Source organism: Amaranthus tricolor, chromosome 5, assembly GCF_026212465.1.
Source record: "Amaranthus tricolor cultivar Red isolate AtriRed21 chromosome 5, ASM2621246v1, whole genome shotgun sequence".
Lineage (NCBI taxonomy): Eukaryota > Viridiplantae > Streptophyta > Magnoliopsida > Caryophyllales > Amaranthaceae > Amaranthus > Amaranthus tricolor.
The window spans coordinates 27724582-27784634 of record NC_080051.1 but is presented as its reverse complement, the minus strand read 5'-3'; the positions used below and the strand labels follow the sequence as shown (position 1 = coordinate 27784634).

Sequence of the window (60053 nt, the reverse complement as noted above, 5' to 3'; positions counted from 1 at the left end):
ATATGCACATCAAATTCGATTTCAAATCGAACCGAAATATCTGATTGAAAATCAAATTGATGATCTAAATGAAAATCTCAACTCCAAACATAGATAAAGGTTGGAATAAGTTTTGTATTTAAATATCTAAAATATACAATTAATTAATTTTTAGACATAAAAATTTAGGAACAAATTGAATGATGTGATAGATCTTTATACGAGTGTTGTTGATTGTTGCCCTTTATATAGACCACTAAAAATGGTGCAATCGAGAATCAAATAGTATTACAAGTATATCATTCAATCATTTGTAAAATAGTCAAATACGATTCAGACCAGTATTACAAGTATATCATTCAATCATTTCTTAAAAATCTTTTTACTATTTTGTCTTTTTCATATATACTGCTATATATTTTAACTCGTATTTAATATTACTAACACATTTTAAATAGTCTTATTATTTTTTAATTTTTACACAATATAATTAACTGTTAATTTTAATGCAAGAAATACTTTTATAAAAGGAAAAAAATTACAGAGAAATTATTTGAACAACGTCCCAGGTTATTACGATAGGCAAAAGATTTATAATTTTTCATTTTGCAGTATGTAATGAACTAAAATAAAATAATTTATTAAATCATGTATATTTCTTATTTGTGTAAATTATATATAACGTTTTATTTCTTAGTTTTATCTTTAATAAAAATTAAATTGTGTATATCTGACCTTCTCAAATCCTACGACCATAGATAAAATTAATGCGGCTTAAAAGGCATTTGTTATTGTGGTTCGTTAAATTAAACATTGATGAATTGGGAAATTCAAATGAGTATGAGTCCTTTACTTGATTGGTAGGTGTGATGGTCCAAGCTCTATTCACAAACTGTGGAATAAATTCTTATCGAGAAAGAAAGTGGAGGTAAACCCCAATATAAATATAATTAAAAATATAAATGAAGGGCCTAAAATTAAAGCTATGCTAGCTATCACCAAAAATTAAAGAAGCATGAGACTTGGAGTATAACTTTGGTATAAATAACCTTCAAATTAACTTTCCAAGCCTAGCATTAAATTCATTTTTGCTCAAAAAATATTTATATTAATTATACTAATTAGCATACAATAGTAAATTGATTTAATATTACAGTCAGTCTTCTAAGAGACCGTCTCTTAGACTCATCTAATTAAAGCTTAATTAAATTAATAAATCATAATACTCTGACCAAATTAAAAATGATTTCTCAAAAAGACCGTTTCTCACAAGAATTTGTGTTAATATTAAATTTCAATTAATTTAAATTTCACAATTCTTAATTAAAAGAATCTAATATTATTTGGGAATGAACCTAAAAAATTATTTTAACCACCAACTTTTTTCGTATAAATATATATATTTTTTGAATATATTAAACATATATTAGACTTTGACACATAATTTAGTACAGTTTATCAACTTTGTTTCATTTTAAATACTTCATATCAGTTAATGTTTATACATATCTTTCTTGGCGCTATATATGTAGGAATATAATAATATAAACAAGGTTATTAGGATCATGATTCTACCCAGGATCGTTGAGGGGTACGATTGAAATCGATAAAATCGGATTGTAGGATCGTGTGATCTTACAAATATGCCTTAATGTGCTTTGGATTACTAATTATCAATTATATTTGTTTCTTTTATAAATTTTAAGGGGTAAGTAAAAACTTATTTGACTTCATTTATTAAGTTTTGAAAAATAAATACTTTTAAATCTTTTTTAAACTGTAAATTAAGAAAACTAAAATTTTATAGTGGTATTGATATAATTCATTTATATTTATATTTATACATAAGTGAATGAATTATATGAAAATAATACAATTGAAACTACCTTTGTAGGAATGGATCATAGGATCGTGTTATGATCCTACCACATAAATTATTGAGCTAAGTAGAATCGCATGATTATACCACATTAAGATCCTACTTATGATCCAAATTGGTCTCTTATTTTTGAACTGTAGGATGGTAGAATCGTGGATCAAAATCGGAATTCTAATAACTATGAATATAAACGTTAATATTAAAATATAGTTAATTTTAGTATGCTTGAATACATAATCTTCATGAATCAAATTTCACACGAAAGACTTTTTTATAAAATGTCCAAATATTCAGGAAAATAATTTTTTTATTTGTAGTTGTAAAATACTAAACTAAATAGTACGTATACAAATATGTTCCAAAATACATTTTTAACCGTGAGCTTCCGATATTCTATATTAAAGTGTAAGACGACCATCTCTTGTATTCTACTCAAATTTTATTCTTTAAAAATCTACAAAATTTAAATCTCGTCAACAGCCATTATATTTTATACTATCTCCTATTCAGTCTAATTGTCCCATTTTTTTAAGGCACTATAAACTTATCACTCTTAATTTATATTTTATTCTTAATCTATAAGTTAAAACATAGTCATGTGGGATTTTGTTTGATTCGTCTCAATAAAATGATTATTAGTATCAACTTTTTATAATTTTTAATTAAGAATAATTTGAGATATTAAGGGTTAAAATGTTATCTCAGCAAGTGTGAAAATTCAAATGAAACAGTTAGGCTGAAATCTCTTTAAAAGAGACAAATGAAAGATACATGTTTTAAAAGAAGTTAATCTAAGACTAGGTAGTAGAGCAAGGCAAGTTAATAAAGCAAAGTTAAGAGACAATAATTACCAATTAGTAAATGCAAGCACTACTACTTCTAATTTACAGCTTACAAGAAGCCTACACAGGTAATGCAAAACAGCTCAACACTTTGCTAATCTCATATACTTTTTAATTAAGCAATTAATTTTTAAAACTAACTTAAAAATTTTATTTTATTTTATTTTTTTTTTTGAAAAAAAGAGCCCTTATAGACTCCCATTACATGCTTTTATGCTTTTTCATTATTCCCTATAAATACCATCCTCACTCACCTCATTTCATCCCACAGTTGCCAATATAACATCTCTTAATTATTCTCACTTATTCTCTTAATTAATTGAAGCTTGTTAAGCTTCCTCTCCTTAATCCTTATTAGATTAATTTCTTTGAAATTAATTAAGGATTAAGGTTGAGATAATTTAATTATATAGCTAATTAAAATTAAAAAAATAATAAAAATGGCACTGTCTCCTCAACATCTTCATCAATTAACCTTCATTTTTGGCATTCTTGGAAATTTTGTGTCTTGTGGTGTTTTCTTAGCTCCATTGTAAGAACTATTTTTTTTTTCTTTTAATTAAGTTTAATCAAATCATATTTATTGATTTATTTATATTAAAAAAATGATATGTTTTGTGGGTTTTTTTTATTAATATTAATATAGGCCAACATTTTGGAGTATATACAAGAAGAAATCAACTCAAGGGTTTCAAAGTATACCTTATTCAGTTGCACTCTTTAGTGCTATGCTGTTATTGTATTATGCTCTAATCAAAGAAAGCAATGGAATGATGATCATCACCATAAACACCTTTGGTTTTGTCATTGAAAGCTTCTATCTTATTGTTTTTCTCATTTATGCTACCAAAAATGTCAGGGTAATTAATTACATTTTCTTTCATTTGTTTACATCAAGCATAATGCAAGTAAACCTATGATAATCAGTTAACCAACCAAAAACTTAAGCCGATATAGTTGAAATGATATATAATATGTTATATTCTTTATCCCGCCTCCTAAAAGTGTCGATATAAAAACTAGGAATCATGAGATTCAAACTTGTAACATTTGGTTCTATTGACTTACACACAATAGTATCTTGAGTTGTATCAATGATATAAATTTTTTTCCATGTTTATATATATACATTTTTTTTTATTTTGAATTTGCACCTTAAAACTTAAATATGTTAGAACTTTTTAGTTTTATGGTGCAAATTCAAAGAGACATAGAGTAATGACATATATATACTTGCACCTAAGTACTTATGATTTAGCAATGTTTATCATTTTATGGTATTTTACATGTTGTAGCTATTATATGAGAAAAAAAAGTCATGTGAGATCTTATTTTATTTTTATCGTTGCATATTTTCATGATATTAAATTTTTTAATAATTTTTAGATGTATATAATTCTAGATAAAAATAATTCGACAAACATTAATTTTTCGTAAAAGTTGTCTGGGCGCAACTAAAAAAATCAATGGAAGTAATATTATAGTAAAAAAATTAAATGGGTTGATTAATATCTAACAAAATAATTGCATGCAGGTATATACAGCGAGGTTGATTGGACTGTTTAATGTAGTGTTCTTTGGAGTGATAGTTGCAATAACAATGTTGTTTGTTCGAGGAAATGATGAACATACAATCTTATCACGCGGTGGATTACGTGAAAATGTTGTTGGATGGATTTGTGGTATCTTTTCCGTATGTGTCTTTGCTGCTCCTCTTAGCGTCATGGTATGAATTTTTATTTTCTTTCTAACTATTTCAAATATATTTACATACAACAAATTATACTCGTATTAGTATTTTTATTTTTTAAAATTTAAATGAATGATTTAATTTACTTTATTTTAACTATTTTATTCTTTTATAATTATAACGTACAGAGGATGGTAATAAGGACCAAGAGTGTAGAGTTCATGCCATTTGGGTTATCATTCGCCCTTACATTCTGCGCAGTTTTTTGGTTTTTCTTTGGCTTTCTCATCAAAGACTACTACATTGCCGTAAGTAAACCTTAATGATATATATTCTCTCTCCTTCTGCATACTCTCATTTAAATTTTGTTAACTATTTATTTATTAATCTGAATTTATATTTTATTCTTAACTTAATCAATAAAATAAAACATAGTTAATTGAAATTTTATTAGATTCATTTAAATAAAAAAATTATTAATATTAATTTTTTATTTTGAATAATTATATATATATATTAAGAGTTAAAATTTTATTTTGTTAAATATAAAAAGGTTTAATGAGACTAGTTCATAAGATGAATAGGATGGAGTAATATAATAAAGTCTTACTCATTAATTTGAGCTCTGATACCATATATATGATGAATTTAAATTTATATAGTTATAAACTTGCAAGTATAGTAGAATATTTGGTGATGGATTATTTATATTGTTGCAGTTACCAAATGTGCTTGGATTTTTATTTGGAATAGCTCAAATGATACTTTACACAATATATAAGGCTTCATCAAAGAAGCAAAAGAAAATTTTGGATTTAATGATAACAGAAGGAGATATAATGCAACTTCATCAAGAATTATCAGTTGATATAAAGCTTGGAAAGGTAGAGAAAAAGGAGCAAGAATCTATGGATAAAGAGCCACAAAATAAGGTAACTGCTGCGGAAAGCATTCAAGTAATTGTCCAAGAAATGATAAAAATGGACGAAGTACACAACAACAAAGAAATTGATGGAAATCTAACGCTTGGTAATCCTCCACGTGGAGATTGCAATGTTTGAAGGAAATAAGTAAGGAAGTTGCATGAAGTTTCTTCTTGTTCATTCTCACCATTGTGCTTTGGTGGTGAATTATCAAAAAAAAAAAGTTATGTGGGTCCATTATTCTTAAAAATCAAGGGGGTTAAGAAAAAAAATTCTTTTTAAAAAAAATTCTTTTTGTTTTAAGTCGGATTATTAGTTGAGTTATTAATTGTAATAAATTGTAACGAGTAATCTGATTAGAACAAAAGAGTATATTATTTGTTTTAGGAGGTGATTGAGGTGAAGAGGAAGCTAGGAAGTTTTATGTATATTTTTTTCTATGTTCTTAGATTAATTAATTATTGTACTTTTCTTATTTAATTCCATGTGTTTCTCTATTTAGAGTAATATTTTTAGTATGGCTAGAGAAGGAAAGATATTCAAGATTTAGTAATAAATATTTTATCTTCATCTCATTTCATGTACCACTTTTCTAACAAATTAAGTTAGTTGTATCCAATGATAATTGCCCCAAAAATATCCTCATATATATATATATATATATATATATATATATATATATATATATATATATATAATATAAATTTATAAATTTAAAAAAACACAAGAAAATGTAAGTTATCTTTAATATATTCTTTTAAAATCTAATTTAAATTTTTATCTTTTAAATTGAAAAAAAAATCTAAAGTGATTAACAAATACAAAAAAAATAGAGAATTCATTAATTTATTACTCTGTATCTTTGAATTTGTATCCTTTTAGCTTTTTTTTCACAATTTTTTGTTTAATTGTTCTGAAAAGTGTTCATTTTCCATCATAATATAATTGTGTTGTATGATTGTTCTGAAAAGTTTCCTTTATGTGATGTAATAAGCAAAGTGCAACCCATACTTGATGACGTAAATAATAAAAAATTATGATTTGGGTTATTTGGAAGGTTGTTAGCAAGAACATAGTTTTTAGAGTAATTAAAAGCCTATTTTTGGTGCTTTTGTCATAATATCTTCCCTATAATAAGCATTTTTGTAATGGATTTATCAATTGTATACATGGAACGTTATTTCTTTTTATGTAAATGTAAGCAAATTTCTTTATATCAATAATTCTTTTTGCTTATTTTTTGGACTTTAAATCTCCAAAAATTAACTTAAAACAAATATAATTTTAATACTTGTTACTCCCTCCGTTCCTTTTTGATCTTCCACATTACTATAACGGGTAGTTTCAAAAGTTCTTTCACTTTAGAATACTTTCTATTTTTAGAAAGTTTTTATCTCACTTTTACCCCTTAAAATCCCCCTTTTCTTTTAATGTACCCATTTTTTTTTATTTATAATTATTTTCTCTCTCATACTTCCAATACAATCATTACTTCACACTACTATTTAATTAAAATAATACCCACTACAACCTCATACTTCCAATACAATCATTACTTCCCACTATTATATAATTAAAATAATACCCACTACCACCAAAGATTCTCTTTTTCTTAATCTTTGTGAAATACCCAAATAGGAAGAACAAATAGGAACAGAGGGAGTATATATTTTTACTGCTCACCTTTTCTAATTATATAGTCCTTCAAAATAATGATATAATAGGAGTAATATTTTTTTGAGGGCAACGAAAATTAAACTAAGAATTTATCTAAAAAAAAGAAATACTTCCTTCAATTAAGTGATACAAATTAGATTTTCACTAATAAACTACGCACTTTTTTTTTTTAAACCTTATAATAATTTTTTGGCATGTTTATTGATTTCACTAATCACTAGCTTAGTCAATGATGCGAAGGGGCTAGAGTAGCTAGGTCCAAATTTAAACTAGCACCACTAAAAAAATCAAATTTGGAGACAAAAAAGTCTATATCGCCAACTTTGGCGAAAAAAATGGTGACAAAAATAATGGCAATAGAGTTTTTTATTGCCATTTTTATCACTACACGTTTGACGATAACAACTTATTGTCGTTATTTTCTTTTTATTTTGTAGAGCACACAACATCTTTACGAAATGGCTCTATTGAAAAATATATTATATATAATTAAATAGTTCGATTAATACATATTATAAAAATATGCTTTTATTTTAAAATCGTATTACTAAGAGGCGGTTTCTCGTAAGAGAAAAGGTAAGATGAAGAGGAAGGCCCTTGAATTTGCACTGCGCGCTATGCTGGCGATAATTCACGGTTCAGGTTGTGGCCTTTAACATGATTAATTAAGTTCTTTACGTCCAAAAAAGGTTCTTTAATGGTATACACTTTGATCTTAAAGTACAACAAAACATAGATAATTTGGCTTTCTTGGGTAATCACAAACACATACATACTTTCAAGTCAAAATGGTAGACCATATACCTTGCGTCAACCATACATTTTTAAATCAACTACTTTTAAATTTATGATAAATACAATACTTTTTCTATTTCTTTTATTTGTCCATTTTAAAATTTTTTCATTTTATAAGAAAGAAATTTAAATTAGGTTTTTGATGTTTATATTGAATATAAAATATATTCATATGATGAGATCTTGTTATATTTGTCTGAATGCAAAGTTTTTTAATATATTATAATTTTTTATGATACAATATTAGAGTATAGAGATATTAATACTTAAAATTTACTTTGAAATACATGCAAAAAGTAAAGTGAGCAAACAAAAAGAAATAAAGGAAATATCTTTTATATAGAGGGCAAACAAAAAAGAATAAAGGGAATATATTTTATATACTTGATGCAACTCACGGTCTTAATTAAATTTAATAATCAAAATAGTATGTAAGTAATTTATTCAAACTTGAAAGATCTTTTATTGTCTGTTTTTTTAGTTTACACCTCTAAAACATAAAAATTAGAGATGTTTAACGGGCTGAGTCGGGTCAAAAATTAAATGGGTCGGGTCAGGGCGAGTCATGTCAAATGTTAAACGGGATGGGTTAAAGCTCGTTTAAATCCGACTCACTTTAACCCGATTTTTAAAAGTTCATAAAATAGTTTTTTATTATACTTTATGACCCATTGGATCGACCCACTTATGTATATAATATCTTTTAAAAATATTAAAAAAAGGTGGTAAATCATTTTCGCAATTAATTCTTATAATTATCCTGCCCGACCCTTTACACCAAGGCCCGTTATTGACCCGACCTGCTAATGACCCGCTAAATGATTTAATTACAATTTCGTTCAACTTAGTGCAATTGTGCCTTTTTTCATTTAATTTGTAAATTTTATGATTCTGAGTTATTTAATTAATTAGGAGCTAAATTCCTAAGTAATTTGTCTTAATTCTAACCACATTATACAATCCAATATATCTTTGCTTGTCACTACAAAGTATAACCCTACCTCCAAATTAAAAAAAAAAAAAAAGTGTATCCAACTTATAATAACATAATTTTTACAGAAACGAAATTGAATTCGAAATTGGGTCATTGGGTGTAGGTAGTCATGAAAGCCACGCCATAAAATGTGTTTGATGAATTGATTCAGTTATTATTTGTTAAAAAATGAGGTAATTATACACAAAGCAGGAACCGAAAGAAAAAATGAAGAGATGGGTTGGAAGTTATGCTAAATACACCTTGCAATTTGCAAATTACAATGAATAACAAGTTCTCTCTATTTATGGAAAGTGGAAACAACAGCCATTACTTGATTTGGCGTCACCTTCTTCTTGCGTAGAAACCATACCTTAGTTTGGACTTTCACATGTCTACAAGTCTTTTTTTTTTATTTTTCCGAATTTTTTTATATTATAATATAAAATTTACAAATTTTCATTTAAGATGATTTTATCGTGAGAGAGAACTAAATTGGTTAAGGACTTGAACTAAATTAATCAAAGCATGTACTTTTGTAACTTGAATATATTCATTTGTAGTCATTTAATGTTTAACACGTCATGTTGTTAAATTTAATATTTTAAATATTAAAATACTCACCTTTAATTATTTGAAAGAGTCAATTTAAAATTATCTCATTATGAGACGATTTCATATCAATGTGAAAATGGATTTCTTTAATTTTATTCAATTTGAAAACAATGCTAGTGCTAGCCTTTTTGTTTCATACAAAAAATTTTCCTTTGTGCTTTATGAGTGAAAATTAGTAGAAAAAAATAACTAGTAGAATAAAACAAAAATAATAAACGATAGATTTGAGTGGTTAAAATAGAGAAAATATAATTTGTGCATCAAATTAAAATAAAAAAAAAACCATTGCCAAAAAAAAATAGTGACCAAACATAACCGAGAGAGAGGGAAAAAGCAAGTGAGCAAGTAGAAGCATGGCGATTGGTGAGTAAAAGACTAAAAGCCTACCATTCATATTTCAAACAATCAAAGTTTACTTTTTGTTTACAAACTTTGTGGAATCTAGTCAATATTCAAGTTTTTATTTTTTTCTTCAGTCACTTTCATTACCAAACTACATACTTGATAAATATTTTAAGCATCTATATCAAATTTATTTGCATTTTATTTAAATATTAAACAACTAAAAGTTATTATTTTAAAGTTAAAATAATTTACGTACTTTTCAAATTTAAAAATAATTTTTTTTCCTTATAATATGTTACTATCAGTAGCAATTATAAAAAGATTTAGTTAGACTAATACAATTATCATAGTCATTATATTGGTGTGATTATGCATAATGATTGGAGCATATATTTTGATTGAATTAGTAATGAAGTTGAGTTAAAAATACAATTAATTGCGAGTTTGTATGTACTTGACAAACATTCCAAGCATCACCAAACCTAGCCACAGCTAGCTAATAGCACTAGAAGGTGTGCATTGTGCTGCAAAAGCAATTTGGAGAGTAATTAATTAGCAAATAGGATAAGTAATTAAACATCATTTTATAACAAAGCATAAAACAGGGTGGGAGCACATTACTCCTCTGTTCCAACCACATAGCTGCATTTGCTTTTATCACGAAAATTAATGAATAAGATATATTATGTTAAAATAGTGCGATATTTAAAAATAAGAGAGATTATAAAAAATAAAAGCGGTGAGGTGATATTTAAATTTATAAATAAGGTAAATTTATAAATATAAACTAAAATAGAAAATGCAGCAAATTAAATGGAATAAAAGAGTATTTGTGTAACAACTTTTGATATAGATCGATCTTTGAGGATCTCAAAACCACGTGAGACCAAAGGAAGCAAAGGAAAGTGCATTCTCAGATACTCCCATGCTTTGGGTGTTTGGTTTCAATGGTTCAAATTAAGCCCTTGAAAAAGTCTTTTACTTTCAATGGATGGTTCTTATCTTAACCCTTTCTAACTCCAAAACCCTATTTTAAGTCGTGTCTCCAACTTTCATATGAAGCCAAGTGTCCTCATATCTACTATTAGACTTTCATATTTAATTTGCCTTTTTTCTTTATTTTAATCCGTTTTAATAAATTTGTCTTTTTTTTTATTGTATATAACTTTACAACTTTCTCATATATAAATTCCCCGCTATTTTAATCTAATAATTTATTAATTTCTTAGTCTCCATATCAAATGTATCAATTATATTGATATGTACTAGATACTCGTATTATAATCATTATTATAATCATTACTAAAATACCAAGACCAAGAGTCTCGGGAGTGGAGACTACACGTACGTCCCTCTATATCATTGTTTATTAGAGGCCAAATTATTTTCGCAAATCTACGTCACTCTAATTGAGCCGGCCCATTATATATTTTGTTACATATTATAATTAGGTATTAAAAATGATGTAAGTAGACATTTAAGATATTGAAAATAGGCATTAAGGATACGGAAAGTAAGCATTAAGGATAATATAAATAGGCATTAAGAATACGATAAGTAGACATTAGTCTTTAATGAGCTGAACTTAAAATACGTCTCTCAAAGAAACGGTATCTCAAGAGACGAACTGAATCATTTTAGTGCTGCCAACCAATGCTAAGATTCTATCTTCTACAACCCACGCCACTTAATTGCCTTTGTTTACATACCAAATATTTTTATATTTCATTGAATTTATTACATAAAGTAAATCAAAGTAAAAAATTTTTAAAAATTTATATAGCAAATTAAAGAGAATAACTAAAAGTTATTCAAATAATTCAAGCCGCCTGCCTCTTCTCTCTCTAAAAAAACCCTAATCTATATAATTGGTTTGAGGCTATCATTAACTTTTTGGTTGATGGTAAGCCCTTAATATCTACGTTCTAAGCTTTTTGAATATGATTAGAATAAATATTTGTCCTCTCCCTACAGGAGAATTGTTATACCTATTTATTGGGATGATTCTATCCATATATTGGGTTTTAATCTCTCATGAATTTTGGTCTCTAGTTGATTTGTTAGTAGAGATTGATGCGATAATGCAGCAGACACTAAAATTGCAATTATCTATCATCAACTACATCAAATTCAATTCTATCTCAAGGTTACAACATATTGAAAGAGCCCTCGTAGAAGACTGTATTAATCAGCGATGTGAAAGAAGATATTCAGAATTGTAAGATCTCATACACAACGATCGTAGTTTTGTTAATTTTTATCTCTAATGTAGATGTCGTATGACTCTTTATTAATGAATCAAGTATTTTCAAAAAAGAAAAAAATACTCAAATAACTCTTAATTTTTATCTAAAAAAATTTCTTATATTATATTATGTAATCACCAACTCGACCAAAAAAATATAACATATATTTATGAATATCGAAGTCAAAAGTATATTATATTATTATATACCATTCGAAAGATTTTTATTCAAAGACCTTAAAGTGCCCCCAATTTCCCAATCACTTCATTAATTCCATCATCATAGAGTGTAATCAACGAAGCCCTTTTGGGATTCTTTAAATCAATGAGAGGACTAAGGTAAAGAGATTCTATATCTCCCTTACAGGTATTAGGTAAAATAAACTTATTCAGTAATTTTAATTTATTTTGATTCAATTAGAAGATTGGATAGTCAAATTATTTTAATGTATATTTTAGCTACGTCCATCTTCATCTTCCTATGATGATATGAAGAAATGACAAAGAAAAAATTTAAACTATTTTTACAATGATATATCGCAATTACATTTATTTTACCATCTAAACTCCTAAGGATAATAAGACAAATATTCAACATATCAGCAAATATTTACTTTCAATATCAAGACGTCCTTCATAATAAATAGATATAAAAATTAATAAAATAAGAGTATATAATATCCAAAACTTCATCATCATCATCATCCTATCCAGTGTATTCCGCTCATAAAAAAACTATAGACAGGATCTAGGAAGGAAAGGATGGTGGCAATTCATACCCATAAAGGAGAGCGCGACCAAAGGAGTTTCCCAACTCGAAAAAGATAAATTAAATAAAATGATACATTCAAACTAAATTAAAAATCAAAGCATACGGCACTCTTTTACAAAACTAATTTTCTTTCTCTTAGCCTTTTACTATAATAAAAAAACATATGATAGGATGAAAAAGGATCTTGAAGACTGATTATTCTTTACTGGAGTGGAATCAACGGCTAGATATTCTTCTAAAACGTGTTAAATAATTAGGGAAAGACATGTACCTAATTAACCTAAAAACCTATTAAAAAAAAATTCCAATTGTAATGACTAATAAGTAGATTAGTTATTAACAAATTCAAAATCACTGGTGATTCTTGAGTGTATACACCAAGTCTCATCTCGAAAAATAAAAAAGTATTAATAAATATATGTGTGATCTCAAGTTAGTATGAAAACATTTAGAAAGGTGCCCAATTGTGATTAACAATATCGTACTCATAATGCGGATTATTCATGGCTGGCGGGTAGAACAAAGATGTTCCACAATGAGCACATAAAATTTATAAACACTGATGATCATTTAGTGTACAATTCAAGTCCCAAATCGGAAAAAAAAAAGTATAAACAAATATATATGTGATTCAACTCCAAATTAATATGAGAATTTGTCAAAAAAAAAATCAATGAGATTAAATACAATATCATATTCATACATATCGTTCATGGCTGACGGGTAGAGCAATGATGTTCTACAATGAGCACATAAAAGTGACATAAAGTAAAGTAATTAATTAGGCAAAATGTAGTGTGATTAACAGTAAACCATTTTCTCTGATGAAGTTCAGTACAAGATTTAATGCTAATACTGTCCAAGTAACATGCCTTGCAGTTTGGAGAATACCCTATTGTGCCAAGTGATCAACCAAAAGCATTCAAGATTCTTCATCAGAATCCAACCAATAAGGAAGATTCTATTTTTGGTGACCTTATTTATTTGTTTTTTATGCCCTAATACCATGGTCACCTGAGCATGGTTTTCATTTTATTTCAGGTGGTGTCATGTGATGCACAAATGTAATGTTTTTTTTAGCAACATCTTCGTTACAAAGTTTATGCTGATGGTTAAAATCTTATAAGAGTCCTTTAGACTAAAATTATAATGCAACACATATTATTAGGCCGACAATTCATCACATGATCTCCCCATGGGTCCACTCGTGTGGACGCACCCACATGTAAAGTATTCTCAACACTTGATAAGTTTCACTCTTTTCTCACATGTGAAATATTTCCAACACACACCTCTTATTATTTAGCGTGAAATTAAATATTTCAATTTAAATGAGGGGTGAGTGATATTCGAATCAGTAACATTTTGTCTCGTTGACTTTGATACCATGTCAAGAAGTCAACTCAATCAAACGTGTAAAACCTCTATCCCTCGGACCGCCGGTGACTACTCATGGAGACTGTACACTGACCCCATAAACCAACACAAGTCTTTCCAGCGCACTTTGGCCTTACTCGTGCGCCGGGAAAACTTCACAGGAAGTCACCCATCTTAAAATTGCTCCCCACCAAGCACGCTCAACTGTAGAGTTCTTAGCAAATGGGCTCCTATGAAAAGAAGATGCACCTTGTTGACATGAGTAGTCTATTAATCATTTTTCAAGCTAAATTTACAATATCACAAGACGTTAGTTTAAGCTAATGGTTAAAAAACTGCCCCTAAAGATGGACCCTAAATTCCTAATAAACGGGGCGTTACCCCACAACTACCTTGAGTTGAACAAACTCGATCATGTTTCTATGTTTACCTTCGGATGCTTATGCCCGATTTCGTTTTTTTCGTTTATTATGACATTTTTTATATCAATTTGGGTTATGTCACTATATAACTAATAATAAGTTTATCGAAGCAACGATATACTCTAATGCCGTTTCACCAATTTTTTTAAAATTAAGATAAAGTAATAATAAGATAAGTGCCATGAGATGACAAGGATTAAGACACAAATGATTTAAGATTTTAAGTTCTGAATTCGTTGTGATTAGACCAGTTAATCAGGTAAGATCAGATCAGGTTAAAAAACTTAACAGGTCAGGATGGTCGGAATAAATTTTGAAATGGATCAAAGACATGTCAATGCATATACGTTTAGGCTTGACCCGTCTCGATTCAATGACCTTTTAGTCCAATTTTGTAACCTGTTAGGTCGACCCGCCCATATATATAGTAATGACATAGAACAAAACCTGTGCATATTTTTATGGAAATTAAGTCTAATAATGACCTGACCCGACCCGACCTTTTTACATCATAGCCCAACAATTACGACTCTTAATGACCCATTAAAAGTGACCAAACTAATGATCCATTGGATCAATCTGGCCATTGAGCACCTATAGTCGGATCTAGTTTGATGGTAATAACTAGTAACGATGTCCTATCTTACGTTTTTATGGTAGCAAGTAGGATGTAGTAATTGGCTTTAAAATAGTGCATTAGCAATTGTGTCTAATACCATTTTTGATACATCATTTTTCATTAACTTTTTCATCTAACCCCTTACATATTAGTATTAGTGTGTTACGGGCATACCACCAATGTGCTTACCCATATATGCCAAATTATTTTGCACTAATTTTTAAATTTCATAATCTAATATATATATATATATATATATATATATATATATATATATATATATATATATATATATATATATATATATATATATATATATTCTATGTGTTAAATACTTATATTATATTTAACGAATTAAATTTTAAAAATTGATTAAACAATTAAGTGTTCGTTTAAATCAACAAATATTTAATTAGAGAAATATACTAATTATATAAATTTGCCTCATGGTGAAACGATCTAATTGAAGATGAGCAGTAAATTATTTATATTATTTGCTTAAAACTTAATAAATCTGTGTATTATTTGGGTGAAATTGTAACACCTCTGAATTTCCGACCCCTTAACGAAACCAAAACCGTAAAGGACGAGAGGAAATTCGGGTGTTACATAAAAGAAAAGAAAAAGAATTTGGATAAATGTTAAATATTAACTTTAAAAAGGTGAGTGGAAATTTCGGCAGCATTTCTTCTAAAAATCGAACATGTGGTAAAGCAATTAGCACAATAAAAACATTAAACATAATCTAAGGCATCATTGCCTTTAAAATCTCACACCACGGCGGAATGATTCGTCGCCGGCTTCTCAAATCAACATGCCAAACATGGATCGTGGTTCCAGTGTCGACGCTTGCGTTTTAAAAAGACTTAACTCCTTCAAACCATACAGAGTTATAAACTACGCAGCGGAAATACAAATATACAAGGGAGGAGATAAGGCCTCATAACAGAACATATAAAACCAAAGTTTACAAAAGATAACAAGAGTTACAAAATCGAAAGATAACGGTATGACACAGGTTATGCTTCGCCCTTATCACTCTCCCCCAATGCAATGAAATGCAAAAGAAGCTCCAATACCTGCAACGCCTGTCTATGATCCTCCTGCTGCTCGACATTAGACTAAAGACCAATGTGTCATAGCAGGACAATCATAGAAGGTCATCAAAAATCAAACATAAACACAAACACGTACACGTCAGTAACTAACATCAAATATAATAAGGCCAACTACTAGATAACATTATGTTATACAACAACAGAAGATGATTTCATAAGACACAAGCACAGATAGTAACCGTTTATCGTCCACTTATACTTCTTGATCTCATTACGTTCATTCCAACCCGAACCATTTGTTCTTGGTAGAATGCAGGTCTTTACACTCCTCTTTTCAAAACATAAACTCTTGCAAAACACGCATAGTATCAACTCAACCAAGGCATTAACAGAATACCTAACACATGACCTTATAGAGCTTGTTTATCTTAAGGTAAGTGTGATCATAGTCTGTAACACCCTTGAGGTAACTTAACTTCGGTACACTCCTCACTAGCATAAACTATTCTATCAATGAGCAGATATTCTATCAATGAGTAAACGTTCTATCAATGTGTAAGCTTTCTATCAAAGAATGAACCTTCTATCATTAAATAACTTTCGATCAATGAATAAACTTTTTATCACTGAATAACTTTCTATTAGTGGATCTTTTCTCTACTTCCTGGCATAGTGACATGGCCAAGGGCGTTATCGGTCATCCGGCACCCATGGAAAAGTATGAGCTCATGCCCCTTCCAGCCGACCCTCTAGGGTCCTACCTTCGAGAAAAACTAGCACACTGGGCTACTAAACCAGTGAAGAGGCCACCATATTGGGGTTTACAAGGCCCGCATGGTAACACCTCGATCAAGGGGTGGTATCGGCCATCCGGCGCCCAATGACACAAGCATGCTCATACCCCCTTATGGTGATCCCGTCAGATCTCACCTAGGGGACTATTAAATCAACCTGACATAATCCAGTTGAGTCACGCACCTAATCATAATCTAATACTTTATCAGAAGGGAATAACTCCCACTTTCGACTATTAATGAGCGCCCCGGGATAGCAGCACGCCAAAACCCACTGAGCCACTCGAAAAATATGTAATTCACTTATAAAGGAGTCATTCTAACTCCAAGTAAGGCATAATCCAATTCTTAAATAAATAAGGGGGTGGTCCCCGCCTCCTACTAACACTCTCATTCTCTATAACTATTCTCAGAGCAAGGATTTCATAGTCGATAGCTTTTCGTATAAAGTGTATTTACTAGTACCTCATAGTTTACAATGCATATTATCACAATAAACAATGATCTGTTGAAGAAAAATTGTATATAAGGGTTAATTACTGCGTGTACGTACCTGTAAGCGTCACTACACGATCAAAATTACAAAATTCACCCAACTAAGGTTCTAATTTCCTCTTATGAACTAAAAACCTATACAAGTTAGGAATAAAACTAATAAATCCCCTTAACTACTTTGTCATACCAACTAAATACCAGAGTAACCACCATCACCTATTCACTACACGACCAAAGTTACAAAATTCACCCAACTAAGGTTCGATTACTCTAGCACGTACACAACTTATTCAATACAAGTCAAAATCATTAACTCAACACAAGATAAGTCTTTTCACTAATTTAAAAGTAAAAGCATATGTGAATCGTTCCTTTTCATCAACTAATTTTAAGTATATCAGTTCGCGTTATCCATAAATAACTAATCACAACTAAGCCTTACAATTTTAATATAACATTTATTCAACAATAAGGCAAATTTTAGAGTTATCGAATCGCGATATCATTTGTTACATTCTCCAAAGCTAGAAAGAATTATAATCAAAACACGACAAGTAACTTTAGCAACCATCGACGATAAGTTGACATTATGCTCTTGGCTTACTAACATTATGCATTATGACTTCCATAACAACTTAATAAGGGTACTTGTAATTCGCAACAATCAAACCACAACAATTAGCAACTATTATTCCCAATCAACAACCAAAATCACTTTCATAGTCAGCTACAATCATCACCATTACTAATTATCACAACAACAATCAATGGACTAAGTTTCAAAACAACTTTTAAGGTTATTTAATCAGTCATCACACCACCCAAAATATAGCATAAAACACACATCATTAGTGATTTCATTTCTAAATCCAAACCCTAGTCATTTCGTGTTCAAAGATAACATATTTAATTAGTACCCATACTAAGATTCAAAGAAACTAATACAAAACCAACACATCACCCATAATTTCAAATCACACTTCAAACCCTAAGTCGTAAACATGTTTAATTCATCAATCAAATTCTTACCCACAAAAAGATTCAATGAAATTAACACAACCAACATCAAACTCAATACACTTAATAAAACTCCAATTAAAAGTTAGAAAATAAATTAGAAAAAAGAGGAGATGGCTCACAATGTTAAAACTAGCAAAACTGGTGAAGAGTAAGTGAAGTTTGTGGTGGTGGTGAACCGAGGCTGTCGTGGTGGTTGAAAGGCCCAACGCAGCCTAGCTGCTGTCCAAGGGTTGCACAACGTAGCTAAATTGTTGTGCACTGGCTGCACAACGCAGTCTAGCTGCTGGTGGGGGAGGCGGCGCTGTTGCTACGTGGCTTGCTGCCGTCTGATGGTGGTGTTCGTGGGGAGGCTTGCGTGGCCTGTGGTGTGGCTGGGCTGCTGCTACCGTGAGGAGTGAGGGAGAAGGAGAGAAGAAGGGTGGGGAGGTGAGGCATGTGAATTGAGTGAGGGAGGTTTTAATACCCAATTAAAACCCTAACTCATCCTATTTATTTTATTTATACACTTACTTATTTATTTATTTGTTTACCTAGGTTCATCTTCTTACGAGGCCCAACTAAGAAACTCACCTTCATGTGCTCCCAAATTTTAATAAAATAATTATTTTGATTTGAAACTCTTTATTTAAAAATCGTAATTGTATTTAAGATAAATATATGTTAATATTTAAATTCGCATATGAAAGGAATTTATTAAAACTACTTCTAACTTAATTTAACATAATTATAAAATTCCCAAAAAATATTAAAATATTAATTAATAACGTTAGAAAATCTCAAGTGTTACAGAAATGCTAAAATAGTTTGTTGCATTGTTCATATTGATGAACTTTAGTGAGTTGAACCTTCATTTATTAGCGAACTTTAAAGTTTTTCTTTTCATGAAAGATAGTATGGTTTTGGATAAAACCATTTTTAAATTAATGCATGGTCTACCTCTGAATCGAGTCAATTCATTGTTAATCTACCTTTTGCTTTTAACTTTTTTAGATCAACATAAAATTAGTATAAATTAAGCTCAGTTAAGGTTTAAAGTCCTTGGAGGAAAAGATCCAAATAAATTTTTTCATTGACTAACCTCGTATCCCATCTAGCAACTAGGTGGATTAACGTGTTACCATTTTTTTAACTAAATTTTAGATTTCTAACCTTGACGATTTTAATAGATATTTTGTCTTTATTGAATTTGTAAATAACTTGTTTTTAATATTAAGATGATTCGATCATTGATCGGGCCGAGCCAACTCAATTTCGGTTCAGAACATAAATACTAATTGATCATTCTTTGTGAAATATTTGAAATAAACAATTCTTTTTAATAAAAAATAAAAAAATAAGCTTGGTCCTAAAATAATTCCCAAAAAAAATTATAGTAAACTTTTTTGACTTGCAAGTATGAGCGAATAAGTCTTGAGTCTTGATCTTATGTTGGAACACAAAGACTCTTATTTTAAAGAGAAAATTCTAAAAAACTACCTTTTCTATACATGATTTTGCAAAAAACTACCTTTTCTAATTTTTTTTGCAAAAAACTACCTTATGTAATGTTTTTGTTTGCAAAAGACTACCTCTTAACGGATAGGTTAGTTTGACCGTTCAAATAAACGGCTCACGTGTGACGCACGTGACCATGAATATGCAAATCTTCTTCATTCCTGCTTTTCAATTCAGAAGAACAGCAGGGGATAACCCCTAAGCAGCAAATCCAACCCCACAAACTGATGGGCAATTGTTCGATTGATAGTTGCTTAACCTCCTGTGATAGAATTCAGCAATTAGAGCCAGATATGCAAAATAGTGAGTTAGGGCTAAGACCTTATAATGATTCCGGGTTCTTGAAAGGAAATGATAATAATGAAAATCTAAAAGACCACGCTAACATGCTTTTCCCTACAACAACACAGCAAGACACAGACAAAATGATGTTCTGAGTGGAAGGAGCCTGCAATGATTTGTCTATGAGTGTTGGGATTGGAGGAGATACACGGGATGAGCTTGAGAAAAACACATTTCAGCACAATAATTTGAACTACAAACTCAGTTCATTTAGTGGAGATCTTGACTTGAATGCACAAGATGAAACTGATGCCCCTAAAAGCATCAGGCACTTGGACCTCAATGGCTTAAGCTGGACATAAGTTCTACCTTATCATCAAGAACGAGTGGTTCAGAATAACCAACCATTAATCACTTCAATGGGAGTATGGGGCTCTCGAGAACAAAGCCAGCAATCATTTAAATGGCTATCTGAAAAACAAAAGATCCCAAAAATTTTCATAGAAGCATTTCATCAAACACGTGGTGTGCGACTTAACATATTGCACAAAATCAACACAACAGAGCTATTCCCTTCATCATATAATCATTGCTCTTCATCATTCCGCAATGTTTTTAAAGTAACAGACATAAAAATGTAAAACTGGGAAGAAGAGCAGTACTGAATTGAAAAGCAGGAATGAAGATGTTCATATATTCATGGTCACGTGCGTCACACGTGAGAGTCAACCGTTTATTTGAACGGTCAAACTAACCTATCCGTTAAGAGGTAGTCTTTTGCAAACAAAAACATTACATAAGGTAGTTTTTTGCAAAAAAAATTAGAAAAGGTAGTTTTTTGCAAAATCATGTATAGAAAAGGTAGTTTTTTAGAATTTTCTCTATTTTAAAAATTATTTTAAGACCAAATTGATATTTTTAGATTTTTTCACAAAAAATTTGTTTAGAGATAAGTTGCATTTGACCTCTTTTGAAACTCCCCCAAAATTTACGAGGCAAAACCCTAGAACACCAAAACCACAGACAATGATAGATGAAGTGGTCAACAATGAATCTGAAACTAGCGATGATTCTTCGAGTTCAGATGACCCAAAATCCCCACAAAACGTGCCCAATGACTATGAAAAACAGAGGGAATTGAGGATTTCTCAAAATAGGGCTAAAATGGAAGCGATGGGTTTAAAGAAAATTGCGAATTCTTTGGTTGATTCGGGGATAAAGAGAAAATCCCAGCTTAAATCCAAATCCAAAAGGGTTTCTATGAATGGCGTAGAAGATGATCTATATAACCCTAATGATGAAGATGAAGATGATGATAGTGATTCTAGTTTGAATAGTTCGAGCGAAGAGCTTGAAGAGGACCAAAAGGGGAAGAAGAAGAACAAGAAGAAAAAGAATAAGAAGATTCTAAATGTGACAAATTCTGGGTATGCTTCAAAAAAGGTATTCATATTATTTTGTCTCTGTATTTGAAGCTTAATTTTGTATTTTTAGTGCTGATTTTTGTTTGATGTTACCCATTACTATTTTTTTACTTAGTTATGTGTGCATTTGAAAACTAATTTGGTTTTAGCCTGGTTGCTATCCATTTTATACTCCAATGGAGTAGTACAATGTAAAGAAAAAGAATTTGCACATGATTTTTATTGGTTTGAAAAAGGCATATGACAATGTGCCAAGGGAACTACTTTGGTGGGTATAATTATAGTTTAGAATTGTATGCCACGTACGTACAATATTGTAATCTGAGGTATGTATGAAGAATCATAAATCAATGTTACTACATGTGGAGGAGCGATGGAAATTTTCCAAATACAATTGACTTATACATAGGTTTTGCTTGGAGCCTTTTCATATTTGTAGCGCTTCCATATAAGATAATAGGAGCTATTTGCGCAGATGATTAAAACGGATGCAACTAAAGACGAGGTGAATGCTAAGTTAAATTTGTGGAGCGAGGTTTAGAATTGAGATTTAAGTTAAGTTGAATCAAGACAAAGTTGAAGCAAAATTAGTGCATGAATGATGATATCCTAGGTGATTGTAAAGTTAGATATGATAGAGCTCATTTTAAGTGTTCAACAAAAACAAAGAAAATGATCAAGATGTTAAGCACATCATGTGGCTCAAATGAGCTGCAAAATAGTATGCTACCGAGATGTGCCTCTAAGATCAAAGGAAAATTTCTAATGTGTTACTATTGTACCAACACTACTATATGAGTCAAAATATTGGGCTTTTTTTTTTAAAGAAAGCATTGCAGGAAGATGGGTTAGCTTAGATGAGAATGTTAAGGGGGATAAGTGAAAATATTATAAAGGTTAGAGTTTGAAATAAAGATAAAATATATGTTCTTTTAGTAGCAAATATTGAAGACAAAAATATTTTTTTTAAAAAAATATTGAAGAAAATGAAAGCAAATTGTTTATGCTGGCTTGATCACGTGAAAATGCACCTATTACAAAAGTGAAAGGTTAGAATTTGGAGGAGCTTAGAAGAGGAAGTGGTCAATCGAAAATGACTTGTATAACATGAATGAAAATTGGAGTGTATGACAACAAGTAGGAAAGAATGAAGGAGAATTTGTATTGATACACAATATTTCATCACCCCGATACCAAAGTGGCTCCCATATAGGAGCAGAATATATGTAGATGTTCAGTTGAATTGATTTTTTTAGTTGTATACGAAGTATTAGATTGGCCGAAGACAGTATCTGCTAGCGACAATATATGTAGATGTTCAGCAACTGCTGTAGTGCTGGTTCCTTCATAGCTGTGACTTTGTTGAGTATGTTGTGCTTTTGAACGGATAGATGATGATGATATTGTTAATGTTGATGTGAAATAAGAATTACTCCAAGTAGATACAAACTTTTGCTTTTTGTCGCCTTCTATCTTCCATACAAGCAACAACTGCAACAACTGTAACAAGTTTTCACTGTTCTGAAATTGTTCAGGAATATTGTTTTGCTTCTTGCATAGTTGCATGATCTGATTTTGTGCTTATGAAAGAACTATCTTAGTTCAAGAAAGAAATTATGTCAAAGAGATCACTGAAGGTTTTCTAACTGGTTCGGTGGTTCATTTACTTTTGGTATGCCCAGGTAAAGTCCAGAAAACCGAGGTCTAATACACAAAATTCTTTGAAGAAATCTGTTGACGTGAGTGACGCCACAGATCTTCTGGATGTAGATGAAGCTTTGAAAGAGGTATATCTTTATCTGCTATGAACTTGTGATTTCTGATAAGTTTGTTAAAACAGAAAACGCTCTATCACCTTTTCGGGTACAGTACCTGGAATTATTAACGAGGAAACTTTTGAGAGTAATTTTGGCTATAATCTATAATGGTAATACTGTAAAACAGGTGATATTCATAAATTGAAGGCTGTGATAGTATTTGCTGCTATTTATGAAGGTGTCTATGTACTTGTAGGCCATAGCTCTTTCTTTAAAAGATTTCAGAGAAACATCAGACCAGCAGATTGGCAAGACAAATGAGCACACAAGGGAAGCTAGTACCAGGAAGAGAAAATCTGTGAGCTTTTCTTGTGTTGAAACTCCATAATTTTCCTAATACCCTTGAATTTTATTTATGATGCAATCTTTCTCTACTTTGTTGCAGTTCAAGAGTAGTGTGCAAATGACTGAGGATGACCTGGTCATAAACTTCTGTCAGTTTGACGGTATTTCCTTAGTGCTCGCTATTAATTTCACTATCAAGTAGATTTCTCTGTCGAACTTAGGTACTGCCAGATAGACATTTCTAGCTATGCCCTGATAATGAAAAGCTTTTAACATGTCGCATGCATACCAATACACTTTTGTGCCGAATAACTGTGTACGGCTCTAGTTTGTACCCAATTTGGTGGGTACATTCTGAATCCGAGGCAATTTTAAGCCTCGGTTTGGTCAATATATTTGAGCCTATGCTTGATAAATGGAGTTGACTGTCTTTGTCCAGTTTGTCTAAACTGCGCTAATCTGACTGGAAATTGATATTGCAAATGTCCACAACAAGCAGGATGTGCTACTCATTAGCTAACAGTTCAATTGTGATGTGTTCGAATTGCAGAGATTGGCAAGGGAAGTATAACGTTAAGAGACTTGCAACGGATGGCTGCTTCTCATGATTTTACCTGGACCGACAAGGAGTTAGCTGATATGATTCAGTGTTTTGATAGCGATAAGGACGGAAAGGTTCATTCTCTTCTTTTGTTTCCTTTTTAATTTGGATGAGTGTCGAATCAGGATAAAACCCTACACAGCTTCTACAAGTTAGGGCCTTCCTTGGGATTAGGCGGGAAGAGCAAGAGATGAAGCCTTGGCATTTCCTCGTCTTTCCTCCCAATATACCGCTTTTGTAGACTAAACAAGAGTCATTTACATGGGTTTATGACCGAAAAAGTTTCTTTGTAGCATGTTGTGCTTACATTTTTTTACTATACCTCTCACACTCGTCCATTCTTGTTTCAGTTGACTCTGGATGATTTTCGAAACATTGTGCTGCGGTGCAACATATTACAAGTCCCACAAAATCCGTGATGGCTGCATGAGTCACTGAGTTTAGTAATTGTTTATTTTCAAAATACAGAAAACCTGTAGGTATAAAAATGTATTCCTATACTCGAGATTAGAAAATCTGTAATAACATACTCGCACTAACCCTTTGTATATCTTTTGGCTCAACAAAGAAATATTGTAAAATATAAAATCTGTTAATAATCCTTTGTGTTATTTCCACATTGTATGTGTTCTATTTATGTTCATGTGATTAGTATTTTCATCCTTTTAAAAAGTCTAATCCATCAAAAAGAGAAAAGACTCATTTCTTCAATGCTAACACGTTCTATAAACTGGTAAGCAAACGTGAAACCAGATGAATTGTATGTAAATTTTGAGTAGCAACCAGAGGATACAAGGTGAAGCACTGAATATAAGACATAACAATCCTTCCCATACTAGTTTCTACAAGCACAAGCACGGATCACAGATACCAGATTCATAATAAATAGCCGTTGTAAAATTGAAGATCACTGCTACTCTCTTTGGTCTTCCATATCTTAGGACTTTGCTCATGCTCTCTTCACCTTAGAACAATAATATTCATTAAATTATAAGTTTAATTCAGCAAAAACAAGTTTTATCTGAGTAAAAATAGTTCAACTCAACGAACATTACCATAATATTGTTCATCATTTTTTCAATGTATATAGTTGCTTTTCCTTACACATTTAGCACATGTAAATGAGAAGCTATGGAGTAGCTCCAATGACAAGTATAACAAAACTGAGAATTGTTTAAGCTCAGGCATAAACTTTCATATAATACAGGAAGCACATTTTAATCCAAAACTGTAATTTGCAATTCATTACAACTCGTCCAGATATACATAACTAAAAGAAACATATTACCTAATGAAAACACTCTTTGCAAATTAGAATTATAAAACAAAATGGCATGTTACTCTTATCATGTCTGGATACCTAAATCTATCGAATGAGCAGAAAAGCTAATAGCGTGCATTCGAGAAGCAGGAAACTATGATGTAGAATTCTGTAGGGTCTCCAGAATGTGCTCAATTCTGTACTTCATGACAGGCTGACCTTTACGTGTCTTCTTAAACATCTTTTCTCGTAAATCTTTTCGATGAGACATAGCCCTTTCCCTTTCTTCCTTCTTTGCTTTGATAATGCATTCTCTCTCAATCCTTGCTTTCTCCTGTTCTTCATGTTTCTTTTCATACAACTTCTGTAAACTGTATGACCCCTTTCTATTTTTCTTGTCTTCTTTACGCATCTCACCAACACTCTCAAATTCATTTACCTGCAAGTCAACAGTGATGCATGTTAGATCCAGTAAACTTGTCAAATAATTGGAAACAGGCGTATCAATAAGTGGTACATTTAGACTCCAACATAAAGGCTGATAGATAACAGGTAAACGGGCACTGGAAGGAAAAATTGGAGAATTCTTACCCCCATTTCAGAAACTCTAGGGTAGTAGTGATTAGTTAGGGACTAGTGCCCTCATTTGAAAAATGATAATTCCCCTACCCTTTTTTCCAACTGTCAAACTATGTACCCATGTTGCTTCTCTAGCCATTGTCCCCTATTACTCAGTATAATTGAGGTCTCCAATCAAAGCATGTCTTTCAAGTAATGAATGGAGTAAAATACCTGAATAGGTCGGACAGAAGAGGATTCATCATTATGTTGATTTTGTTGCTTCAGTATTTTCTTGTACTTGCTTACATGTTTAGCATTCTTGTAAAATTCCCTCTTCTTTTCTAAACATAACACAAAGATGTATCAACACACTAGCGCAACAAAATATCTCAAAGATTCTGTGCACACCAATATAATAAAGGACAGTAAAGAAAACGAATTTTTTTAATCTCTGATTCTCAGCCTTCACGAAAGTAACGCCCAAGTTCCATCCTAAGTGTTAAGCAGTCAATGTTCAACTAATAAATTGAAAATAAACCAGACTAGTCTAGCCTTATACCAAAGAAAGCAAAGATACCAAATCAACGAGTTCTATGCAAACAGCCTATGTCACGAGGTCAAACAATTAATTGTCCAATTATGACACCAAAAGTATCAAGTTGCATAAACAATTGAATGTCCATAACATTTAGAGATGTATTGATTCTCAGACTGGGAAATAAAAAAAATTGAATGATGAAATGGAACTTAATAGACCAGAATGGAGGTGGTTGTTCGTGTCCGGAAGGGAAGCTTAGTTTCAAAAGGCATGCGGCACACTAAGGCACAAGAGGCTGCACCTTGCCTCTATAGGCGTGCCTTTGGGATTTGGGATATTTTATTTCTACAAACTTCTGCCTGAGCCAAAGCACACCTCATGTGCTTCTGCACCTTCCATTGCGCCTTGTACACCTCTTGAACTACACCTCCTCTAGACTTTGAAAAGCTTCTTTTCTCCCTGAGCTCAGTTGCTTCCCATGTGCACTTTTTAAAGCTTATGGATATGGAAGAAGTGATCATGTTGCTATTGTGTTCCCATCATGTTATATAGTAATAGGTGGTTCTCAACCCACCCTACAGTTCTTTAGTTTGAATGTGTGCGGGCTTGCAAATATCCAAACATAAAACATTTACCAGGGCCAGTGCTGGAGGGAGAGACAGAATGTTGTGTCCTAGGTGGAGTCAATAATCAAGATGAGAGAGCTCCAAAAATCAAGAAGAAAAGTGGTTTTGTTATTTGGAGTGTGATTAATGTTGGAAATTCCGATGATGGAGATTTATGGTGCAATGATCAGAATGTAATAATCGTTTCCTACTCCCAACATCATTCTGCTGCATAAATAATTGATGATTAATATTCCTCAAAGTGTCCTCACGTCCTTGAAAATTTAAAATTCCCTCTCATTACTCGAATAACTAGACAATTAATGTCAAATAAGCAAGCTACACCACCCAAGCTTTGCTTCCAGCAATCATCATCACTATTCATGCCTCCATGTCACCCCTACTTTTCTCACTTGCTACAAGAGATTCAGCTAGTAAGCAACAATTCACAAAATTTCACTTACATAACCTCGTATCATAACTGGGAAAGACCTTTCTATAACACAGTCCATATGACGCGCTACGCTAGCAAGATATAGCAGGATTCTCAACAACAGCACACAAGATACAATTTCGAGTATGCATCAAATCTTAATCAAAATAAAGAACACTAATGAAAGCCCATGGCATTACGGAAACACATAAAATCATTTGACCTAATCAAGCCAAGAGCTAAATATAAATTTTATACCCTACAAAATGAAATCATTATACTTAATAAAAAGTGCAAAAACCCAATAAAGCAAACATCAAAATTAAACATAAAATAAGGGAAGAAAACAAAAATTGAAGAGAAAAAGAGGAACATACTTAACAAAGCAGGATTGTAAGCATTATTTCTGGACTTAGCGTTGGCAAAGGCTTCAAGAGAGAGACCCGTGCTACCGCCCAATCTCTGTATATTCTTCTTCTTATTCGATTGGACGGCGTATTTAGTTTCCCCGCCGTCGTTTTTCGAATACATAGTCTTCTTCATCTCCGTAATTCCGAAAGAGCAACTGATGGTTATGGAATAAAAATAAACCCTAATTGAGTGTAATCCTCTTCAACCCAATTAAGTATTGTAGATCGTTGAGAAATTATTTAACAACTTGACGCTAACCTACCACTACGGAACTTATTTTGCTTGTTCACTTAGAACTTTTTTTTTTTTTTTTTAAGATGCTCACTTACAACTTGGAACTTAGAAGAAAGATTGAAATAAATAAGATTATTTACCTACTTAATTCCAAATATAAGATTGGGGAAAACTTATGTCCCAAAATAAGCTTCCGTACGTCCAACCCTAGCCTCGGCAAAGTCGCTGTTACTAACAGCGAATGAGGAGAAAAAAAAAATTAAAAAGCTGAAAGTCGCTGTTACAGGAGACTTTGTGAAGCTTCACGGAAGAACGTGAAGGAGATCGCTGGGCCCCTCATTATTCTACAGGTAATACTTACTTAATATGTTAGTGCTTTGTTTCTTTTAGTAAATGTTTTTGCGTTTCGTTTACTTACGTATTATTGTAATTCATAGCTTTGGGCGTGGGAGCACATTCTCATTGGTCAACTGATGAGGAGTGTTGGACGTGGTGCATTTGCACCACCACTGCTTCCTCCCCCGCATGTGCCATATGGATCGCGGTGGTCCTTTGAAAGACGAACAAGGACCCACACTGCATCGGGCGTGGGGTTCTACCGCAATCAACTCGATCTACTACGTGCCGACCAGGTAACAACTTCACTACAACTTGTTTTGTAAGTATCAAATTGCGTAATTCACTAATCGAATTTTCACGTTTAGTTTGCATGGGACCCTTACCCCGCTGAGGCATACGCTGCATTGCCTCAGCACTCGGGCATATTGTCAGGGGCGTGGAGAGCATCTGTACCTCTGATCTGCTTCGACATAGTCGAAGTCCATCTACCTGAGCGCGTACTGCGCCAATTTGGGATGGTACAGGGCATCCCGCCTCCATGTGACACAGAAGCGGAGCTCCACAACTCTCGCAAGGGCCGGGATCCCAAGAACTGGCTGGAGCTCAACTGGCGCCATGTCGCTCGTTGGGAGCACAGGCTAGAGCTGCTGGCCTAAGGTGCGCCGATCGACGCTACAGACGCACCTACTACGGCGGATTACATGCCGTGGTTCCTCTCCATCACTCGTCGATGGATGACACCACGAGGTATCATGGCGGCAGCCCAGTAAGTTCCCGCAGCACCGACGATGACACACTTTGTAAGAATTCTTCAACTTTGATTATTATCCATACAACTTACACTTTAAACATTTCATTAATAATTAAGTCTTACTGCAGGCACAGGGCATTGCATCAGTCATTGGCTCCTCCCAAGAGGAGCCCGTACGGGAGATTACCCAAGGCATACTCCTAGGCACGCAGTTTCAACACTTCATTCCGGAAGTAACTGCGCCCCACACCACTACGTACGAGTACGAGTCATCTCCTCATCAAACAGATGTTCATCTTGAGGAGGTTGACTTAACGTGCCCGGACTACGGTGTCGGGTCCTCACAGGGTGCCACATCATCACACTATCAATCCCCTCCCCTACCCGAGCGTCATGCGACTGCATCTTACTATCGTAGGAGGCGTCGTAAACCGTCACAATTAGACAGTGTACAGGAGGAGGATTAGCATTACAATAGTTTTGTAATTATTGAACATTTGTACATACTCATTTGTAACTGTTGGTCTTTTGTGTGTAAATTGTAACATATATGTACATGTATATATTTTTACCGTAGTATCACACGTTTATTATGAGTGAATTGATGTTAACTACTTAAACTTTTGGGCGATGAATCATTCCGCGAACAATGCAGCATAAATTTAATCAAAAACAAACATACAATCATATTCAAATAAGGATGTTGCTATTCAACATTCAACACAATTTCAAGCAAGTTCAACAAATCCAAATCCAATTACATACTTCATGCATTAAGTTAAGCTAGCGTCCGTAACTAAGAAGGCTTATTTAACTTTCTCATAATTCTTTCAGTCTCTTCTTTCCTATGTGCCATATCATCCATTTGTCTCTTTAGATTAAATACCTCATCTTTAAGCTCTTGTTTTTCCTTCTCAAGCCGTATTATTAAGTCTCTCTGCCATTTTGTACCCTCCGGAACAATCCAGCGAAAGTATGTGCATCCTAATCCGTCAGCCATGTAGAAAGGACAAGCAACAAATTCACGCCCTGGATCGAAGTCGCTCCAATCAATATTAATCTCAACTTCATAACCACAATCACAAAGCTCTTCAATACAATGCTCCTTTGACATCTACATAATACATATAATATAGTAACGTTAGTGAACTTTCAAAAATAATATTTACATTTACAATAATAAAACTAACAAAATACCTTATAACTTTAACAATTGATTGAAAAGTATGAGAAATGATGTAGAATGGATAAAATGAAGTATGAGAAATGATGGACCTATTTATACAACAACATTACAACGGCTATTTTCACATTCCTAACGACTATTTTTCTAATTAACAACGGCTAGTTTAGTTTTTAAATTTAAAAAAAAAAAATTAAAAAGCTGAAAGTCGCTGTTACTAACAGCGACTTTCAGCTTTTTAATTTTTTTTTTTTTTCTCCTCATTCGCTGTTAGTAACAGCGACTTTGCCGAGGCTAGGGTTGGACGTACGGAAGCTTATTTTGGGACATAAGTTTTGCCCAATCTTATATTTGTAAATAAGTAGGTAAATAATCTTATTTATTTCAATCTTTCAACTTAGAAGTACCTTTTCCTATTTTTCTTTTTTATACTAGTTAGCCCAACAATAGAAGCACTTAAACACAAATTCTTGTGAGAGACAGTCTCTTTGAGAGACCATCTCTAAATAGGCCGACCCATTGTATATTTTTTAAAATATAGTAAGTAGGAATTAAGAATGATGTAAGTAGACATTTAAGATATTAAAAGTAGGCATTAAGGATACCGTAAGTAAGCATTAAGGATAATATAAGTAAGCATTAATAATACGGTAAGTAGTTATTAATCTTTAATGGGCTGAACTTGAGATACGTCTCTCAAAAAGACGGTCTCTCAAGAGACTAGCTGGGAGTTTAATATGTGCAAAATGTCTAAACGCTCGGGTAAAGTGCTCGATCCAAAATAAAATTCATATATTTTTACTTATTAAAGTGATTTAAAGAAAAATAAACTTATCTTAAATTCGTTTACATTAATTAAAATTAATTAAAATAAAATTCATATGTTGCCCTTATGTTAAGCAAGAATTTAGTTTGTGAGATTTAGAGATATTAATGAATTTAGATAATTTTTTGAAAAAGAGAGGGTAAAATTGGAACTTTAAGAAAAAAAATTACAACATAGTAACAAAGATCACGACAAATAAGAAAAGAGTTATTTTTAGACCTGATCATGGGCAGTCTGGCCCAATTCGGCCCGAAAAAGTGAGGGTTTGGGCAGAAAATAAGTGGCCCGAATTTTTGGTAGACGGGTTTGGGATTAGCGTTTAGCTTGTGGGCTAGCCCGGCCTGACCCGAAAAGTCATGGGTTTTGGCGCTTGCATTAACATTATTGATATCATTTAATATTGTTCTAGGTCCGTCCCAATTGAAATAATTGTTTGACATAATTAAATTTTATTCTCATTAATTTTCTTTGGTGCTATTTATATTATGAAAAAATTGCCTCTATTAGATTGCTTAACGATTGGCGTAATAATTTCAAATAATCAATGTACTTAGTTTTTCTTTTCAGTTTGTTTCTTTTTTCCAGAATATTCTTTAGATTGTTAATCTGATTTGCTGCCATATTTCTATACGAAAACAATATACTTTTTTATGTAGTAATGTTAAACTACATGCTCCTATATGAAATAATTAAAACCGTTAGTACATGTACTAAAATATTGGAAAATAACATCTTAATTAATTTTAAAGAAGACAAATACAATTCCGTTTCAAAGAATTTAAAATGTTTGAGCTAATATATTAGAGTTGTATAATAAAATAAACAAAATATTATAATGTATACATAATATATAACATAGGCCCGCAAGCCCGCATATTACGGGTTTGGGCAGGAACTTTTAGGCCCGCACTTCGGCCCGGCCCGCATCATCTGTTTTTTCCCACCTGGCCCGGCCCGGCCCAGTGTTTGATCAGGTCTAGTTATTTTATACTTCTACTTCACAATAAGACCTCAAATACTAGTCAATATTAATTTGTACTTTTTAAAAAAAAAATTATCTAAAATAATCAAATTTTTTCATAATTACAATAATCCTATATATTGATTAATCATGAATAATCGCAACTTTGAAGGGCATTTTTCTTGTGTAAACCCAGTAATCGAATGACTAGTTAAAGCAAGTTTTATTTTTTTAAAAAAAACATCAATTAAAATAAATTGTTAAAAAAAAATATTACTCTATAAAATTATACAAAAAATTTCTGATTTTTTTTATTTTTCAAAATTTTTATGTAAATTTTCAAAATTTTTCTCCAAGTTCACATTAATTTTCAATTTATTTTTTGGTAAATTATCTACTATAGCAGGTTATTGGATTATCCAAGTTTACTCTGAAGAAATAACCCTAAAGTTGGGATTATTCAAGGTTAATCAACAAGTGAAAATATTGTAGAAAAATCATGAAAAAGTTGAATTATTCTAGATAATTTTTCCTAATTTTTTGTCCAATTATTTCTAAATTTTAAATTTTTTTAAAAAATAAATAGAACCTTAAAAAATATACTTAAGTCATTTTTTAAAAAAGTACACAAATATCGTGGATTAACGACTTAAAATTCATAGCTAAAGTGTTAGTTACGCGCAAAGGTGTGACACAATTTGCGGTAGTCTATTTGTATGACCAGCTCTAGTAAAATTATATTTATGTAATGTTTTCTAAAATTATATTTATGTAATGTTTTCCCGTCAATTTGCAATTTATGATGCTTTCGAAATTAGAATACAACTTAGTACTTACTATCACAATTCCATTAGGAATGTATTATAATTTGAAGATAAAATCACAAATAATAACGCATTGAAATCTATGAACACAATCTTGAATCTTGATATCCAAATTCCCACATCATGAATCAACACCGAATTTTCCAAAAAACCCTGAAGTAGTAGCGTTACAACGTGATATGTAATGAATCAAGCTCCATAAAATAACTACCAATTTGTTCAAATGGCAGCACTATCAATGGTACAAAAGATATTAGCTCTTGCTCAGGTAAAACAGCTGCTCCTACTCGCATAAAAGACTACGAATTGTTGGATTGAGGGTTTGTCTCTGATGAGCTTATGATCTCTTCAAAGGTATCCATGTCAATGGTAATACCATCATCCGCTCCAGCTTCTACTTCGGTCATTACCTCATCTTTTACTCCGGTCATTGGTTCCTCGCCATTTTCCACAAGATTGGAATGTGGGGGCAAAGATGATTGAGGCAGTGGAGTGACATCCTCAACCTGCTCTGAAGCATCTGCTAGTTTCACAGTTGGAGGATACGGATCCGTAGATTTTGTTAAAGTACTTGTCACCAGCAGATTCTGTTGAATAAAACATATTTTTTAGATGGTGACGCATAATACAGATCCTGGAAATACTAAGGCCATTATAAAGTTGCCGAAAGATCAATAGTATACAATGGTCAGCTGGACATATGTCTAATACCACAACATAAACATCCAAAACGATCACAAGTTACATTGTAACAGCTCAATAACTGGAATTTTGTGAAGTGCACCTAAGGGATCAGGCATGGATGGGCGATGGGCTGGGGCGCTTCAATAGGGCTAGGCAGGAGATTGCACTTGGCGAGCACTTCAGACGGCCTTATAGCGCCTAGCGAGCGCCTCAAAGAGTCTTTCGATCTTGGCCTCTGAAGAAGACCATGTGATGTACTTGATCTGTTTATTGTTTCATTTACTGTTTTTAATTATTTTATCTTCTCTTTCTTGATTTCTCTTCTCTTCTTCTGGGTTTTTTCTAGGGCTCCTCAGTCCTCACACTAAAAGCTAGTCATCGCTTGGAGCCTAGCACCTAAGCTTTGGGGATCCTTAGCGCCTTAAGTCACCTCACGGCTCACGCCTTTTAAATCTAAGTAGATCATAATAAAGCCCAGCATAGCTACTTTATCAATATACAAACAGACTAGAAGTAGCATGGGATATTTTCAAACTTTACTCGTAGCAGGAACAGGTTCAGTTGCATCAGTCAAGGATGGTAACAGGATCCTCAGCACATCATGCCAGGCCATATTCTAACGTCCGTTCTTGTAAACTCACTTCAGAAGACTACAAATATCTTGGTTTCAAACTGTTACAAATTAAGGTATATTTGGTTCATAGTCGACAGAATAGCTGAGAGCTTAAAATAGATTGGGCTGAGTCCGATAGAATTGGCATGTGCTACCATTTACTTCAGTACTTTAGTACGAAGAACGGGTGTTTGAAGCAACTTTAAATTCAAGTCATATAATGTTTACCAGCTCCATGCAACATCATATTGAACGATAAATGATTTGACATTTTGACGTGTCATGTTCAACTTAAGAAGTTTACAAAATGTTGCACATCAATTTTGGAAAAAACGTGATAGCCAAATAACTTAACTTTTTATCAGCTAAAAGGAAGATACAGTTCAAATCACACAAATTACACAATTTAAATCATTCTTAAAAGTGAAAGTGAATTACTTCTACTATTTAAGGTACAGACTCTGGCCATTTTGGATTGTTTGGAATAAGGTTTTGGGTCATGTTTGAGAACGTAACTGTGTTAGGTTCAGAATTTTCAGTTGCACTGAAATAAGATTATAGGTAAGTAATAACATCCAATTAAGTCTTCATAATTTGATATACATCTCCTTGTCTGGAGCGAGTTAGTTTCGGGCGGCAAGGGTCAATTACATCTACGCGGGTAGTCAGTCCTATTTGGCCAAAAGAAAACCTGATATCAGAGTACGACCTTTTTGTAGTATATTTCCACAGAACTGAATAACTGATTAATACCAGACATTACATGATTTTATGGGACATCAACTAGTCCTAAATGTCTATGCTTGCGTTCTAGTTTTACTATCCATACATGCAATTTAGTTTACAAGGTTGCCTATCATGATGTAAAAGATTAAAGAGTACTCCCGTTGTCTCCATGAATTTGCCTCATAAACTATTTTGGCCGTTCTTTCGAGTTTGCCACTTTGGAGAGGTGCGCCCGACCCCGCCAATGTTTTCTCTTAACATAGTTCCCCTATAGGGCAAACTCTTGGGGACAGATGAGAACTAAATCATCTATACACAATAAAAACTGAAGTACACTTTGGTTCAATAATGTTTAACAAACAAGCACAATGATTCTGAATACAGAATAAAGATTCTTTTAACATGCAGCTAAGATTACAGTCAGGATGTGCAATTATATACTAGTATAGCATACCTTTTCTAGTGCAAGCACAAGTTTAGACAGGTTAGGGTAGATAGTCCGTGCATTCAGTAAAATCTGTTAAAGCACACAACGTTAAAATTCAGTGTCAATAACTCAAATAACATGCAAAGCTTAAACATGTAAAAGCCAAAAGGACACAGGCAATCAGTCAACCACACATCCAGGTGCATCTTCATTTTAAGTGAAAATGAGCGTAAAAAGCCAAAAGAAGCAACTTGACTTCTAATTCCAGCACCTAAAGACATTTACACATAGTACATGCTTGTGTTTGTTTCCCAGCACGACAGTATCGAGAGTTGTACTTTTTAGTGCTTAAAACATAAAATCTCAATTCAAAAGTTCACATTCTAAAGTTTTGTCCAACATTTATAGAAGAAACAAAAATTCGGAATGATATCAATCACACTACAAAGTAAGAGATGGAATTATTCAGAGACAAGATGAAGAATGAACTACTGAAATGAGTCACAAAATCAACCCAAAAGGTCAAATCCAAACTGGCAAGATAAGTGAATAGAAAACTACAACAAAGTTCTTGGAGATTGAGCAGGGCCATCATCATTTCTTACTCCTAAGTTCAGCATTATCTTTTCATAAGTCGATATTTATTTTCCATATGCAGCTGCGGGAAACATCAACGTCTAGACACTCACTAATGAGAACCAACGAAGCTGTAGGTCTGGCAACTTTCCGTAACAGAATCAAAGCAATCAATGCAAAATCATTAACACATAATATCCAACTTACCTCGCACAGTCTTTGCAATGTGAATGGTGGCCCTTCTATAAAGCTGACTAGAGCTGTACATAAACGAAAATGTTTCAAATTTACCATCAGGTATAGAATCTATATATGAGTCGAATATATCACTTAAGTTGCATTCACAATTATGCTCCACAAAACAACAAAATCAGAAAAGAAATCTAAAAGGATCACACCTGCCATCCAACCCATGAATGCAATAGTTAGCATAGTTGCACTTTGTAATCATGTCATCAATGATATATCATGAGATTTGACGGGTTGAGTGACTGAAAATCATGGCATCAGTGATATATCATGAAACTTAACTAATTGAATGATTGAATAGTTCAACATTCACTCTCTCACTAAGCTTTTCGTCTTGCTTCTTGCTAAACTCATAGTCGTTATGCTTGTTTGATTTCACATAGGTAATATACCAGATAACTTATTTATAAGAAAAACATTTAATAAATTTTGTATGCTGTGTCAAAAATAGAGAGCGGTTGTTGATATTATGTGGCTGAGGTGTGCCCCTAAAGTTAAAGGGTATGTTTTGTCGAATGATTTTTGAATTTTGGGTCAATATAAAGAATGACAAATAAGAAATTGCAACTCCAACAACAGAAGCGTCTAATGCCATAGACAATACCAACACGCAATAAGAGACAGTAAGGGTTTTGATAGAACATTACCTTCCTCCAAACTTTTCACCAACTGCACATAACCCTCCAACATAGAACGATTTTGTTGATCCTCAGGAGATTGTGCTTCTGGATATTCCGAAAGAACCTTGATATTCAAAGTTACATGTAACAAGGCAATATCATAATCCCAACAGAAGATAAATTCAAATTATATTTCCATGCAGCAAAAACATATTTTACATCGTCACTTTGAATTGACGAAGACCTTACATACAAGCATACCTCAACATTACCTGCTTCAACTGAAAGAACAGCATGCTTTTCAGCTCATCCCAATCATGCCTGATTCACAAAACAAAGAGAGGGAAAATGTTCACTCACAACCATGAAATAACCTTTCATAAAAATATCACAATGTTCTACTTATCCATCCACAAGATTCCAAAAAAATTAAGCAGGTTGCAGATATACAATTACCAAAATCAAGAATTTCAATTAAACACTAGTATGTCCATAATCAAAGGTCAAAAGGAAAAAAAAAAAAAAAAAAAAAAAAGAAAAAAAAAAAGAGCCTTAAGTTATAACAAAGGTAAGGTACCAAGGTTGCATAGATTTAAAGCCCCACTACTCCCCCTTGATAGGAGCCATTGCAATGACAATGAGGTAATGAAATGTGATATAAGTTTGTTTGTGTGCATGCACGAGCTTGTGTATCTCTGTGTATTATTATGTACGTAAAATATCTAGATGTGAATGTGTGGATGCAGATGTGTATGCTGAGTACGCACATGTTTGTAAAGCAAAATCTATAAAATATTGACTGCTTTAAAAATACATGCCAAACAAGGCAGAACATGCAGTTCAAAGAATGTGCACAAAGCTGAAAAATAACAAAATGGTCCACATATCTCAAGCAAATGGGCGTGTAATCCAAGTCCCATATCACAGATTCACATAACAGATATATGTGCAACCAAAAGTTGGGAATAAAAACATACCAAAACTTTCCAGTTGAAGCTATGATTTCCAACACCCCCTTCACCTCTTCTGCGGAGAGCTTCTGATCATATTCACCACCTCTAGATGAAAAACATGACATGAATCAACAAAAAATATGCATAAATTTACAAGATGACAAACATGAAAAAACAAGGGTAACAATAAAATATTTCATACTTCACACTCAAAACAGTCCTTCATCGCAGAAATGGATCGATAAATTCTGAACCCAGAAAAGACAAAAGAAAGAAATTGACCATATCCAAAATAAAAATAGCCAATAAATTGTAGTTTCACTAAACTCTACTTGTCCTCATAATAATCAATTACATTTATTTTGCAGTTCTGGGACACGCACTACCCTTGATATAGTCTCCCATAACAGCCAGTATTTAGGTCAATCTTGTTATATTGTAATAAAAAGGTAACAGACCCTAAGCAAATGCAAATTGGAAGTGAAGTTATTATAAGGTGCACTACGTTAGTGCCACATGAGAATCTACATAAGTATAACAATTATCCAGGTATCCTGTATTATAACTTTCGAACTATTCATGCTTATTTTCATTGTAGTATCGCATTCTTATTTTCACACTGGTTGTGGTATCGCATTCTTATTATAAGATGATGTTATTATAAGGTGCAGTATATTAGTGCCCCAAGAAATGAGAAATGAGATTCTTGTTATTTTTGTAATAAAAAGGTTACATGTTTATTTTCACACTAGTTGTGGTATCGCATTCTCCATATGTCCTGTGTTATGAATTTTGAATCATGAACATGACACATGGTCAAGCTTCGAAAATCGAGTGTACAAAACATAAAAATAAAGTCTGTACATGCAAAAACAATTACATTTATTTTGCAGTTCTGGGACACGCACTACCCTTGATATAGTCTCCCATAACAGCCAGTATTTAAGTCAATCTTGTTATATTGTAATAAAAAGGTAACAGACCCTAAGCAAATGCAAATTGGAAGTGAAGTTATTATAAGGTGCAGTACGTTAGTGCCACATGAGAATCTACATAAGTATAACAATTATCCAGGTATCCTGTATTATAACTTTCGAACTATTCATGCTTATTTTCATTGTTTGTAGTATCGCATTCTTATTTTCACACTGGTTGTAGTATCGCATTCTTATTATAAGATGATGTTATTATAAGGTGCAGTATATTAGTGCCCCAAGAAATGAGAAATGAGATTCTTGTTATTTTTGTAATAAAAAGGTTACATGTTTATTTTCACACTAGTTGTGGTATCGCATTCTCCATATGTCCTGTGTTATGAATTTTGAATCAAGAACATGACACATGGTCAAGCTTCGAAAATCGAGTGTACAAAACATAAAAATAAAGTCTGTACATGCAAAAACAGAGGCAAAATCTTACAAAATCATCATATAATAAGCTTAGTGGAATTTCATATGATGAGTATGCTACATAGTACATACCACTTGATAATATCTTCCTGTAGTATCAATCAACCATAAATTCCTCTTTATGGTAGATTTTTTATTGGGGTGTGATTTTTCATTATAGACTTCCCAACTGTTAAAAGCATCCATCAGTAATTCAAGTAAATGAAGTATAGATTTTTTACCATTAACTTAGAATCTTGCTCAAATGTTAAAAAATGTGATATTCACATCACAGCCACTTCTCAATAACCCTTAACTTTTCACTATCACCTAGCACTAGCAGGCATCATCAAAGCTAGCAGTTTTGTCAATGCAGAGCAAGAGGGCGCAGCAAAACCTAAACTCAAAAAATTAATTTATGAATATATCACTTGATGCCTAAAGACGCTAATGCAAGTAAGTCAATCAAGAATATTTAAAGCAATAAAAATTTCAGTGTATGCTACAAAAGCTATTTAAGCATTTAAAATGCATCTAAAGTTGTCAAACAAAATTTGAAACTTTTACGCCTCGACAACCCTAGTTCCCATTCAACCCCTCGAGTATATGCTGCAGTCCCTCTCCCATGTAAATTTTGAGTGCTACCTTGATATTTTTCCTTCATATGTCTACTGGAGACAAGAAAGTTCATTAAGCCACAGAATGTAAAAGAATGGATGCACACTCTTACATTTTCACGGATATACATAGAATACAAACTCTGATAACGGAAAAAAGAGAATAGTTGTTGCATTTGAAACAATGACTTAAGCATACTGTATTTGCTCATAGTTTTAGCTATTTTCTTGTTTGTATGATACCAAAAAGACTTTCAGAGACCTCCAATGCACCTCCTCTCCCTGCTCTATAACATAGGAAATTAGGTATATTGTAATAAGCTGTGGGCTGAATAGAGAAAGACGATTCAACCATCAAGTTTTCTAAAGCATATCAATTATTTCCTCTCTTCCCTCCCCTCTCAGCCAATTTTGTTGTGCCACAAAAACTAAATATCAATTATGATAACAAGAGTTCGAATGATATCAATCTAAAGCTGGTTAAAGAATAAAGACAACTGACAGCATGAAATCAGCAATGACCTCTATGCCTGTTCAGATTTGGGTTTGCCAAAAACTAAATCGGGATGCTCGGATTCAGTTTTTCCTAGTGAATGGAGTACGGGTATGGATTGTGTATCACCTTCCCTCAGAATCCTGCTTTCGAGCGGGATATTGGGTATGATGATGATGATGATAGCTTTGTATTCACTAGACTTTTGTCCATAACTATTGAACTTCGGAGGGAGTATAATTAACAAAAATGCCCTTAAAACACAAATCATTGCAACCCAAGTGAGCATGCTGCCACATAACAATTCAATTTTCCAAAACCCTAAGAATCATAAAGTCTACACAGAAGGGTAGGTCAATCGATTTCTAGAAATACTTTCGGAAAACAATACAGATCCCGGAAAAAATAACCAAATATTGATAGTAGAAAACCTAAGAAAATAGAAAAGTACCCATTAGATTCTGAAACGGGAGGAACAAGGTTATCGTGATCGTGATGCACTACAACATCGGATGAATTGGGCGTGGGCTGAGAATCCTCGATTGGTGATAAATCCATTCTACCAGAGCCTCACTGTGTATACAAAGAATAAAAAGAAAATATTGAAATAAAATTCAAGTAAAGAAATAGAAACTTAAAACGAAAATCATATATGATATGATCATATGATAGAGGAAGGCGTAGAGAGAAAACCTTTCGATTATGGCGGATTTGGTAAGGGGGTGTTTGAAGTGTGAGAGTGTGACACCAGAAACCGAATGATGTAGCGACAAGCCGACAAGAAAGGAAGGATCAAGGATGTGGGTTTATAGTGTGCTAGTGCACTCAAGTAAACGATAATGAGCTATACTCTTGTGACTTGTGAGTTGCGAGAGCCCCCTCCAATTCACCACTAATAACCCATTTGATTTTCGAACATTATTCATCATATTCATAATTTGTATTTTATTATTATTTTATAAATTAAAACATAGTTGAGTAGGATCTTCGTCTCATGATTATTCATATCAACTTTTCATAATTTTTAATTATACACAATTAGAGATTTTAATAATTAAATAAGTGTATTGGATAGGGTGCATAAAACAAATAGGACATTAGTAGTGAATTGAAGGGAGTATTAATTAAGCCATTTTATATTTGTGAGTGTGACTCGTATAAAAAATTGTGATACAATAATACTCCCTCCAACAGATTCCATCAAAATGAAACAATAGGAAATGGGACAGAGTCGCAAAGATAAAAAATACGTGGTGATATTAAATTGAGTAAATATAATTAAAATGAAGTAAAACAAGTTTAAATAATAGTTTAGAAATGAAATGTTGCAAAGTAAAATAGAAAATTTAAAATATACATATCGACAAACTCATTGAGATAAATGGAGTACAACAGCAAAGGTGAAGACCAAAGTCCAAAACTAAGGGTTGTTATCCGGTCGGATTAATTGCAGGTCTTGGGGCATTTTTAGTTAGATTATGTTGGGTACCTGGTGAATTAAGTCGCGTTTAGGTCGATAACATGTGGATGTAAGTCATATTTCGTTAACCATGTTTTCGATTGATATCGCATATATGCATATCGATGATGGTTATAATGTAATCAATTTTATATTGAGTCTCGGGTCAACTTCGGGTCAATTACAAGTCATCAAAACCTAGGTCAACCTATGGGTTGAATGCAAATCGATATCGAATGATTTTGTGCATCTTATCAAATTTTTACCACCACACACAGGTTGTTCACTAACAGGGTGAAAGAATTACTCTTATGAGAGATTGTCTCTTGGTGAGACGACCTCAAATAAGGAGTATATAATCTCATAATAGGAATATGATGAATTATTTTAACCCATGTATGAGGCATATCTCTCAGTGAAACTGTCTCATATAAAAATTTGTGAAAATTGAAAATCAAATGATAACAAGGCACACTAGATACTACCAGAGTCCGAAAGTGAAAAATTGAAATGCTGATTTTTTTTTATTCTCAAAATAAGTTTCGATAAATTTTAATTTTCAAATTTAGTGCCTCCATGTTCGAGTCTAAAAGAAAAAAAAATTACCACAATTATGTTTGCCAGTTGCCACCACTAATAGCGAACAAAAGAATTTGAATTATTTTGACCAGTTTATTTGTTTGTTATTAGTAACAGTGAATAAATATCTGATCTCAATTTTGGCATAAAAATGATTATTTTGAATTTTTTTAAAAATAATAAGTTTATTTTTAAAAATTTATGTCCAAAAGTATTGTACACAAATTCTTGTATAAGACGGTCTCACCGAGATGTGACTTATACTTAGTTAAATAGCACAATAATAAAAACTTTTTGCATAATAAACCTTTTGTATGGATTGATTTCACGGTCAGACAATCTCATACATATTAATTATAATTATAATGGGCCTCATTCATCCAATTTGGGCCTTCGTTAGGTGCAATGTTTACTGAGAGAGTTCACTTATATAAATTCCCCGCTTTCTCCACAAACCCTAAAACTTGGTAAGATTTCTTTTTCGGTGAACCAAATTATTTCCGATTTCAAATTCCATCGCAAATTTTGTTAATTTTAACGTCTAATCTGATTAGGAAGATGAAATTGCCGATGATGAAAAGGTAAAAAGAGGAGTGGCATCAACAATTATTGCGCACCCAAATTTAGTTTGGGGTTGTTGTTGCTATGACGAATGTGCCTATATGCTAATCTGATGGCAATTCTTCTTCTGTTTTTTGTTTTTCGATTCCTACTAGCATTTAATCCTTCTCTTCTTATCTATTTTTTTAAAATCTATTTTTCAAGATTTAACGATTTGAGATTTATTTTTCTCATCTTTTTTCATACTTTTCGATTGTAATTCGAACAAAAAAGTATGAACTGATTACATGATGTCCCGCATAAATATTTATATGAAAACGAAGAAGAATACTTCTGAGACTTTATCATAATTTGTAAAAAAAAAAAATAAATAAAATGAACTCATTTATACATAATTATAGCATAATCTAAAAATTCATGAAATGGTTGAAGATAATATGCTTCTGAGTTCTGTCGAACAACGGTGGTGCCTTTCAATCTATCACAAAAGTGCGCCAAATAAAATTCTAACATAGCGACTGATAATTAGCATCAAATGGGGGAATACTGAAATAGAAATTTAAGCTCAGTGTAATTTTATTGAAAATATCTATTGATTAGTTTAATATCTACACTTATTTACTTTAATTATTTCACTTTTTTCAAGTAGCGTTTAAGAATCAAAAATTGAATTGAAAAGTTGAAATTTAATTTTGAAATTTGCAAATTATGAATTTCAAATTCAAATTTATTATTTAGATTTTCAATTTTTAAATTCAAATTCTAACATTATTTGGCAAAAAAATGAGGAAATGCAATTTCAAAATTCAATATTAACATTTGATCAAACATGATGGTTCAAAAACATTTTTGGTCATATTTAGGCACTATTTAACTCGATGATCCGATATTTATCCAACCTTAAAATCGAACCCGACCTAATTTGACTTTTTAAAATGAATTTAAAATAATCTAAAAATCAATATGGATACAAGATTTAATTTTAAACTGATTCGAAATTAACCCAAATAAACAACTCTACAGACAATATTTCCCATATACAATAACACGCGACCAATGCTACTATAAGAGACCCTACCATAGAGATTAGTTATATGCATATCTTGTCGCAAATTTGAAAGGCTATACGCCGAGCTAAAAATTAAGAAAAAAGAAAAGTTTTTTATTTGAAAATAAAAGGACATCCAACCAACAGGTATTGTCAAAGCCTTATAAAATTCCATATAATGTTCAGAAACCCAACACACATGCTCCTACCATTTCAGCACACAAAAAAACTTATGGGGAAGCTTGGAAGTCTAGAGGTTACAGGTGGTGCACAATTTTCTATAATTGAAATGACAGGTCTTAGACTGTCATTTTAGTATGGACTATTTAAAAAAAAATGAAAATTAGATTAGAATTGGACCAAATTCTAGAATTGAATTTTATGACCTTCTAAACAAGTGAATTGAGACAATTTAGAATACCAATCAAATGTCCATTCCCAAACACACTGTTAAAGAATTCATTTAAATGCTTTATTATTTAATATTCATGCAAAATTACTTAAAGAGTTGGTATTAGACTATTAGGTCATGTGTGAACAAAAAATTTAATTGTGACAGATTTAAACTGACTTAAAAAATTAATGTACAATTAGAGTTTGTAGTGTTCAAATTGAATAGAAAATTTAATTTTGAATTGATTTGAAATATTTGTCATGAATATCTCTTGTTGTGAAGACAAGAAAACAAATTTATGGATGATTTTACAATTAGCTTTTTGTTATCATCATTTTGTTTGATTGTATTTCTATTATGTTGTATTTTGTTATTTAAAAGTTATAAATATATGAAATATATATATTTTGTTATTTAAGATAATATCTTGTTATACTAACATAATAACTTTCACCTTAAATTAGATGTATTTTAATCAATGTTTTATATTGAAATATTTTTGTTAAAGTTATTCTTCATTCTAGTAAACAATTTTGTATAGTTTTTCATAAATAGAAATAAATATAAATAATTCTTTTAAATTTGGTGTTATAAGATTGACACTTATAGGATCTAAGAAGCAATAGCATTATGACAAACATACATTATTTATAAGTTTGTCATTTGAAATTTTCCATTAAAATTGATATATTGTATGATAAGAGTTGAAATAGTGTAAAATATGACATGAATTCTTATTTAAGACAATTCATAGTGTAATAGTTTTAAATTTGATTAAATAACTCATCTATATTAATTAAAACATCCTTTTTTATAGTAAAAATACTATCATTTAATTATTTAATATTTATCACATCATTTTTAGATTAAAACATTTTAAATACTAAAATACTAGGCATTTAATTAATTTCACAAAGAAAAATTTTCAACCATAACCCGATAAAAGATAAAAGCCATACCGGATATAAAAGTATCAGCACAACGAGAACACTATTATCCATTCCATCAACAAATGCTTAGTCTATGACACAAGAAAATTTGGGAAACTCCCCCGGACAACCATCCTCGCCAAACCGGGGCGTCTACAGTTACACATCAGGAAAGTTACACTAGCAACTAGCAACTAGCAAGCCAACCTATGGCGACCACGGCAACAAACCTTCCGGAGGCGGGTTTTCTCGCACATTCTCACCCCCCAAAAAAGCAGGAAACAGAAGTGTTCAGACAATAAACGACGCGGTCAAGTATGCTTGAAGCGTTTCTTTTAGCATTCACTTCGATTATATGTACAGGAATGAAAATTAGAGTCGATAGTAAATAAACTAACTAATCAAATTCACTGCTGCTCCTAAGGAGTTCAGATTTTACGACACCAACACCGACAATGTAGATAAGCGCATCCGTTTCACTCGTTTACACCAATGTTAGAATTACCTGAGACAGTACAAGCAAGAGAAAAGGTAAAAAATTTGTTACTCGGTATGGAAAAACCAGAATTTTGAGAAAGGCCAAGAAATTTCCTAGAATTCCAATTTTTTTTTTACTTTATACGTAGCTCATCGACTCAGCCTTTGACATTTATTTACTTAAAATATATTCTTAAGTAAATAAAAAGGATAAACCTTTTTCCAATACCAATAAAAAAAGAAAAAAAAGGATTCAAATCTTTTTATCGACATGAGTGTTATATATCGAAAAATTTATAACGATTTTTAATTTAAAATACGTCTCGGTATTGTATCAATATAATGGTAGTAAAGAATACCCTGCTGTGCTTCGACTTCAAACAATTTAAGCTTTAACCATGTTAATGGTCCTACATTATTGGTTAATAGAGAATCAAAGTATATTTCCCAACAAATCACGAAATGCTATGGTTCTTACATATGATTTCTTTATTTATTATTGATTCAGAAGTCATTCATGAAATCATGCACCTTAGAATTTCGCTTTAATTATAAAGACAAAAATGTTACTTGGACTCGGGTACTGATGTAGGATAGGTATGTGTCCAAATGTTGGATACGTCTAAATATTCAATTTTACGCCTTAAATAAGTGTCTAAGTGCTATACCAATGTCCGAGCATCAAGAATCGGACATGGGTACGTGAGGTAAAATGAAGAGTTCGAGTAATGAGTTAGATATGTACCTTAAAACATCATCATTCACAGGCAATTTTGGTATCGAAGCTGCTAAGACAGATGGCAAATGCCTGAAAAGCAGAGATCGGATATTGATAATCCATGGTAAAAACATCCTTTCCGACTTTCCCAAATTGAAGGATAACACTTTCATGCTCCGAACCATCCTCCCGGGAAGCAACGAGTTGAAAGTTCTTGACCGAAGCAACAGTTACACGACCATTAAAGTTAAGACACCAACACTGAAGTTGCTCATGCCATCGAGGAGCCTTGTTTCGCAGACATAACATTCCCTCTTTTCGAATAGGAATAGCTTCGGATTGGCAATTGTCCACTCTAATTGATTTTGACCTGAAAAAGGATATTGAAGGAAACGAATCCACGTTATTGTTCACAAATTCGGTCTGCGTAGGGGCCAGTCCTCCAGGTTCAATAGCAGAAGCAGGTATAGTATCCATGACACACTGCATTTTCCTCGGACCCCTGTATAAAAGAAAAATTTAATCTTAAAATTTCCACTCTTGGTAATATTATCGTAAGACCAGCATGTATTATCTACATGATTTACCTAGAGCCCAGCACATTCAGCTCGTATGCGATGTGTGCTACATGATAGTTGCCTGCAGGAGCCCTGGGGGCAATCTGTTTCGATCCCACTAGTCTAGTGGAACGACTTCTCGTCATCTTCGCTCCAGCATTTGAAGGTTGTGTATCATATATTGTAAACTTCGTCCCCAGAAAATTGGATCTAACAAGAAAATATGGGTTAAAATCAAAATATCACATATCTGAAACAAGAATTCGACAATGTATTGCTGTACTGTTCTTTTCCATTGTAAAAATAAGATTTGGGATTCAGCAAGCACCAAATATTCATATACAACAATGTCAAAGCCTTAAATCCAAAAAATTGGAGTGGAGACATGAACCAATGAATCAGGCCAACTCATTGTCACATGATTCACTAATTTCCTCACGAATCGCGAATTGGAAAAAGCGAATTATGTTCGGTTTTAGGTTATTCTTGGGCAAATTTGAGTGAATCGCGAATTTAAAAAGCGGATTAACTAGCGAATTATGTTACACTGGTCCAACTAGTTGCAGATATAGTTATTTCTCCATGAAAGAAACAGTAAAGAATAAAGTAATAGTATATACCTCAATTTCCCAATATAGGCACTACTCCCTTTGGAGACATATTCAGGATTCATGGAAATGATGTAATCCGTGCAAGTTGGGCGTCTACACTTTTTAGCAGCAAGAAGGAATTTTCCATCGTCGTATGAAGCTGACATAAAAAGCTGAATAGATGAGAATATAACCAACTAGCACTATTTCATTTTATTAGCTCTAGACCTATAAAACCCGACTCCTTCTCCATCAAGTTTACTTTTGATAAATCCGTTCTAATGGGTAACCGAATAGGCGAATAGCTGTAAAAAGGTGCAAAACATTTACCTGAGCTCAAACCAAGAAATAAATAATAAGTTTGGCTGCCACGGTGTCTCTTGATGTAACACTGAATGAGAGTATCTCTTGATCCAGGCTAAATAAAGCAAGCATAGATAACCGTTAAATACAGCAGAAAAGCAACAGGTTCCGGAACTAAAGTTATCTAAATACGGAATGGATGAACGCTATTGATACATTAAGCTAATGACTAAGATTTCCAATGACCAAGAATTACATTTAAACAAGAAAAGCCGAGACACTTTTGAGTTCCATAGCTGAGTGACTTGATAAACAACTAAATGGAAAAAAAAAGCATTGACGACACAGAAACCGGGACCGCAAGAATAGCCATGTTTTGCGACCCGAAATGTCTGTCCCAGCTTGCCGGCGTAATGCAACACAAATAGCAGGTTTTTGGGCTTTCATATTCCATTTACAGATTAAAGGAGAGAAAAGGAAGGAAGACATAAAGCCTAGAAAACTGAAAATGTCTGCTTGAAAACAAATTTAAGCACAAAAAAAAATATTCCATATCTTTTTGTTTTTAAATGTATTTACCATACATAGTATAGTGGAAATGAATTCCTTATCCCATATCCAATGATTCCCAAGTCACTCTATATTGCGTTTCTCGTTCCCAATCTCGTCCCCCATACTGAACTGAATTCCTTTCCAGAATTTAATGTTTGAAATGAGAGTATAGTGGAAATGACCATTTCAAGGTTTTAATATAACAAATTACAACTTCGTCCCAGTAATTTTGCCCCAAGTGGGAATGGTAAGGAGATTAAGATGTTAGGTTGGATGGGTTAGAGTGGTAGGATTGTATAGAAATAAGAGAGAGGAGGTATAAAGAGTAAAGATGTGTTACAGTGGTGGGGTCATGTCCGAATAAAAATAGGGCATAATCAGTAAGACGGACTAAAATAGAAAATTGGGTGAACTGATAGGGATGGAGGGAGTATTTTACAATCTTTGTATAGGATAGTGCGTTGTACACTCTATGATGAACATCCTAAAAATAATTATGATAATTCTAGGCCAAGAAATCAAATATTAGCCATAGCATCAATGAGTCAAAATCATGATTAAAGACCAAAACCATACAACTCCGAACAAACATGAAATCAAGATGGAAAAATCATCCAATACTAGAATAAGATAAATACTTAAATATTTTATTCAATCACGTATGATGGCTTTTCCAACCTATAAGCATTGAATAGAAAATTTTCTACACTAGTTTCGTCTGAAGGTGCAAAATATATGCAATTATAGCCCCCACTGATGCTATGTCGAGGTAATTTCTACTTGGATCATTATAATGATCCATTATACTGTTGCATTGCAGCATAACCTCATGTAATAATGATTAATGAGCTATGAAGATCTTCCACACGGGTAGGGTTCAGAAAGGATGTTACTGTGTACATAAACTCAACTATCAAGATCAACACTCTTTTCACAATTCTCATAATCTAATTTCTACATTCTAAGTGCCTATTTACAAGGGATTCAAAAAACATGAAAGAAAAGTCCAAACAGGGTATTAATTCATCAACAACCTCCAACAAAAACAAATTGATAAAAGACTATCTTTGAGAGCTAAAATCAAATGACACCTCTATTAAAAAGCACAAACTAACTAACCACATTGATTAGAGAAGAAGACCGAAATACTTGACCATAAACGAATAATAACGCAAGTATTATGTTCCCAACTATGGCTTTCTTGAACGAAACCTTAATTAGAAATAGGAATATGTTGGCTCCAAAAAAATAATGTTTGATACAGCCAAACTCCCCCATATATCCGACGAGATAAAAAAGTCTCATAATCTAATCACAGAGAGATGTTGCAGGAGTTGCTACTAAAAACACAAACCACGAGTTCAAGAAACAAACATGGTTTAATTCTATAAAAATTTGCGAAAAAACTAATAAATTTGTTCATGTCACACTAAATTAATTTGATGGGGTATCCCCCTTTTACATCATTTTAGCTTTTCTACATCTTAAAAGTTTCTATAACCTTGAAGACAAGTAGACAACAAAAACAGGTAATGCCAAATAAACCAAATTTTAAGTATGTTCTTGATTGGAAGTAATACAAAATCATAACTAGCAAGCTAAAGAATATCATGTAATGATGAACTTATACAGACAACATGTAAGTGATATTCATCAATACTTTAAAAAATGAAGAACTACTATCTGCAACCAGCTACTTCAAACAATGCAGAATTGGCTACTCAGAAATGAAGATAAATAATTACACCTAATTAACTTACTACTTCAATCATTTCATAATAACATACATAAACTTAAAACCATACTAAAGAAGAAAAAACTTCTAGATTCTTATACCTGCTTCACTGAGATGGGGAATGTTAACTTGCCCGAAAGCTCGGGTGTTTTGACAATCTCCTTCGTAGTTTCTCTCCAACTCCTGCACACACCAGCACAAGCAACGACATTGCGTCGAGGCGGCCAGGTGCTCTCAGATGTCTCAATTCTCATAAGTACATCTCTCAAAAGCTCAGGAGGCATGTTAGCCCAACAACTCTGCTTAAAAGCATCAATCACCACAAAATTATCTTGAACCACTCTTTGAGACTTTGATCTAAAACCATGCCCCAATTTCACATCAAACCCTTTCCTAGATATACTCCCAAGTTCCTCTTTCATATCATGTAAAATGCTTCTAAAAGACATTCTTACACTAATCTTATAATACTGTTTTCTTATAAATTGTTATATACTTTGTGATTTTAGTACACTTTACTCATACATATCCCAAATTTCTTCCATATTCACTTTCAAAACCAACCATAAGTCCAAACTCATAACTTTATCAAAATGAAAGAAAAGTCAACTTAATACAACAACATCCACACAATTTTAACCTAAAAAAGCCCAACTTGTAGAGTTGACCCACATAGGAAACTAAGACTCAGAAAGATCCTAGACTAGAAAATCCTTGCTTGAGTTAGAAACAATCAAATTCCCATTTCATTACTACAAATGGTTATTAAAAATTCAAAGTTTAATCCTAATCACAAGAAGAAATCATTCAAATTCAACAAAGACCTATTCTTTTTCATATCTTCACTAACAAAAGTAACAAAACCAGATCTAAAAATTAAAGACTTGAACTTTTACTTAAGAAATAACCCAGAAATATTTAAACATAAATGCCCAATTGAAAAAACTAAAGGTTGGTTACCAACTACCAGAGTAGAAGGAACATCATCATACCAAATTGTTTGGCTTAGATTTAAGAGTAGGAGAGATAGGAAGGAAGGAAAGAGGGGTGAGTGAGACGGAGACAACTTAATTTAGGGTTTGGAGAAGCTAAGATTTGAGTGGGGAGAAGAGTACAGTACATCTCTTCAATCTTTCTTGCTCTTTCTTTCAGGGTCCAACCGTAGACCATTTTGTTGTACTCCTAGAAAGTAGTCCTTTATCCCCTTTTCTTTACTTTTTCCATTTCTTCTCCCAATCAAAACCACCTAAATCTAAATTTGATTCCGACAATAAATGATTTTTGGGAAATTTGATAATCAAAATATCAGCTCGTATGAAATCGGTTCACCGTGATTCATATAAGTCTTTCATTATTAAAAAAAAAATACTTAAAAAATAAAATAAAATTTGAATCAGAAACTCTCATGTGAGATGGCCTAAGCCGTACAACTGGCTCAAGTCCAATAATTTCTTTTTAAATTTTGACATACTAATTTCAAGACTTAAAAGAACAGTTTTAAGATTTAAAAGGCTATTTTTAAGATTTAAAAGGTTAATTTCAAAGTTTATAATATCAATTTCAATGTTTTAATCGTTCTTCTCTATAGTTGAAATGAAAATTTTTAAGTATTGCAATTGGTCTTTTAAGCATTGAAATTGTCAAATTTTATAACTTAAAATGTCAATTTCAAATTTTAGAAACAGGTCTTTTAAGCCTTCAAATTGGTCTTGAACTCTTGAAATTGATATCTTAATTTGTAAAATTGGTAAAAATATATATAATTTTGTGAATTTGAATTGTACAGGGCAGTAGTTTTTTATAAAGAGTTTGATTTTACCCAATTAAAATTGTCTCATGATGATACGGTCACAATAAAGAATTAGTGCCAAAATATATATTCAATGATGAAAATTATATTAATCTAATTTCATTCTAATTACATGTGGTTATGAGTCGGATCCAACCACATCGGGCATCATACTCATTTATTTTTTTGTTGGACCGAGACCCGTGAGTTCTAAATTTTTTAACTCGAATCCACACCAGCAAGGCTGATAGGTTTCCTAAAATTCAAAAATAAATATATTGATTTAATTTGAACACAGTAAAAATATTTAACAAGATTCAAAATAATATTAAATTATAAAAACATATTACTTTTATGTAATATATATCATATGTATCTTTCGTCCTTTTATATTAATAAAAACCGAATATTTAGAGTAAGTAGTGTATTATTACATTCAAAAAATTGTTAAGTGATGGTGGTAGTATTGAAATTTAAGTTTTAAAAATAATTATTTATAAAAAGATCATTCAATAAACAATTTTAAATATAATATTTATAAAAAAATATAATAAATAGGAAAAAATAATTTATTATTATAATCAATACAAATTCTTGTATAAAACAATTTCACTGTTAAATGGCCCAACAATACAAATTATTAGCATATGAATTTCTTGTTTAAAAGTTGTCTCATTTAGAAATGGTCTCTCACGTAAGTAGCTCCAATCAATCAACACAAAAATAGCTAAATAGATTATCTTGAAAATATTATTTTAAAAAAATTCCAAATATATTATTACTTTCTTTCTAAATAATTTGTTGAGTGTGGTGGTGTAAGTAATAAGTATAAGACTTGTATAGACTTGTTCATATTATTGATTATATTTTACTGTACTTGTCAATTATCAAGTGGAAAAACATGTTATTTATCACAAATTTTTGTATGAGACAACCTCGTTGTGAGACATACCTCATACTTGGGTTAACTATTAGCTTATGAGTTTCTTATTTTGATATTTTGTCCCCGTGAGACGGTCTCATACAAGATGGGTTGGTTATTTATACCTTTTTATGGTTGATGACATTAAAATGAACTAGATCACGTTCATACAAAACTTTTTAATTGATCATTTAAAATTTTAAATGATAACTCAAATAGACTTAAAATTGTTTAAGAATTGAGCTAGTTTCTTGAGAGACTGTCTCTTTGAGAGACATATCTTAAGCCCAGCCCATTAAAGATTGATGTCTACTTACCGTATTCTACTTACATTATCCTTAATGTTTACTTACCGTATCCTTAATGCCTACTTATAATATTTTAAATGTCTACTTACATTAGTCTTAATACCTACTTATAATATTTAAAAAATATATACTGGGCCAGCTCAATTAGAGATGATCTCTCAAAAAGACCGTCTCTATTTACCAAACAAAATCTTGTTGCTTTTTTAGTCAAAAGCCTAACACTGCGGGCTTTATGATGGGTTCTGGCTGAAAATTAACGAGATTTAGTGGCTAAGGCCCAAATGCATATTGCCTGCAATTTAACTTATTACACTAATTCTCTGTTAAGGTCATGTTACCGTGAGACCACTTTAATTGGATCAACCTATATTATTAAAAAAATCGATTTTTGTACAATAAAAATTCAGTTTTCATTGTATTTTATATTGTTTTACTAATGGGCCTTTTGAATGATCTCATCTGTCTGTGAGACGGTCTCATACAAGAAGTGCTGAAAAACTGCTTCCTATACAAGCGTGAATTCAAATTTCATTTTTTATATATTTTTTCAATAATAAATCTTTTGCATGGACCCGTCTCACGGTGAGACGGTTTTATACAAGAGGACTGTTTAAATGAATATGAGCTTCTTCTTTTACACAAAGTCTCATTTTAAATGGTTACCCTGAGATAAATCTTTATTGTGTTAAATAGTCCAATCAAATTAATTAAAACATTCATTTTATACTTCAATCTCTATTTGTATAATGTTAAAAACATTATTTTTGATATTAAAATAGTCACTTTGGTATTAAAACACCCTTTTAAAACGTTTCACATGAGACAATCTTAAACAAGAGTTATTAATTGTTTTATGTTTTTAGATTGAACGAAAATGAGCCCCGTCTAATTTATTTTAGATGGCAGTATGGCCTATTTAATCTCATAGTTATTATTTTGTCGTAATCAGTTTATATCAATTATTACAATTAATTAGAAATTTTATAACGAAATTATTTAGTAGCATATTTCTTTAAAATTTATATTTAAACTTACTTGCATACTAACAAATTACAAATTCATGTTATGCACAAATTTTTATATTAATTTAATTGAAATAACTATTCTTCAAAAGACATATTTTTTCTTGTTTTAAATGACATAATGTTTAATTAATTGAAAAGTTGTAAGCACAACTTCGTAAAACTTGTCTTTTGTTATAACCTTCTCAGAACATTTTGTTTCTATAAAAACTACATAGAAAATGTAATATTTTTGTTAATAATTCCTTACTAAAAAAATTCATCCAATGCTCCATTAGTGTAGTCATCGACAAGCTACAATTCACGTGATTTTATAATTAAACTTTCAAAAACACAAAATTTAATTATCTTATAAAAAGACCACAAAATTTTCAATGTTCATCAGACCATTTTATTTTTCTTCGATTCTATTAAATCAATATATGAAATTATGAAAAAAAAATCAAAATATCAAACAGCTCCATGAAATAGCATTTATTTTAGAGAAAATTCTATGAAACTACCTATTCTATACCTCAATTTGCAAAAAACTACCTTATCTAATTTTTTTTGCAAAAAACTACCTTATATAATACTTTTCTTTGCAAAAGACTACCTTCTAATGGTTTTAAGAGTTTGACCGTCAAAAGTAACCGTTGACTATCACGTGCGACGCACGTGACCTTATAAAACAAACCTTCCTTTTTCATTTCAGACATTCCCAGCCATTTCCTTCCTCTTCTGCTTCGAAAAAAACCCTAATTTATTCCCCTTCCTCTTTGAAAAGCCCTAAATTAATCCCCTTCTTCTTCGAAAAACCCTAAATTATTCCCCTTCTCCTTCGAAAAACCTTAAATTTTTGCAAGTAATTAGTAATGTCTTCTTCTTCTTCAACCCAAAACTCGATACCTGAAAAATGTGGGTGTGGAGTTCCCTTTGCAAGGAGGGTTTCATGGACCAAGGAAAATCCAGGAAGAAGGTTTAAGAGTTGCGTTTTTTATGATCCTGATACAAATTGGAGGGGATGCAAAAAGTTTAAATGGGTTGATCAACCTGAAATGGCTGTTTGGCAAAGAGAAGTCACGAACAAGCTTGTGGAGGAGAAGCGACAATTGGCAACCAAAATCAAGATTTTGACATCAAGGGTTTGTTGCTTGGAACATGAAAAGGAACAAGCAATTTCAGAAATTAAAAGGATTAAGAAGAAATGGATGAATGAGAGGAAGCATGGAAATCAGTTTACAAGCATTGTATTAGGGTTTTTCTTTTGTTTTTTGTTAGTGTTTCTTGTATTAATCAAGGCTAGTAATTGAAGTTTAGGACCTATTTAAGAATAATTGTAACAGTGATTTGGGTATTGTAAATTGATCATGATGAATGAATGAATTAAGCTTTTATTTTTTCCATTTAATTTCTTTGCATCTATTGTAACAGTTCACAATTCTAGCTTTCGATTTCACGCAATCGCATCTATTGTAGCAATACACAGTTATCCTATTTCTACCATTATGCAGGTAATAATAATTGTAACCACATTCAATAGCATGGTACCTTAATGCTTTTCTAAAGACATATGTAGAAGGAAACTTAAGGCCTAAAGACAAATTGATCTTACCCTTAAAATCAACCTCAGGATTGAATGTAGGATAGCTGGCTATACCTTCCTCATCAACATTCAATGCACCCAAATCAACATCATCATACTCCAGTTCATCATCATTAACGTATATGTCTCTATTGTTTTCCTCATCAACCTCCTTATCTACTAACAATCTAATTTCATCATCACCTATAAACACATCATCGAGACCATAAACTACATTTTCTGCAAACAAATCAGAATCATGCTCATATTCATCCTCATCACCACAACTGTAATCATCATCACTACTATCCTCAAAATCAGAAAGTTCTTGCTGTAGGGTTAAACCTCTCTCAATTGGTGTAAGGTTTAGGGTAGAAATAGCATTTGCTCTTTCCAACTCATCCACAACCTCATGTGCCACATCAGATCTTTCGAGCTCCACCTCATCTGTCCTAACATTGACCAACTCAGTTGCCAACTCAGAATGCTGCATTTTCGAAGTACTTGCTTTTTTCCAGATTTTCAATTTCTTCATGTTATTGATTTATCTAATTTTAGGAACCATTATACATCATTCACACACAACAATAATCAATTAACAAATTACAAGATAAAAACAGGAAACTAAATAGGAAAAAACGGAAGCCAAAGGAAGCACATTTGTAAAACGAATTCAATTTTAAAGACAAAATAAAATACAACAATGAAGAACAAAACCTTAATTGAGTAGTACTACATACCTCTAAAGGTTAGATGTTTCAGCAAGAAGATGTCTCAAGGAAGACGGAAGCGAATTCAAGAACTTAGAGCACTGTTTTTTTCGAAGAAGAAGAGGAAGGAAATGGCTGGGACCTGGGAATGTCTGAAATGAAGAAGGAAGGTTTGTTTTAAAATGTCACGTGCGTCACACGTGATAGTCAACGGTTACTTTTGACGGTCAAACTCTCAAAAACGTTAGAAGTTAGTCTTTTGCAAACAAAAGTATTACATAAGGTAGTTTTTTGCAAAAAAATTTAGATAAGGTAGTTTTTTGCAAATTCAGGTATAGAATAGAGTTTCTTAGAATTTTCTCTTTATTTTAAATCAAACTAATTGAAACGCTAACTAGAACCATATGTACTAATATTTATTGTGGCCTTTTAGCAAATATTTTATTGGGCATTTTTAATTTATTTTTATACAAATTGAGAGTTTGATGATCAAACCATCCAGAGCCGACCCTGAGTTTTTGGGGGTCCAGGGCAAATATATATTTTGTGGGCCCTAATTATATATAAAAAAAAATTGATGTTGTGAAAGAAAAAAGTATATAAATTAATATAAAATATATAATATAAAGTTAGATAAAAATACTTTGCCTTGTTTATAATCTTCAATATTGAGTTCTTCATACTATGTGCCAAAAAAGAAATTAATTCATCTTGAATTCCGTGGCCAAGATAGTGATGGTGAATCTCACCATTTTTTATTTGTCGAATATGCTCTTGCAGTATTGGGTCGAATTTGCCAATCATCTCCATAACTCCTAAAAAATTCTCATTACCTTCAACATAAAGTTTCTCATTAGTACCACGAAATGACAAATTATATTTAGCTAAAAATTCCACACTACCAATTTTTCTTTTCAAAACTTCTCTCCATCGTTCTTTCTCTCTCATAATTTCTTGTTGCAATTCACTATCAGTTGTTTCTTTTTTCTCCAACCTAACACATAATTCCTTCCAAGAACTCATATTAGTCATAGGTTCGGGACTATTTTCATGACCCTTAAGCCTCTCGCTAAGATGTTTCCAATCATTAAACCCAACACTTGCTAGAAATTGCTTGATAACATTGGAACTAAACAATTTGCAAGGAAAACAATACACTTTATTTGCACGTTTTGAGTAAACTAACCACTTTCTATCACTAATCTCACCATTGTTCAACTTTCTCGAATAATGGCTATAACTAAAATGTCGTGAATTGTCATCAAGCGGAAACACAAGATCAAGTTCTCTTATAAGTCCTTTTTCAAATAATAAGTCTCTTGTTTCATGATCAAGATTATCAGGTCAATTACTTGGTTCATAAAAATAAATTTGGGCCTCAATTGGGGAATCATTATCTTCAAAATTATCAGTATTTTGTGCATTCTCTACATTGTTATTTTCAACATTCTCATCGTGACCATCATTAGACGAATTTTCTACAACTTCATATGAACTTGTAATATGCAATACAAACTTATCCATAGCCCATTTTTGTCTCTCCAAAAATTCCTCTGTTCATTGTCTTTTTTTCCACTTTGTACTTCTAAATAAGTACTTTCTTGACATCATCTTATTAATTCCGAATAAATTAAAAAATTATATTAAAGACTACTCTTAAAAATATTACTCTTAACACAAGAATACAAGTGGAATTGTAATGCCATGACATCAATAGAGACCTACAACTACAAAACTTAACAAAATTAACACGGCATTATTAAGACAACACACAACATTATAATCCTCTTTCACTTTTTGAAATACAAGTAATCATTGAATTGTGAAAATAAAGAAATTTTTTTAAAAAAACACACCCTAATTTTAAAAAAAATACAAGTAACGTGCAAACAACTTATTTTGACCTGTTTTTGTGTAGCATGCTGTTCGCAGTTACTAACTGCGAACAGGTCAAAACAGGTCAAATAGCTGTTCGTAGTTAGTAACTGCGAACAACTATTTTGTCTGTTTTGACCTGTTCGCAGTTAGTAACTGCAAACAGCCCCAAACCTCAGGTTTGCGAATTTCACACTTACTTTTGGAATAAGTTTGATTCTTAGTTTATTTAATTAGTTTGATTCTTAGTTTGATTCTAACTTTTGGGGTGGGTCGTAATACCTCTGAATTTTCAACCCCTCAAATGAATCAAAATGGTAAAGGATGAGAGGAAATTGGGGTGTTACATATAAAGAAAAAGGAAAAAAATTTAGATAAACATTAATGATTAACTTTAAAAAGGTGGGTGGAAATTTTGGCAGCATTTCTGCTAAAACTCAAACATGTGGTAGAGCAATTAGCACAATAAAAAAACATTAAACTAATCTAAGGCATCATTGCTTTTAAAATCTCACACCACGATGGAATGATTCATTGTCGGCTTCTCAAATCAACATGTCAAGCATGGATCGTGATTTCAATGTCTAACGCTTGCATTTTAAAATGACTTAACTCTTTAAAACCATACGAAGTTATAAACTACGCAGCGAAAACACAAATATACAAAGGAGGACATAGGGCCTCATAACAAAACATATACAACCAAAGTTATAAATGATTTTGCTACCCTTACTCCATCAACTTTATCTATGCCTTTGTAAAACATATGAGTGGTTTTCTTAAAGCTTGTTCTGAAGTAAATTTGTTATTTTTATTTAATAATTTATTTATTTATTTATTTTGGGTTATTGTAATTGGACTCAACTTTCTTTACAAGTTCTAATAATACACTATTTCATGTAGTAATTATGCTGTCTTACGATATCCAATCATCCAAATTCAACATACTGCATTGTAGTCATACAAACGTATCAGCTTTTATGAATAAGGTCACTCGATAAATCTAGTGCCACCATAATGAACTCTCTTATTTAATTATTTTTAATTTTATTGTTCTAGTATGACCTTCCTCACTCTGAAACTTTTTGAGATATTGGTTATCCTGAGATCATAGTATTATCTAGCCTTTTCATATATGACCTTTGAAGTGAGTAAATTAAAGTGAATTAAGCAAACATTCTATCGAGTCGACTGTTCTATGAGATAAATAAGTGAAAGAAAAGAAAAAGAAAAGAATTGTGATGTTTAGTAAACTTGAAAGATGG

At 32.0% G+C, this 60053-nt stretch overlaps 6 protein-coding genes across 6 annotated transcripts; 2 read left to right on the top strand and 4 right to left on the bottom strand.

Annotated features, from left to right (window-relative positions):
* Positions 1-2962: 2962 nt before the first annotated feature.
* On the top strand, positions 2963-5820 carry LOC130812667 (bidirectional sugar transporter NEC1-like). The gene is made up of 5 exons (XM_057678220.1): positions 2963-3232; positions 3347-3560; positions 4235-4426; positions 4579-4698; positions 5110-5820. The coding sequence occupies exons 1-5, from the start codon at positions 3141-3143 to the stop codon at positions 5449-5451; spliced, it is 960 nt and encodes a 319-aa protein (XP_057534203.1). The 5' UTR covers positions 2963-3140; the 3' UTR covers positions 5452-5820.
* A 15381-nt stretch (positions 5821-21201) lies between these two features.
* Positions 21202-25040, top strand: LOC130812665 (caltractin-like). Its single transcript, XM_057678218.1, has 6 exons — positions 21202-21739; positions 23403-23507; positions 23734-23835; positions 23923-23983; positions 24373-24497; positions 24774-25040. Exons 1-6 carry the CDS (start codon positions 21323-21325, stop codon positions 24840-24842), a joined length of 879 nt encoding a protein of 292 aa, XP_057534201.1. The 5' UTR covers positions 21202-21322; the 3' UTR covers positions 24843-25040.
* Positions 25041-25580: 540 nt separating this feature from the next.
* LOC130812666 (uncharacterized) lies at positions 25581-28540 on the bottom strand. Its single transcript, XM_057678219.1, has 3 exons — positions 28199-28540; positions 26477-26586; positions 25581-26123 (listed from the first exon to the last, which is right to left on the bottom strand). The coding sequence occupies exons 1-3, from the start codon at positions 28362-28364 to the stop codon at positions 25839-25841; spliced, it is 561 nt and encodes a 186-aa protein (XP_057534202.1). The 5' UTR covers positions 28365-28540; the 3' UTR covers positions 25581-25838.
* Positions 28541-33340: 4800 nt separating this feature from the next.
* LOC130812664 (uncharacterized) lies at positions 33341-41581 on the bottom strand. Its single transcript, XM_057678216.1, has 8 exons — positions 41390-41581; positions 41148-41269; positions 38223-38303; positions 37518-37566; positions 37273-37369; positions 36584-36636; positions 35828-35890; positions 33341-33937 (listed from the first exon to the last, which is right to left on the bottom strand). The coding sequence occupies exons 2-8, from the start codon at positions 41252-41254 to the stop codon at positions 33650-33652; spliced, it is 738 nt and encodes a 245-aa protein (XP_057534199.1). The 5' UTR covers positions 41255-41269; positions 41390-41581; the 3' UTR covers positions 33341-33649.
* A 4127-nt stretch (positions 41582-45708) lies between these two features.
* On the bottom strand, positions 45709-51914 carry LOC130812663 (tubby-like F-box protein 3). Its single transcript, XM_057678215.1, has 6 exons — positions 50700-51914; positions 48339-48426; positions 48039-48168; positions 47449-47628; positions 46889-47363; positions 45709-46171 (listed from the first exon to the last, which is right to left on the bottom strand). The coding sequence occupies exons 1-5, from the start codon at positions 51045-51047 to the stop codon at positions 46901-46903; spliced, it is 1209 nt and encodes a 402-aa protein (XP_057534198.1). The 5' UTR covers positions 51048-51914; the 3' UTR covers positions 45709-46171; positions 46889-46900.
* Positions 51915-56945: 5031 nt separating this feature from the next.
* Positions 56946-58437, bottom strand: LOC130813633 (uncharacterized). Its single transcript, XM_057679469.1, has 3 exons — positions 58266-58437; positions 57562-58211; positions 56946-57065 (listed from the first exon to the last, which is right to left on the bottom strand). The coding sequence occupies exons 1-3, from the start codon at positions 58435-58437 to the stop codon at positions 56946-56948; spliced, it is 942 nt and encodes a 313-aa protein (XP_057535452.1).
* Between the last annotated feature and the right edge of the window lie 1616 nt (positions 58438-60053).

Coding starts and splice junctions, on each gene's coding strand:
- LOC130812667 (XM_057678220.1), top strand. CDS start 3,141: ATGGCACTGTCTCCTCAACATCTTCATCAATTAACCTTCATTTTTGGC. Junction 4,427..4,578: donor CTGCTCCTCTTAGCGTCATG/GTATGAATTTTT, acceptor TATAACGTACAG/AGGATGGTAATAAGGACCAA. Junction 4,699..5,109: donor TCAAAGACTACTACATTGCC/GTAAGTAAACCT, acceptor ATATTGTTGCAG/TTACCAAATGTGCTTGGATT.
- LOC130812665 (XM_057678218.1), top strand. CDS start 21,323: ATGATAGATGAAGTGGTCAACAATGAATCTGAAACTAGCGATGATTCT. Junction 23,508..23,733: donor TAGATGAAGCTTTGAAAGAG/GTATATCTTTAT, acceptor ATGTACTTGTAG/GCCATAGCTCTTTCTTTAAA. Junction 24,498..24,773: donor ATAGCGATAAGGACGGAAAG/GTTCATTCTCTT, acceptor TTCTTGTTTCAG/TTGACTCTGGATGATTTTCG.
- LOC130812666 (XM_057678219.1), bottom strand. CDS start 28,364: ATGAAGAAGACTATGTATTCGAAAAACGACGGCGGGGAAACTAAATAC. Junction 26,587..28,198: donor TTACAATCCTGCTTTGTTAA/GTATGTTCCTCT, acceptor TGTTATGTTTAG/AAAAGAAGAGGGAATTTTAC. Junction 26,124..26,476: donor CTTCTGTCCGACCTATTCAG/GTATTTTACTCC, acceptor GTTGACTTGCAG/GTAAATGAATTTGAGAGTGT.
- LOC130812664 (XM_057678216.1), bottom strand. CDS start 41,254: ATGGATTTATCACCAATCGAGGATTCTCAGCCCACGCCCAATTCATCC. Junction 37,567..38,222: donor GCTTCAACTGGAAAGTTTTG/GTATGTTTTTAT, acceptor TTTGTGAATCAG/GCATGATTGGGATGAGCTGA. Junction 33,938..35,827: donor TTGTGCTTGCACTAGAAAAG/GTATGCTATACT, acceptor TTTATTCAACAG/AATCTGCTGGTGACAAGTAC.
- LOC130812663 (XM_057678215.1), bottom strand. CDS start 51,047: ATGTCTTTTAGAAGCATTTTACATGATATGAAAGAGGAACTTGGGAGT. Junction 48,427..50,699: donor TCCCCATCTCAGTGAAGCAG/GTATAAGAATCT, acceptor TGCTTTATTTAG/CCTGGATCAAGAGATACTCT. Junction 47,364..47,448: donor CTGAATGTGCTGGGCTCTAG/GTAAATCATGTA, acceptor TCTTTTATACAG/GGGTCCGAGGAAAATGCAGT.
- LOC130813633 (XM_057679469.1), bottom strand. CDS start 58,437: ATGGATAAGTTTGTATTGCATATTACAAGTTCATATGAAGTTGTAGAA. Junction 58,212..58,265: donor AATTTATTTTTATGAACCAA/GTAATTGACCTG, acceptor TATTTGAAAAAG/GACTTATAAGAGAACTTGAT. Junction 57,066..57,561: donor TATTGAAGATTATAAACAAG/GCAAAGTATTTT, acceptor TCTTCATTTCAG/ACATTCCCAGGTCCCAGCCA.